The sequence below is a fragment of the Carex rostrata genome, chromosome 35, assembly GCF_964058835.1.
Source record: "Carex rostrata chromosome 35, lpCarRost1.2, whole genome shotgun sequence".
NCBI lineage: Eukaryota > Viridiplantae > Streptophyta > Magnoliopsida > Poales > Cyperaceae > Carex > Carex rostrata.
This window is the reverse complement of record NC_135952.1, coordinates 3,329,510-3,401,598: the sequence shown is the minus strand read 5'-3', so window position 1 is coordinate 3,401,598 and position 72,089 is coordinate 3,329,510. Positions and strand designations below refer to the sequence as shown.

Sequence of the window (72,089 nt, the reverse complement as noted above, 5' to 3'; positions counted from 1 at the left end):
AGCGTTTACAAATATTTTTTTTTCAAAAGTCTGTAATGTATTTAATTTTACTATTTACTTGTCAAACATATATATATTTTTTTGGTCTTAGCGTGTGAAGAAATGTATTTATTAAAATTTTGTTTCATCCAAAAATGTTGTAAAAGTTTTTCTAGTATATTAAATAGTCAGATGACGTAACTTCTAATTTTACTAAAAAAATTGTTTCAAAATTATTAGATCACTTATTAATTAAAATCTTCAGGAAAACAAAAAGAAAGTCGTATAATAAAATATTGGGTGTCTAAAAATGCTAAAAATAGAAAGTTGCAGCTTAACCCCGGGTCAATCAATACTTCTTAGTTCTTATAATAGGATTCAAATATGTTATTCTCTTTTCGTGAATAGTAAGTTAGTAATCATGTTATCTCTGTTGTTTCAAATCCAATCATTCAATTTTTTTCGAGAACGAATCCCAGACCTTTTTTTCCGAGAACTATTTTGTGCACATATCTCAAAACAGTTCGATAACTTGGATTTAGAAAAGTAGGAATAACATGATTATTGTTCATGCAGAAAAATTAGATCCCTTATAATATACTGATTAAAAATGAAACTTATTAACAAAGGTATTTGAAAAACATTCGTTTAGATCGATTAATTGACCGATTAGTCATTGGCGATGACCAAACCGTTATTGATTTTTCCGATTATCATATGATTATCCCCGAATATGACTAATTATTCTTAATTATTCTCAATTAATCCCTTTGATGGTACCATGTCCGTCAGACAACACTATTTGAAATAGCAACATAACCCATATATGTAGCCATGAGAAATAAAAGTACATCTTCTATATGAGCCAAACAAAATCACAAGAAAAAAAATAATATTCCTCTGGGCTCTTTAATTATTAATTGCTACCTCCAGTACGTCTATCCTTTTACAGCTTCTCCTTTAATTTCTCCTTCAAAAACTGCTCTTCAGTTGTTTTGCAACCAAGGTGATATCCGAAAGCCATCATGCCTACGCCTGCAGCACCTCCTATATATATATATATATAAAATGCATATAAGCCATTTAAAGGAGCATTGCAACCAAATTAAATAACCACAAATTAAAAATGAGAAAATTAAGGCGAAATATGGAGAAAATTGAAATACCTATAGGATATTTTAAAATTTTGGTCGCTATGGTGATGGTGATAGATTCGATAGGGGTCCACATCACAGTAACACCACGCCACATCATCCGTGTAAAAATATAAAAATATAATTTCTGGATTATAACTAACACAAACAAAGAATAATAATTCATATCAGAAAACAAAAAGACAAAATAAGACAAAATGAGAAATTAAAAGAAGGCGGTACGTTGTATCCTCCCTCTTTACATTATCTATGCTGAAAACAATTATATTAATTTTAATCCCAAACACCAAATTTCTTAGCAAAATAAATACTAAAAAGCAATAACAAAGAAAAAATAGATAAATATTATTAGTGTTACCTCACTATTCAACAAATTAAAATTTGTGAAATATGATAAAGGTTTGTTTTTCCTTTTGATGAATACAAGTTCTTTTATTTCCTAATTATAGAACTCCATATAAGATCGAGATCACGATAACAAAGGTGTCCATCAATGATGTTATATATTTAGCAAAAAAAAAAAAAATGTAAATATGGACCAACCAATTTTGAGCAATGTACAGTTGTAAAAACCATGAATTTAAAAGAAATGTTTATTTAATTACACCACTAGCACAAACGAAATTAAAAAAATTAGAACGCAAAGTAGATGCAAATTAAGTAAATTGCATATAGATATATATTATGATGAACAATATAACATTATGACATAATTAGTGAATAATATTTTAATAATATAATAGATGTTTTGTAACTTACGTAACTTACAGGCTAATTATGAAAAATATCTGTATCCGATCTGTATCCATGACATTTAATATCTGATCCGTATCCGTATCTGAAAAATTATAATGGATACGAATATGGTAAGACCACTATCCGATCCGTATCCGACCATTTACACCCCTACTTGCTCATACTTAATATATATAAAAGTAGAACTAGAGTATTCTTAAGTTCACCAAGCACTCTGTGAACTTTACTTTAAAATCTATGGAATTGACTTCATATATTCTGACAAAAGTGCTGGATCCGCTTCTGTCGGTTCAACTCTACTCTACACTCGATCTGTTTTATATTTTGGTACTTTTAGAGTGCCTTAAAAAAAATCAAAATCTTGCAAAGACTTAGTCGTTTTGGACTTTTGAACTTCCATTCATATTATATTTTTCTTTGTTTTTGGTGGACGTACGCTTCCTATGTTTGTACTCCTCACACCCTAGTCGACTCCTCCTAAGAAGATATGGAATCAGTTGTGAAGGCGTGCTCTTTTGACCAGAGAAAATTATGTTAAAACTGTAGCATTTCTGTCCACTTAAAACTTAACCACAAGGAGACACTACAAAGAAAACCAACGTCACCCTCCATTTTGCAAGATGTGTGATGTTGGTTTGGATGCTATCGGAATTTTTACCAAGCTCCTCACAATAAAAACGGGAAAAAAGAAAGAAAGAGTATGGGTATTTGATATTTTATATTCCAAGTTTATTGGGCCTCTCCAGTAACAACCTTCGAGGGTCCATCTATGATACAGCTTCTCTGGCGGCCTCCTGTCATTCTCTTGAGTCGCTCAACCTCTCCAATAACTACATTGGCCAGGCCTTCAATCGCTCCTCTCCAGTTTTTGCCCACCTGAAGATGCTTGATCTCTCCACCAACAAGATCACAACCAACGAAGATATCCAGTGGCTATTCGACTCTAAACTTTGGTTACCCAAACATCTAGACCTCTCCAATAACTCCATTAAAGGCACCATACCAAAAATTACCAATTGCACCTCTTTGCAATATCTTGACCTATCTTCCAATCAACTCATTGGTACCATACCTGCTGGTACATTCTCAGGTTGTCTAAAATTAACTTATCTAAACCTCTCATCTAACCATTTTACCGGTATGGCCCCACCTGACATAGAGGCATGCACGAATCTCATCAATTTGAGCCTCTCCAAGAATAATTTTTCTGGTGTATTCCCTATGTTATCCATGGTTGCAACGCCGAGACTCCGGGTTCTAGAGTTGGCATTTAATAACTTCAATGGTAATTTATCCAAATCTATTTCAAAGCTTACAAGCCTTGAGTCATTGGATCTTAGTGCGAATAGGTTCTCAGGCCCAATACCACGTCCATTGTGCACTTACAGTGTATCGCACTTGAAAGTGTTATACTTACAGGATAACTATTTTACTGGGTCTATACCCCATTCACTTTGCAACTGTACCAACTTGGTCTCACTTGATTTGAGCTTAAACTTTCTTTTTGGGTCCATACCTAATTCTCTAGGGTCCCTCTCCAACTTAAAGGATCTTATAATGTGGCAGAATAATTTGCATGGTGAGATACCAGCTGAGCTCTCATCCCTCAAGTCACTCAAAAACTTACTTTTGGACTACAACAATCTAACCGGTGCAATACCTGATGGGTTAGTTAACTGCACCAGTCTTAACTGGATTTCTCTCACAAGCAACCGGCTTACGGGGTCGATACCAATTTGGATTGGTAAGCTAGAAAAGCTTGTTATTTTATCACTTGGAAATAATTCCTTTACTGGGTCAATACCACTTGAGCTTGGAAATTGTAAGGACCTGATATCTTTAGATTTGAACACCAACCAACTTAACGGGTCTATTCCATCCAGTTTAGCAAAGCAGTCTGGTAAGATTGTTTTGAAAGAATTACAGCAATCTCGATCGTTTGTTTCCTTCGACAACCCCGAAAATAGTCAATGTCATAGTGAAGGAAGTGTTTTGGAATTTGATGGGATTCGGATATACGACTTAATGCGCTTACCAAGTACACAGTATTGTAATTTCACTAGAGTTTATTTGGGTAAGGGTGTCTATGGCAATATTGATGGATATACAAATAATAACATATCGATAATTTTTCTTGATTTGTCATACAACCAGCTCGAGGGAACAATACCAATAGAGATTTCTGCAATAGGAAATTTAATGGTATTGAATCTCAAGCACAATCGCTTATCAGGACCTTTGCCACAAGAATGGGGTGGCATGATCCACTTATTATCGCTCGATTTATCGCATAATACTTTTGAAGGCAGCATACCCTCATCCTTTTCGGACTTATCCGTGCAAATATTGGATCTGTCAAATAACCTGCTAAGGGGGCCCATACCTCAATTGGGTTCTTTGGTTACATTCCCGAAATATGTTTTTGAAAATAATTCAGGTCTTTGCGGGTTACCATTGCCACCTTGTAATAATTCGTCCATTCCAAAAGGGGATGTGCCTCAACAGTCATCAACAAATCATGAGTCTTCTCTGGGCTGGTGGATTGCACTAGGGTTACTAATCTTCATCTTCTTGATAATTGGGTTCATAATCGGTCAATTTCTGCGATAAGTCAGCATTTGTCTTGGATGGATCTATCTGCAAGTACTATGTTGGGAGATATGCTTTGATGAAATCTGATTTGTACAACTCATTAAATGTTTTGGAGTTATTACTTTTAAGTTTCAGTTACAAATTTCATATATGAATAATTGGTTTTATTCTTTTTGTTCTTTGTCAAAGGGGTTATATCATGTTTCTTTCTTTCCTTTTGTCTTCTTTTTTGTTCATTTGTGCATTCATATAGTAGGATCATACCTCCTCCTGTCTGCTACAAGTAAAAGAAACATAATGAAAAAAATGGAATGATCATAATTGATGGTTTCAATTTTGAAACCAAAAACGAAGAAAATGTATTGCCAAAAATAAAAGAAAATAACAATTTTGTGACCCTGTACATAGTCCTTTTTTTTTTTTGAAAAAGTGGTTACCCACCGATTTCATTAGAAACCATAAAATTGTTTGTTTTCCAATCTCCAAATAATTGGAGAAGGAAACTCATACAGTTTGTATCAAAAAACAAACAAACAAAAAACCAAAAAAGCTCGTCCATAGGAACAACCCTAGGCAAACAAACGCCCAAAGAGTAGAACTGAAACATAAAAAACAAACAGCAGCCAACAACAAAAACGCCTAACATCAGCAGACAACAAAACAATCAATCCTAGTCATTTAGAAACTCTAACCCAAGCATATGGGTTAAATTTTGTTCAGATTAAGTTTAGGAAATTCATTGTGTATGCAACTTAGTAAGTTTGGAAGATTCATTATAGTTCAATTTTGTTCATGTTCCTCTTTTCAACCTTTTTTTTTACAGCCATTAGATAGATATCAACCCTGCTGGTGGACCCAACGTAAAGGCCTGCCATGGAAAGAAAATTAGCACTCTTAGAGGGAAAGGAAAGATAGTGTTATGGAGACGTGTCGTGCCATGCCGATATGATTCAAATTAGTTACACCGGAATTAGTTGCACGTGTTTAGACGTGCTTCACAGTGCTTACACTTGACCATTTTTATTTTATGTAAAATGCAAAAAATAGGGAAAGAGTATATAAAAAAAATAGGTAATTAATTCAGGTTACATTTTTTGGAAGTTCTATTTTTTTCCCTTTATTTTTTCAATCTGAATTTGTTTTCTGTATTATTTTTTATTATTTCCGGAAAATCTGTGTAACAAGTAATTAAATAGACAAAAATTCTTTAAAATTTCTTCATAACAGGGAATAAATCCAAGTTACTTTTTGGTTGTTATTGTTTTTCACACATTTTTTTGCCAACTTGGTTATTTTGTCTTATATTTTTTTGAATTTATTCCAGCAATTTAAAGCACTTCGAGGTGTCAGATTGATTCCAGCAACCATTTTTTAGTTTGAGACGTTGGGGATCTGGATTGACAGCTCAGATTGATTCACCGGAAAACACATTTTTGCAAGAAGCGATTTATCTTAGAGACGAATCAGAGTCTAAAATGTGGTGACCTCTTACTTGATGGTTTTCAATTAAAAATCACAATTCAATGCTAGAAACAGAGCACTGACATGCATCTTTTTATGAGATCAATCAGGGGGTGCAAAAAAACAGAGCATACAAATTGCGACCATCTTCTCATCTCTGTAATTTTTTTAAGGGATTAATGAAAGAAGTCGTTAACAATTTCTCAATAGAAATTTGGGAAGTGTTGGGTTTAACTACAAACATTCAAAAATGTTCAAAGATGAAGGCCTTCGTCATAGAAAGATCCAAATAAAATGTATTATAATTATGGTACAAGGCTTTAGTTGTGTAAACTACTCCATCAAAATTAGGTATTCCAAAGTTCATAAATAATACGAACTTTTACATCAAATTAATTAACCTAATAACCAAAACTTGTGCATAGTCTTTTTTCGGTAACCGTGATGTGCCCGTTGTCCTTTTTCTATTTTATTTTGTACATTTCTATATTAAACAACTTTCCAAGTTTTCAAGTGAGATGTTTTTATTTAGTCAGCCACGTGATCGGATAAGTTGGAAAACCATATCAAAGCAAATGAAGTTATTTATAAACCCTCTAAAATTTTCTGCAATATCACAGGGGAGGCTGCATGCGATATATAAAATAAAAAAATTTAGTAATTTTCCTAGGAAGTTCTTATAAAATTTGAAATTGTTGAGGTTCACTCATCCACCTTTAGGTAATAACCTTCCGCCCCTGTTCTTTATTACAATAAAATGAATCAATGACGATGGTGAGCGGACTGGTTTCAATAAAATGTGGTTAATTATATAATATCTTTAGTTTACTTGAAAGTTAAAATTCTAATTGTGTTGTTTATTGTTTAGATATGATGTAAGTCAATTTGACCAATTCAAAAATCGTTTGTTATTTAATAAATTTTTAGGGTATCTTAAGAAATGGCCAGCTGAGTGACAACAGGTCAGCAAATTTAAAAATAATGAGAAAGGGACTCATGCATTGACTTGATTCTTGGCTATATTCAAGCTCTACCAGAAGATAATATATACAATGTTTATGAGAAAGGGACTTGTATCTATTTTAAGGTTGAAGAAGGGACTCATGCATTGACTTGATTCTTAATTGGCTATATTCAAGCTTTACCAGCAGATATAATATATACAATGTTTATGTGTGCATCTATTTCTTCGTTCCCTAAGCTTTACCAGACCCAGTCAATTAAATGGCTCCTTTCATGTGCTGATTAATTGACAGCGTTTTGAGCTAAATTAACAACACGATGAGTTGCTGACTCCATTTTCCTTCTCTTTTTTTTCATTGCTGCCTTGTTCCTCTTTTCAACCTTTTTTTTTACAACCATTAATTAGAGAGATATCAACCCTGCTGGTGGACCCAAGGTCAAAGGCCTGCCATGTAAAGAAAATTAGCACTCTTAGAGGGAAAGGAAAGATATATAGTGTTGTGGAGACGTGTCGTGCCATGCCGATATGATTCAAGTTAATTAGTTAAACCGTGACATGGCATGAATTGGTTGAACGTGTTTAGACGTGCTTCACAAAGCTTACACTTGATTATTTTTATTTTATGTAAAATGCAAAAAATAGGGAAACAGTATAAAAAAAAAAAGGTAATTAATTCAGGTTAAATTTTTTTCCCCTTATTTTGTCAGCCTGAATTTGCTTTCTGCATTTTTTTTTAATTCTGGAAAATCTGTGTAACAAGTAATAGGATAGACAAAAATTCTTCAAATTTTCTTCATAACAGGGAATAAATCCAAGCTACTTTTTGGTTGTTATAGTTTTTCTCACTTTTTTTTTGCCAACCTGTGTCACACTTAGCCTGATTGATGGCCCAATTCAAGCTTTAATAGCCCAAATTAATTGACGGGCCTCCCTATTACCCAAACAAGACCAACCTAATGGATCGGTCTTTCAATATTGCAAGTTCAATTAGGATTTGAACGTAAGAGTTTGAGTGTGATACAAATATTTTTCAATATTTTTTATCTTGTTTGAGTACTCTTAGTAGTTTTATATAATTATTTTTATTTTTATTTATAATAATAATACTAATAATACTAATAATAACTTTTTATTAATTGTTATTAACTTATTATTATTATTAATTGTTACCTATGTTTGATAAGTCCACTGTGTGGCGAATGATGCGGACACCTTTTAATTGGGTAGACTCATATGAAAGTTCCAAGAGAAGAGAAAAATCAGAAGAGGGGAAAATGAGAGAAAGCGACTGTGTTGAAAAGAATAAAGATATAGAAGGGATTTTAATCTCAGTCGTTCATCATCAATCAAGCGATTTGGATTAGATAAGAAAGATAACCTCTATTTTAGACAATATATGCATCAAGTTGTTTGCCTAATAATTAATTGTAAGATAATCATTAAAATTTTCACATTGAATCGTCTTCAAACTACGTTCAAAAGCGATCTACTTCATAGGTAGTGTGTTAATTTCCATGCAAGATTTATAATTTTTTGAATTTATTTAATATCAAGTCAAGTGATCAAATGTGGAATGTTTTTTAAGTTAATTTTAATGCATTCGTTTTTTTATCATTTCTTAACCGCTTGGCTTGGTAAATTTGGAGCCTACTTTTCAAATTTTGATTTGGTAAATTTTTCAAATTTTGATGTGACAAATATAAATATTCTTAATGCTAAAAAAAATGGGTCCAGGTCAAGTTATTTTGCTCTCTATTCAATTTCTTCTTGATTTACTTGACTACATTCATGTAGAATTGTCATAGATATAGATTTACTTTTCGGACGAAATAATTATACCATGATTGAAGCTGTTTCAAATGAGGATGTAAAACATGAAATAGAGTAAGCAATTTAATTCTCCTTAAATTTAAATAGCAACTATGTTTGATTGCGGAGATAAAAATGTAAAACAGTAGGATTATCTTGTAAAATGCACTGGAATAAGTTAAATTTCTTTTTTATACAATTAGTTTACTTTAGACTTGCTCTGTCTATAGAGTTCACTGTCATCGGCAAAAAAATGTATTTCTAAATTGCTCTCTTATTCAAACAAATTAATTTAAATCATTATTTAAACAGTGAAACTAGATGTAAAACAAAATAAGGAAGATAAAACAAATAACATAATGTATGCCTTTTAAATTGAAGTAGCAATCAAATATCTAAATCAATTAACTAGAATCAACTGCAATAGAGCTCAGACAAAGCTCAATGTTTGATAAGTCCACTGTGTGGGGAATGATGCGGACACCTTTTAATTGGGTACACTCATATAGTTGCCGTGAAAGACTAAAAGTTTCAAGGAAAGAGAAAAATCATAAGAGGGGAAAATGAGAGAGAGCGACTGTTTTGAAAAAAATAAGGATATAGAAGGGATTTTAATCTCAGTCGTTCATCATCAATCAAGTTATTTGGATTAGATAAGAAAGATATATAACATCTATTTTAGACAATATATGCATCAAGTTGTTTGCCTATATAATAATTAATTGTAAGATAATCAACTGTAGTTCATTGTATGATACCACGGATAAGGCAGGCCACAAATTGCCATTTGCCATGCACTGATATAGAAATGATTTGCAAATATAAGTATGATTAAACCCAGGGATAAAACTACCATCAAAGTTCTCCATTTTGTAGTAGATATTTAGTTGGTTTGGAGATAACAAATGGCAAAGTATATCAAGGTATCAAATACACTAGTTCCTAGATTGTTTGAGATTAAATTTGCAGAGGTTAGGTAAAATTGAACTGGGACTGAAACAAATACTATACCTGAGATTATGATTCTTTTTTCCCTCAATTTTGATGTACTTTTTCGGAGATGGGATGGGCTTTACCTTTAAAACTAGGAACTAACTACTAAGATACCGTACCTACTTGTTGGGGAGACTTTGAATTTTCTTAAATCGTTTATTAGTAAAGGTAATTAATTATACGCTGAAGTCAATGTTCTTTTGGTAAATTTTTCAAATTTTGATGTGACAAATACAAATATTCTTAATGCTAAAAAAAATGGGTCCAGGTCAAGTCTTGATTGACTTGACTACATTCATGTAGAATTGTCATAGATATAGATTTACTTTTCTATCTTTTACTATTCTCCTTAAATTTAAATAGCAACTATGTTTGATTATGGAGATAAAAATGTAAAACAGTAGGATCATCTTGTAAAATGCACTGGAACAAGTTAAATTTCTTTTTTATACTATTAGTTTACTTCAGACTTACTCTGTCTATAGAGTCCGCTGTCATCGGCAAACTTTATTTCTAAATTGTTCTCTTATTCAAACAAATTAATTTAAATCATTACTTAAACAGTGAAACTAGATGTAAAACAAAATAAGGTAAAACAAGTAACATAATGTATGCCTTTTAAATTGAAGTAGCAATCAAACATCTAAAAAATTAACTAGATTCAACTTGCAATAGAGCTCAGACAAGCTAAATGTTTGATAAGTCCACTGCGTGGGGAATGATGCGGACACCTTTTAATTGAGTACACTCATATAGTTGCAGTGAAAGACTGAACGTTTCAAGGGAAGAGAAAAATCAGAAGAGCAGAAAATGAGAGAGAGCGACTGTGTTGAAAAAAATAAGGATATAGAATGGATTTAAAAAATTTAATCTCAGTCGTTCATCATCAATCAAGCGATTTGGATTAGATAAGAAATATAACATCTATTTTAGACAATATATGCATCAAGTTGTTTGCCTATATAATAATTAATTGTAACATATATAATCAACTGTAGTTCATTAAAATTTTGAGATTGCTAATAATAAGAATATCAAACCAAAAGTGTATTCCATGTTGTTCTGAACTAGCTACTGTAAATCTCAAATTATAACACTTTTTCCATTATGAAACAAAAATAGCAGCCAATGTACTTATGTGCACCCAAGAAAAAGAAAACCCACATGAAAAAACAGCTTTTAACTTCTATCCTGAACTAAAAATTCAAACTTCTTCATTTAAAAAACAGCTTTGGAGAGAAGCAATGCAAAATAGATGACTAATGAAGTTTGTTGTGATAGGTACTCATATATGCACATATATGAAACTTGTAGCATGTTAATCTTGATTAAAATATCGTTTGAACCCTTTATATTAAAAATGAATCACTCATAGTGTTTTAAATAGGAAACAAGTCTAATAATAAATATCGGTAAAAAAATAATTTTCTTTTTATATATATCATTTGTTGTTCTTGAAAAACATTGATGAAATATGAGAGAATAATAAAAATATATTATAATTATTAAGATTGAATCCTTAACTTAAAATTTTTTATCTGAAGGCACAGCTCAACTATCTCGTGAAATCCCTTTCAGAATTTGGGAAGACTAAACACTGTGATATCAAGAAATTTGATAGAATATTTAGGAAGATTTATTGTGAGCTGTGTACGAAAGTTCTAAAGGCATTTTGTATAAATCATGTAAATTGTACTTATGAAATAAAAATAAAAACAATAAAAGTATACAATCTTTATCCGTGTCTACAAATTGCAAGGGGTGTGTCTATGGACATAAAATAATAAGATTGCATTATCTTGTTAAAAAAATGAATTCTAACATAAAAGAAAAAAAATACGCTAATTGAAACAAGGGCATTTTAGTCCATAATTATTTAAACCATACATAAACTAAGATTTTGTTAGCTGTTAATTAGAAAAATTGTACATTTTTCAATCCTGAGGCAAGTATGAAATGATTGAAAGAATAAACCAAAATATATGATACATCAAAGAAAAGATGGAGGTAGTCTCAAAGTTGAAGTTGATGGATATTAACTCATTATGTGTGTCCAATTTATTATTCGTACAAATCTAACACACATACAGATCTTAAAACTGATGAGACAAACATGCATGAAATCCATCAAACTCAAATCAACAAATTAACAAGTATAGATAGCGCAATATATAAGTAGGTTGCTCAGTATTATCAAGTTTGAATAAGACACAATTTATACTTTAATTTGTTGTTTACCAAGTAATTAAATTTTTTTTTTTTTTTGAAAAACCCAAAAATTATGATTATTATATAAGCAATTATAAAAGAGTAAAGTTTAAGTGCTATGGATAACATAAGGTTTCGTGCTATGGTCTAAAAAAATTTATCATATAAACTTTAATATGCGATCTAATTAAGTAGCTTAGTAAATTGATTTTGCTATCTAACATTTTTTTCAGATGGAATTTAATTTTTTTTGTTACTTTTATTTTTCAAACAGTTTCAAATTATTTATTTTATTTTTATTGTGTATTGAAGTTTTACTTTTACCAAATTTTTGTAGACAAATTTATTAAGTTTTGTTAACTATGATTAATTTAAATGATTTTTCTATATTTTGAAGCTTTTAGTTGTATTGTTAAAATAATAATAAATTGTCTATCGGACATCTTTTTTGTTAAAATAAAGTTTTTAGGAGTAATGAATTTTATTTTAGGTTGTATGGTTTTCACTTTATTTTTATTTTTCTACCTTTTCTGTTCTGCTTATTAATTACAGAAAAATGTGTTTCCAGTTTAATTGATGAGATTTGAAAAGCCATTCTGTGTTGCATTATGTGTTTATTTGTGAGGATAGCATAGCATTAATTTCTTCATTTTTGTTCTGAATCTCCTTTATTAGTGAAACATTATTAAATTTGTAGTTATTGTTTGCATAAAAGAAATTTTATGAGGACCAAAAAATTATTTCTGCTAACAAGCCAATTAAAAAAAAAAATTAACCTTTTATTTGGATGCAGATTTTTTAATAAACAATGGAAATTTTCAAAGTTTTGATAGCTGGAGTTGTGCTGGTTGGCATGGCCTTATTTACCCTTTCTAATATTAATTTTGCTGCAGATATACTAGACAGAAGCAAAGGTGGCTGACTTCTTCATTCCTGTCAGCACATAGAAGCTCGATCTCAGTGGCGCTTTTTTTTTTTTTTTTATATATATATATTTTCTTCTTCTTGTTCTTTAATCACATTCCATCAAATTGATTTCATGTTTCTAGTCTCGATTCTAGCTCTTGAGTTCTGAGATCGATAGCTGCATGATGCCAGGCTAGGGATGGCAGCAATCTCATTATTAATTTTTTGAACCATGCAGAGACTCCACAAACATATAATTCCAAATAAGAAATGCACTTTTAAAGAAAGAAATACTGACAAATTAATGCAGCATGCAGCTCCAGTAACAAATGGTATACGTCCATTACAGTTAATAGTTATTGCTCAAAATAATGACAGCCTATATTGCTCAAATTACATTAATAAATCAGATTAAACAAACATTAATTATCGGAACACATGATTCATTATCGATCAAGATAAATCTATAAAATTGCAAACCCTAATTTATCTGCTTGGCATCAAGTCATCAAGAGCTTTTGAATCTGCTGTTCCAACTGCACTCAATTAGCACTCAATTATCACTAAACCCAGTTTGATTTATTTTTTTCCCACCGATCCCCCCTCCCCCAAACCCCCGACGAAAATCCTGGATCCGCCCCTGTCACTTCAACTCTACACTTCATCTGTTTTATATTTTGGTACTTGTAGAGTGCCTCAAAAAATCAAAATTTTGCAGACTTAGAGTCGTTTTGATCCTACAAGTCAAATTTTTTTGCAAAGACTTAGAGTCGTTTTCCTTTGTTTTTTGTGGACGTACGTTTCCTATCTTTCTACTCCACACCTCCTAGTCCTCCTAAGAAGATATGGAATCAGTGGTGAAGGCGTGCTCGATCTTTTGACCAGAGAAAATTATGTTAAAACTGTAGCATTTCTGTCCACTTAAAACCATAAGGAGACACTACAAGAAAACTAACGTTACCTCCCATTTTTCAAGATGTGTCATGTTGGATGCTATCGGAATTTTTACCAAGCTCCTCACAACAAAAACAGGACAAAAGAAAGAAATAGTGTTGATTGAACCACTGAGTATTGGTATTTGGTATTTTATCTTTCATTTATTCTTTGTGTTGATATTTAACTGCCAATTGTGCACAAAATAAACAACTAGCCAAAACTCTTGACTTTTTCCACATAGAAAATTGATCAAAGTTCGTGGTAACGGTTGAATTGAGCCACTGAAGAAGACAGAACTAAGAATCAGTTTATATCATGGAAAAATATAGCACTCTCTCTCTCCCTTGCTCTCTCTCTCTCCTCTCTCTCTCTCTCTCTCTCTCGCTTTTGAAATATTGGCAGCAGCTGCCAAACTCTCTCTCTCTCTCTCTCTCTCTCTCTCTTTCTCTCTGTCTCTCTCTTTCACTTGAAATTGAAGCTTTGCAAGTTGCAACAGATATGAATCAGAACAGAATAACACAACCAGCATTAGAGACATGACAAAAAGAGTGCAACATACAATGGTTACACTTACACTGTGCTGTCTTTCGCATCTTCTATTCTTCTTTGTATTATCAGCAATGGCCAAAGATATTGATCTTCTAATTTCATTCAAGAATTCTCTCCCAAATCCTAATTTGTTATCCAACTGGAACTATATGCATGGAGTGTGTGAATTTCAAGGCGTAACATGTAAAGGAAGCCAAGTGTCCTCTCTGACCATTCGAGAGCAACCACTCGAAGCAGACTTCAATTCAGTCTCAGCTCACCTCCTCTCTCTTGGCAGCTTAGAATCGCTCTCTCTCCATTCTACCAATCTCAATGGATCCATCTCATCCCTTGCAAACTGCACCATGCAACTCAAAGAACTGGACCTATCCAGTAACAACCTTCGAGGGTCTATCTATGATACGGTTTCTCTGGCGGCCTCCTGTCATTCTCTTGAGTCGCTCAACCTCTCCAATAACTACATTGACCAAGCCTTCAATCACTCCTCTCCCGTTTTCACCCGCCTGAAGATGCTTGATCTCTCCACCAACAAGATCACAACCAACCAAGATATCCAGTGGCTATTCTCTAACTTTTGGTTACTGAAACATCTAGACCTCTCCAATAACACCATTAAAGGGACCATACCACAAATTACCAATTGCACCTCTTTGCAATATCTTGACCTATCTTCCAATCAATTCATTGGTACCATACCGGCTGGTACGTTCTCAGGTTGTCTAAAATTAACTTATCTAAACCTCTCATCTAACCATTTTACCGGTATGGCCCCACCTGACATAGAGGTATGCACGAATCTCGTCAATCTGAGCCTCTCCAAGAATAATTTTTCTGGTGTATTCCCCATGTTATCCATGGTTGCAATGCCCAGACTCCGGGTTCTAGAGTTGGCATTTAATAACTTCAATGGTAATTTATCCAAATCTATTTCAAAGCTTACAAGTCTTGAGTTATTGGATCTTAGTGCAAACAGGTTCTCAGGCCCAATACCACGTCCATTGTGCACTTACAGTGTCTCACGCTTGAAAGTGTTATACTTACAGGATAACTATTTTATTGGGTCTATACCCGATTCACTTTGCAACTGTACCAACTTGGTCTCACTTGATTTGAGCTTGAACTTTTTTTTCGGGTCCATACCTAATTCTCTAGGGTCCCTCTCCAACTTAAAGGATCTCATAATGTGGCAAAATAATTTGCATGGTGAGATACCAGCTGAGCTCTCATCCCTCAAGTCACTCCAAAACTTACTTTTGGACTACAATAACCTAACCGGTGCAATACCTGATGGGTTAGTTAACTGCACCAGCCTTAACTGGATTTCTCTCACAAGCAACCGGCTTACGGGGTCGATACCAATTTGGATTGGTAAGCTAGAAAAGCTTGTTATTTTATCACTTCGAAACAATTCCTTTATTGGGTCAATACCACCTGAGCTTGGAAATTGTAAGGACCTGTTATCTTTAGATTTGAACACCAACCAACTTAACGGGTCTATTCCATCCAGTTTAGCTAAACAGTCTGGTAAGATTGTGTTGGAAAAATCACTGGAATCTCGGCCGTATGTTGCCTTCGCAAACCCCGAAAATAGTCAATGTCATAGTGAAGGAAGTATTTTGGAATTTGATGGGATCCGAATGGACGACTTAATGCGCTTACCAAGTAAACAGTATTGTAATTTCACTAGAGTTAATTTTGTTGTCACTGGCATTTATTATGGATATACAAATAAGGCATCAATGATTTTTCTTGATTTGTCATACAACCAGCTCGAGGGACCAATACCAATAGAGATTTCTGCAATGAAAAATTTAGTGGTCTTGAATCTAAAGCACAATCACTTATCAGGACCTTTGCCACAAGAACTAGGTGGCCTGATCCACTTAACATTGCTCGATTTATCGCATAATACTTTTGAAGGTAGCATACCCTCATCCTTTTCGGTATTATCCTTGACAACATTGGATCTGTCAAATAACCGGCTAAGCGGGCCCATACCCGAATTGGGTTCTTTGATTACATTCCCCAAATATGTTTTTGAGAATAATTCAGGTCTTTGCGGGTTACCATTGCCACCTTGTAATGATTGGTCCATTCCAACAGGGGATGTGCCTCAGCAGTCATCAACAAATTATAGATCTTCTCAGGGCTGGTGGATTGCACTAGGGTTACTGATCTTCATCTTCTCGATAATTGGGTTTATAATTGGTCAATTTCTGCGATAAGTTAGCATTTGTCTTGGATGGAACTATCTGCAAGTGCTATGTTGGGAGATGTGTTTGGATGAAATCTGATTTGTATACCTCATTAAATGTTTTGGAGTTATTAATTTAAGTTTCAATTACAAATTTCATATATGAATAATTGGTTTTATTCTTTGTCAAAGGGGTTGTATCATGTTTCTTTCATTCTTTTTCTCTCTGTTTTTTTTTGTTCATTTGTGCATCCATATATATATATGGTAGGGTCATACTTCCTGTCTGCTACGAGTATAAAAAAGACGAAATGATCATAATTGATGGTTTGAATTTTGAAACCAAAAACGAAGAAAATGTACGTATTGACAAAAAAAAAAAAGGAAATAAAAAAGTGGCAACTGGCAAAAACAGAGAGCCTTAGCAGTAGAAACTTGTGTATTCCTGATAGGAAAGTCGAAGTTATGGGCTTAAGGCCCAAATAAACGGCAACTTATTTCAAGGTTGCCCCATATCTGGCCCATGAATTATTTATTAGGTTTGATCGAGCTTACACGGCCATTTTTATTAGAGGAGGGTTCAAATGCACCTAAATTTTGGTGCACCCAAATGCACCATATCCTTTTTCTCTGTTTTCAAAGTCTGAATAGTCAATCCGAACCGTTAGATGCGATCTACATATTAAGATGTGCTTGGATACCAAATTTTACATTTTTTGGAATTTTTTTACTATTTATTAAGCCACTTTGAAAATCGCTGATCCAATGGTCCAGAAAATGTAAAATCAGCGATTTTCAAAGTGGCTTAATAAATAGTAAAAAAAAATTTAAAAAATGTAAAATTTGGTCTCCAAGCACATCTTAATATGTAGATCGCATCTAACGGTTCGGATTGACTATTCGGACTTTGAAAATGGAGAAAAAGAATTTGAAAGATAGGGTGCATTTGGGTGCACAAAAATTTGGGTGCATTTGAACCCTCCTCTTTTTATTAATACCCAAAAAAAAAAATATTTTTACCAAAATAACTAGAAAATTAGTTTTTTTTTAAATCTAACAAGACCGCCAGGATCACTGGCGGTCCAGTTCCATACCAGACCGCCAGGACCCGGGGCGATCCAGTAGGGACCAGACCGCCAGCGTTCTGGGCGGTCCGGTTTTTTTTTTTTTTTTTTTTTTTTTTTTTTTTTTTTTTTTTTTTTTTTTTTTTAAGAGAGAGATCTGATTTTTTTTTCTTAATATTTTCATTTGTGAAGTTTTAGTTTTTTTTGCTTAGAGTATTTGTCAAAAAATAACGTCATTTAGGGAGAACCCCTGAGCATCCGAAGCATCAGAATTAAAATCAGAAAATACATAAAATGGGCAAAAAGTGACGCAACCCTAAAAACATAAAAGACATAAAAAAAACATAAAATACATAAAAAAAAACATAAAAGACCCTAAAAACTCTAAAATTATAAAGAAAGGTCCAAAAGTCCATGAAGGAAGGCTCGGATCGCGAATCTGAGCCCGAAAATGGGTGAAACGAATCTATAGATTGGTTTCTGATCCGGTTTTGGGCTGTGGAGTTCCAGTCAAAATTTTAGCCCGATCCGACGGACGGATCAAAAGTTACGCCCCTTTTCGTGAAGCATGCGCAGGACCATATTGCATCACATCTTCTGGTTTTGGTTTGAGAAGATCAGATCGGAGAGAAGCGTGAAGCGAAGTGAATGCTATGTTTTAAACCCTAGGCGTGCGTTTGAAAGAGGTGCGCGGGACTTAAAATGAAATTTTTTTAGCTTTACTGTCGGCTGTTTATAAATAGGCGACACTAATAACTGAGAATTTTTTTTAGCTTTAGTGTCGGCTGTTTATAGATAATTCTTGAATAATCTCTTAGGCTTTTAACTAAACAAAATACCGATCGTTGTACTAAAACTTAAACTGCATTTTTGAGGCACTAAACGATGTTTTTTTTTTAATTCTGATGCTTCGGATGCTCAGGGGTTCTCCCTAAATGACGTTATTTTTTGGCAAATACTCTAAGCAAAAAAAACTAAAACTTCACAAATGAAAATATTAAGAAAAAAAAAATAAAAAAAATAAAAAAAATAAATAAAAAAAAAAACCAGACCGCCCAGAACGCTGGCGGTCTGGTCCCTACTGGACCGCCCAGGGTCCTGGCGGTCTGGTATGGAACTGGACCGCCAGTGATCCTGGCGGTCTGGTTAGATTTAAAAAAAAACTAATTTTCTGGTTATTTTGGTAAAAATGTTTTTTTTTTTTAGTATTAATAAAAATGGCCGGAGCTTACATTATCCATCAAAATAAATAAGAAAAATGTAGGTGCCTGATGGATAAGGTTTGTGATATTGTAGTCTAGAGTGGAAAATATGTGGTCGTGTCCAAAATATTTATTAAGGAGTGGTTTCAGCATGCGAATGGTCACGTCATGTGAGTCACGCCGTGTTCAAATGTGCTGTGATTAAACGTGACTTACGTGATCATTTTATCATAATTGAAATTAGTTTATTCAAAAGTCACCATATGACTAAGACCTAATGATCCTAATTAAACGATCCTTTCTTTATATAACATTAAACTTAATTAATCTCATTTATTAATTAATTGGGTAAATATGTGAGTTATTAGATTTTTAGATAGTAAATACGTAATTATAGAAATTTCGATGGTAAATACATAATTTCACAATTTTAGAGTAGTATATATGAAATTCTCCCTTTAAAAATAATGAGAAAGGGACTTGTATCTATTTTAAGGTTGAAGAAGGGACTCGTGCATTGACTTGATTCTTGGCTATATTCAAGCTTTACCAGCAGATATATTATATACAATGTTTATGTGTGCATCTATTTCTTCCTTCCCAAAGCTTTACCAGACCCAGTCAAACGGCTCCTTTCATGTGCTGATTAATTGACAGTGTTTTGTACTAAATTAACAACACGATGAGTTGCTGACTCCATTTTCCTTCTCTTATTTCATTGCTGGCTTGTTCCTCTTATCAACCTTTTCTTTTTTTACAGCCATTAGATAGATATCAACCCTGCTGGTGTTGGTGGACCCAAGGTAAAGGCCTGCCATGGAAAGAAAATTAGCACTCTTACACCTTGTTTGGATGGCGAGTAGAGGGAGGGAGGGAATGGAAAGGAAATTTTTTTTTTCCGTTGAATCGTGTTTGGTTGATAAAATTATGTCGGAGGTAAAAGGTTACAGGAGGTGGAGAGTTTAACTTTGTGTTATTATAATTTATAGAATCGGTTTTCCTCCCAAATTGAAGTGTAATGGATGGAAATAAATTTTGTTACAAATATTTATAAAAAAAATGACACAAATGTCCAATCCTATATCTTACATATATAATTCTCATACAAAATTTTTTTTCTCAAACCTACAAGTTGTAGGTTACAACAGTCACCGAATTTCTCATTAATCTCCTAAATTTTAATGAACCAAACAAGAAATAAAGCGGAAAGGAAAGTTAAATTTACTTTATTTTATTAATCATTCAAACACAAAAAGATTAAATATGTTAATATTCCTTTTTATTCCATTTCATTGCCTTCTATTCTTTACCTCCAATTCCTTCCTCTACTCTCCATCCAAACAGGGTGTTAGAGGGAAAGGAAAGATAGTGTTATGGAGACGTGTCGTGCCATGCCGATATGATTCAAATTAGTTAAACCGTGGTACGGCATGAATTGGTTGCACATGTTTAGACGTGCTTCACAGTGCTTACATTTCATTATTTTTATTTTATGTAAAATGCAAAAAATAGGGAAAGAGTATAAAAAAAAAGTAGGTAATTAATTTTGGAAGTTCTAATTTTTTTTCCCCTTATTTTGTCAGCCTGAATTTGCTTTTTGTATTTTTTTGTATTTTTTAATTCCGGAAAATCTGTGTAACAAGTAATAAAATAGACAAAAATTCTTTAAATTTTCTTCATAACAGGGAATAAATCCAAGTTACTTTTTGGTTGTTATAGTTTTTCTCAAATTTTTTTGCCAACCTGGTTATTTTGTCTTATATTTTTAAAAAAATTTATTCCAGCAACCATTTTTTAGTTTGAGACGTTGGGGATCTGGATTGACGGCTCAGATTGATTCGCCGAAAAGCACATTTTCGCAAGGAGCGTTCTATGTACGTTAGAGACGAATCAGAGGCTAAAATGTGGTGACCTCTTACTTGATGGTTTTCAATTAAAAATCACGATTCTGTGCGAGAAACAGAGCACTGACGTGCATCTTATTATGAGATCAATCCGGTGGTGAAAAAAACAGAGCATATAAATTAAGACCATTTTCTAATCTCTGTGATTCTTTTAGGTAATTAATGAAAAGAAGGCATTAACAATTTTTCAATAGAACTGGGGTGTTCTTAAGTTCACCAAGGCTCTTTGTGAACTCAAGACCATTTTCTAATCTCTGTGATTCTTTTAGGGAATTAATGAAAAAAAGGCATTAACAATTTTTCAATAGAACTGGGGTGTTCTTAAGTTCACCAAGGCTCTTTGTGAACTCAACTCTAAAATTATTGAATTGGCTTCGAATAACTAATTCAAACCGTTGAATTCCTTCTACCTTGTGAGTGATGCATCTACATGTCAAAATTTTAAAATTTTGAATTAATTTAGTATAAAGTCAAGTGGTCAAAATTAGAAAGTTTATAAATTAATTTTAATGCATTCATTTTTTGAACGCCTTTTGACCACTGTATTCTATACAAAAATTAATTTAAAATTAATTTTTTTTGCATGGAGATGGATCACTCATAATGTAGAAGGATTTCAATGGTTTGAATTCGTCGTATGAAGTCAATTCAATAGGTTTTAGAGTTGAGTTCACAAAAGTGCTTGGTGGACTTAAGAACACTCTAGTTCTACTCTTATATCGAGTATGAATAAGGTGTTCTTAAGCTCACCAAGTTCCATGGTGAGTTATTTAACTGTTGAAATTCCAAGCTGTACGTAGCATAGGTGGCACACCGGATCCAGAAGGGCGAAATCAGGAAAAAAATAATTCTGATCCATGAAAAGCTTCTAAATATCAACAAATATTATATTTCCTTTTTTTGTTGTATTTCCTGTATTTCCTGGAATGCTTTTGTATTTCCTTTAATGATTAGATAGGGTATCAAGGTGTAATATTTCTCCATATTGTCTAATTAATGCGTTGATAGCAATCAAGCTAATCAAGCATGCTAGAAAGCTATATAAAGAACCGTGTATGTAACTTAGAAAAATTATTATGAAATAAAGAAAATGGAGGGTTGGTGAGAGTGCTGTGTTCTTTAATCTTTAATTTTTGACATGGTATTAGAGCTCAGGTTGTAACCTGTTGATATAGTTTGGAGAATTGGAGTCCTTCTTGTCCCCTCTCTGTTCTCCATATTATATTAAGCTAAGGTGTTACGCTTCAGAGCGAAACCGATCCACAAAAAAATTAGAAAGGAGTTTGTGTTCCTTCTAATAGTTAAATGGTTCAAGTTGTTTCAAATGAGGATGTAAAACATGAAATAGAGTAAGCAATTTAATTATGCCTAAATTTAAATAGCAAGTATGTTTGATTGCGGAGATAAAAATGTAAAACACTAGGATCATCTTGTAAAATGCACTAGAACAAGTTAAATTTCTTTTTTATACAATTAGTTTACTTCAGACTTACTCTGTCTATAGAGTCTACTGTCATCGGCAAAAATGTATGTCTAAATTGCTCTCTTATTCCAACAAATTAATTTAAATTATTATTTAAACAATGAAACTAGATGTAAAACAAAATAAGGAGGATAAAACAAGTAACATAATGTATGCCTTTTAAATTGAAGTAGCAATCAAACATCTAAATCAATTAATTAGATTCAACTGCAATAGAGCTCGGACAAAGCTAAATGTTTGATAAGTCCACTGCGTGGGGAATATTGATGCGGACCCCTTTTAATTGGGTACACTCATATAGTTGCAGTGAAAGACTGAAAGTTTCAAGGGAAGAAAAAATTCAGAAGAGAGGAAAATGAGAGAGAGCGACTATGTTGAAAAAAAAAAATCTTTGCGCTTACTGGAACATGTGGAAAGCTAGGAACGCAAAGATTTTCAGAGATAAAAGTGTATAAAAAAGATATCGTTTGAACCCTTTATATTAAAAATGAATCACTCATAGTGTTTTTAATAGGAAACAAGTCAAATAATAAATTTCTGTAAAAAAATATTTTTTCTTTTTATATATAACATTTGTTGTTCTTGAAAAACATAGATGAAATATCAAAGAATAATAAAAATATCTCCATTCTTATATTATGCACGCAGTTGTCCTGATCCACCAATGACTGAGACTGAAAGATGAATTTTCGAATTGAATATCAACTCTTCATCACATAATTTGTCTTTTTTTGATTAAATACATCTATTTTATGTATTGAAATCTAAATTTAGTTAAAAACATACTTGCTACACAAACTACTACATGGTTCATCACATTAAAATTGAATAAATCTCAAGCAATATGTTTCCTTATTTTTCTTTACAAGTATCTTTGATTCTTGCAAATTATATTATTTCCTTATTTCTCCATTCCCTTTGTTTCATTTATTCTCTTCCTCAATAGTTTTGACAATGAAAATGGAAATAATCATATCTTTTCGAATTTTGTTTAGAGCTACTATATCTTTGTGAATAGATGAATAACAAATATTGTGCTGATAGAAACAATCATATCTTTAAAATAAAAAAATATCTAGAACTTCGTGTAGACAGATGATATGTAAAGAAATTTCATTGTTAAATTAATTTTCATCAAGAATACATATGTAGAGAAAATCATTTAATCATATATTTTCCAATTTTGTTTCTTTACATATCATTTCTCCTCAAAATCGGTTAATAACATGTCTTAGTTGTGGAGAAAATTAGATATTAAATCGCAATGACACTTCAAGATTTTTTTTATGTTATATTTGATTTTTTTTTCATTTGTTGTTCTTTCTTTGATTGTTATTTATTATTTAGATTACTTTCTTTTTATTTGTCTTTTATTTTTATTTAATTTTTTTTTTGTGTGAATGTCAAATAAAAAATCTCTTCATGTTCTATTCAATATTATAATATGTCCCCGTTGCAACGCACGGGCATGATACTAGTATTATAATTATTATAATTATTAAGATTGAATCCTTAACTTAAAATTTTTATCTGAATCATATTCCGATAAATTTGTTTTCTAGCCCCTCACTTGACAAATTCAATTTGGTTGTGTTTCTGCAATAACATAATTTAAACAAATAACTTAATGACATTAAAAAATAAAATAAATATAAGAGCAAGAAATATACAATATCAAAACAGAATATAAATGTAATCGTCTATTGTCCCGTTTGTTCGATCTCAATTCGTTTTTCTTTTCCAAGTTCAAATCACAATTAAGAAAGTACTGTAAAGTGTTAATGATATAAAAAACGCAGAAAAAGAAACATTCATCACAATTTGCTTATTTTTCCCTATCTTAGAAAAATTATGTTTGGTATTAACATACAACTCACTGAAAGTGTCTATTCAGTAGAAAAATAAATATATACTTTTAGGGTTCTGTTTTTGACTTAAATAATTTGGGAGGAGAGAGACAACATCCAATTATAAAGAGCAATATATTATAATTGGATTTACCATTGCAAATATGGAGTTCACGAGATAGTTGAGCTCCGCCTTTAGCGGAGCCGACATCCTTTTTAGAATTTGGGAAGACCGAACACTAGTGATATCAATAATATTTGAAAGAATATTTAGGAAGATTTATTGTGAGCTGAGTAGGAACGTTCTCAAGGCATTTTGTATAAATTAAATCATACAAATTGTACTTATGAAATAAATATAAAAACAATAAAAACAAACAATCTTTATCCATCTCTACAAATTGCAAGGGGTGTGTCTATGGAGATAAAATAATAAGATTGCGTTATCTTCTTAAAAAAATGAATTCTAACATAAAATAAAAAATACGCTAATTGAAACAAGGGCATTTTAGTCCATATATAATTATTTAAACCGTACATAAACTAAGATTTTGTTAGCTGTTAATTAGAAAAAATGTACATTTTTCAATCCGGCCTGAGGCAAGTATGAAATGATTGAAAGAGTAAACGAAACTATATGATACATCAAATAAAGAAAAGACGGAGGTAGTCTCAAAGTTGAAGTTGATCGATGCATATGCATGATATTAACTCATTACGTGTGTCCAATTTAATATTCATACAAATCTAACACACGTACAGATCTTAAAACTGATGCGACAAACATGAAATCCATCAAACTCAAATTAACAAGTATAGGTATAGCGCAATATATAAGTAGGTTGCTCAGTATTATATCAAGTTTGAATAAGACACAATTCATACTTTTGTTGTTTACCAAGTAATTAAAATTTTTTTTTTTTTCCAAAACCCAAAAATTATGATTATTGTATAATCAATTATAAAAGAGTATATAAGGCTTAAGTGCTATGGATAACATAAGGTTTCTTGCTATGGTTTAAAAAATTTATCATATAAACTTTAAACTGCGATCTAAGTAGCTCAGTAAATTAATTTTGCTTTCTAACATTTTTTCAGATTATTTCAAATTCTCAAGTTTCAATTTAATAAAGGAATTCAAAAAAATTTGTTACTTTTATTTTTCAAACAGTTTCAAATTATTTATTTTATTTTTATTGTGTTTGGAAGTTTTACTTTTACTAATTAAATTTTTGTAGATAAATTTATTAAGTTCTGTTAACTATGATTATTTTAAATTATTTTTCTATATTTTGAAACTTTCATTTGTATTGTTAAAATAATAATAAATTGTCTATCGCGGACATCTATTTTGTTAAAATAAAGTTTTTAGGAGTAATGAATTTTATTTTAGGTTGTATGGTTTTCACTTTATTTTTATTTTTCTACCTTTTCTGTTCTGCTTATTAATTACAGAAAAAAAATTGTGTTTCCAGTTTAATTGATGAGATTTGAAAAGCCAATCTCTGTTGCATTATGTGTTTATTTGTGAGGACAGCATAGCATTAATTTGTTCATTTTTGTTCTGAATCTCCTTTATAATTATTGAAACATTAATAAACTTGTAGTTATTGTTTGCATAAAAGAAATTTTATGAGGAAAAAAAAATATTTCAGCTAACAAGCCAAGGAAAAAAAATATTTTTTAACCTTTTATTTGGATGCAGATTTTAAATAAACAATGGAAATTTACAAGTTTTGATAGCTGGAGTTGTACTTGTTGGCATGACTTTTTAATATTAATTTTGTTGTAGATATACTGAACACAATACTAGACGGAAGCAAAGGTGGCTGACTTTGTTCATTCCTGTCAGTGACGCTTCTTTTTTGTTGAATTTATGCAATTTCTGAGGAGAGATTATTTTGAGAAAACAATTATTTCATTCAAATCAGTTCTTTACACTGTTTCCATTCCTATATATATTACAAACATCTAAGCTACTGTTTTGTTACCGTTTGTACCTTGTACCTATGTACAGTATACCTATTTGTTGAATATATGCAAGGAGGCCCCTTTACTTCCTTGATTTAATCCTAGCCTTCTATTTCTAGATCTATGATGATTATTAATCTGAGATCCTAGATCCTATTTCTCAACACTCCCCCTCAAGCTTGGAATGTATATATCATACAATCCTAGCTTGCTTGAAATTTTTTCAAATGAACTCGGGTCCAAGCCTTTGGTGAGGATATCCGCTAGTTGATCTGCACTCTTAACGTATGGTGTTTCTATTTCCTTTGCTTGAACTTTTTCTCTAATGAAGTGACAATCCACTTCTATATGTTTGGTTCGCTCGTGGAATACCGGATTCGATGCGATATGTCTTGCGGAGTTATTATCACAATACATCTTCATTGGTTGATCACAAGCAATGCCTATTTCTTTGAGTAGATGTTTTATCCAAGTTAATTCGCATGCGGTTGACGCCATGGCACGATATTCCGCCTCCGCGCTAGATCGTGCCACAACGTTTTGTTTCTTGCTTTTCCATGTGACTAAATTTCCGCCTACAAATGTGCAAAAGCCGGTAGTGGATTTTCTATCAAAACTTCCAGCCCAATCTGCATCGGAATAGCCACATATGATATTAGAATTATTGCTTTTCATCCAAATTCCCTTGCCGGGATTTTTCTTTAAATACCTTAAAATTCTATTTATTGCCTCTAGGTGTGGAGTTCTTGGCGAGTGCATGAATCTACTAATTTGGCTTACGGAAAAAGAAATATCCGGACGGGTGACCGTTAGATAAATTAGCTTTCCAACTAGCCTTTGAAATTGGTTTATGTCTTTAATTGGTTCACCATCCTCATCATTTAATTTATGCCGGTTATCAATTGGGGTAGAGATTGGTTTGCATCCTAATTTACCGGTTTCCTTTAAGAGGTCTAAAGTATACTTTCTTTGGGAGATGAAGAGTCCCAATTTTGAATGTGCTACCTCTATTCCTAGAAAATATTTTAAATATCCAAGGTCTTTGATGTCAAAATTTTCTTTTAATTGGCTTTTAACTCTTTTAATTTCTTCTACGTTATTTCCGGTAACTATAATATCATCTACATATACTAGTACAAGGGTTATATTTTCTCCATCATTTTTAATAAATAATGAATGATCGGCACTACAAATTTTAAACTTGCAAGAAATTAAATAAGAGCTAAGTTTTCAATACCATGCCCGTGGAGATTGCTTCAATCCATAAATCGATTTATTTAACCTACAAACTAAATTAGAATTGTTTTCCAATTTATGGCCGGGTGGTAGGTTCATATATACCTCTTCTTCAAGTGTTCCTTGAAGAAAGGCGTTTTTTACATCCATTTGGTACAAATTCCAATTGTTATTCGTCGCAATAGAAAATAAAATTCTAACGGTATTCATTTTAGCTACCGGGGCAAAGGTTTCATTGTAATCTATTCCATATGTTTGAGTATACCCTTTGGCAACTAATCTAGCCTTGTACCGTTCTATGGTACCATCACTATTATATTTGGTTTTGTATACCCATTTGCAACCAACGGGTTTTTTGTTTTTTGGTAATTGTACAATTACCCATGTCCCATTTTTTTCAAGAGCTCTTAGCTCTTCCTTCATGGCACCACACCATACCGGATCAATTATGACTTCTTGGTAGTTATTTGGTTCTAGTGTTCTCTCAATGGAGGTGAGAAATGCATTATAAGAAGAAGAAATATTTTTATATGATATGAATTCTTGTATAGGGTATTGCACCGTATAAGTCTCATAGTCTCTAAGTCTAGTGGACGGTATTGGTGTTCTTAAGGACCGTCTAACTTCTTGATTTTCTTCTATCTCATTATCATTGGTTTCAATATTTTCTATTGTTTCTTCAACAACACTTGTCTCAATCTCTTGGTTATTATCTTGTGTAACTAATTGGTCATTTACATGAGGTAGTACCGTTGGTTCCAAATTTATTTGGTCACTTGCATGTGGTGTCTCACTCATTTCCATTGTTTTGAAATATGACTTATCTTCACAAAATATAACGTCTCTAGACGTAAATAATTTTTTTGTTATAGGATCATAACACTTATATCCCTTTTTAAATGAGGAATATCCCAAAAAAATAGTTTTGGTTGACATATAGTCAAATTTATCTTTTCTTTTAATTTTTACAAAGCATACGCAACCAAATACTCTTAGATAATCAAAATTAATTTTTCGTTGGTAAAGGATTTCCATTGGACTTTTATTTTGTAAAATAACGCTTGGTAATCTATTTATTAAATGAGTGGCGCAAAGGATGGCATCCGACCAAAATTTTTTTGGAACATTATTTTGAAATAGTAATGCACGTGTCATTTCCAATAGATGTCTATTTTTTCTTTCTGACACTCCATTTTGCTCGGGAGTGTTTATGCAAGTAGTTTGATGTATGATTCCTTTTTCTTTAAAAAAAGTTGTGAAATTTTTGTTTACAAATTCCGTTCCATTATCCGATCTAAAAATTTTAAGTTTTGCATCAAATTGATTTTCTATGAGACATAGAAATTCTTTAAAGCAATTGAAAACCTCATCTTTTGATTTTAATAAATACAACCAAGTAGTTCTAGAAAAATCATCAATAAATATAACAAAATATTTGAATCCATTATAAGAGTTAATTGGGGCCGGACCCCATACATCGGAGTGAACTAAATCAAACAATGCTTCACTTTTGCTATTTGATTGGAGAAAAGGAAGCTTTGTTGGTTTTGCCAACTTGCATATGTCACAATTGATACAATTTGAAAATGAAAAATCTAGTGCACTATTTAAAATCTTGTTGGAAGGATGCCCAAGCCTCTTATGCCAAATGTCTTGGTTAATAGATTTAGCGGAAGCACAAACGTTTAATTCTTGTAAATTCAAGAGATAGTGTCCATTTTCAAGAAAACATTCCCCAATCTTCCTCCCGGTTTCCCGGTCCTGAAAGATAACATTTTTATATGAGAAAATTACGTCACAATTAAACTCATATGTTAGTTTTTTTACGGAAATTAGATTTATAGGGAATGTATCAAGATATAGAACATTATGAACTTTTTTGTTAAAAATATCAATTTCTCCTACACCATTAATTTGTGCTTTCATACCGTTGGCCACTAATACAAATTGATTATTTTTTGCCATGTCTAAATTTGTAAGAAGGTCTTTATTTCCAAACATATGGTCAGTGGCACCGCTATCTATAATTATTTGATTATACAAATTTAAATAATTTGAGTTAGAGACAATACCACAAGTGTTGTTTGAATTTTTCTTGGAGAACCACACAGAGAACTGCTCAAAAAACTGCTGCATCGGATCTGACCCGCTTGACCCGCCAGCGCCATCTGGGTTAGACCCTGGTTCACTTGAACCAATCATTTTTATTGGCCGGTTGGGTTCAGTTTGAGCAGAATAGCCCCCACGCGACTCAGCCCCTTTCTTTCTCTTCTTCCCTTCATTCCAGTCCGCCATTTTCACGTCTCCCCCTCCCCTCTTTGAATCCCACCACTTCGGCCTGAGATGTGGGTGAAGAAAATAGCATTTTTCGGCTTGGTGACCCTCCTTTTTGCAGTGAGAGCATCTATCTCCCTTGATACTTGACCGGTTTGAGTAATTTGGGAAGTTAGGGTTTTTTCCGAAATTGGGGTTTTTTGTGGCAAAGCTATGAGTCTCGTGTCCCTCGCTGCCACCGACTTGTGGACCACTCATAGCAAGCCGTCGGCTTTCTTCTTGCTCCACCATGGTGGTAATTTGAGCAAAGGAGGGAAGGGAAGTTGTTAAAAGAAGTTGTGATTTTACGGCTTCATAGCTTGGATTGAGACCCGCGAGATATTGGATGATTTTATCTTCTTCTTCTCTCTGAATGGCTATTGGATCTGGTATGGGTGGCCGATAAACTCGAAGTTCATGCCATTTCTTTTGAAGAGCACCTAGGTACTCTATATTACTCCTTGACCCTTGTTGTTCTTGCTGGATTTCTAGTTTTAATCGATAAATGTGGGAATTGTTGTTTTGTCGGCCATACATCGTTTTTATGCCTTCCCACAGTGAGAAAGTTGTTTCATGGCCAAGGAATATTTCTGAAACACTCGGCTCCATGGATTGCATGATCCATGTCATGACTCTGTCATTCTTAGATTGCCACTGTTTTCTTGCCTTTTTTTCGGCCTCAGTTGCCTCATCTTTCTTTTTTGGAACCGGCTTTTCAGACTCTCCTGTGATGAATTCTAAAACCTCTCTTCCACTGAGAGATAATCTTGCGGCATTTGCCCATGAGAGATAGTTTTGGCCGTTGAGCAATGAGTTTGTGAGTTTTGAGGTATTGGTGGCTTCTTTCGAATGCTGCCCCTCTGAAGCCATCTCTTTGACGTGCTAGACTTCTGTTTATGGGTTTTGATTTTGCTTGTGTATATACCAGTTTTGCTGGTAAGAATTTGGAAGATATTTTTTCGGTCACAGAGACTGATGCTCTGATACCATGTTGAATTTATGCAATTTCTGATGAGAGATTATTTTGAGAAAACAATTATTTCATTCAAATCAGTTCTTTACACTGTTTCCATTCCTATATATATTACAAACATCTAAGCTACTGTTTTGTTACCGTTTGTACCTTGTACCTATGTACAGTATACCTATTTGTTGAATATATGCAAGGAGGCCCCTTTACTTCCTTGATTTAATCCTAACCTTCTATTTCTAGATCTATGATGATTATTAATCTGAGATCCTAGATCCTATTTCTCAACATTTTTTTTTATATATATATATTTTTTCTTCTTCTTGTTCTTTAATCAAAATCCATCAAATTGATTTCATGTTTCTAATCTCGATTCTAGCTCTTGAGTTCAGCTGAGATCGATAGCTGCATGATGCCAGGCTTGGGATGGCAGCAATCTCATTATTAATTTTGTGAATCATGCAGAGACTCCACAAACATATAATTTCAAATAAAAAATGCACTTTTAACGAAAGAAATACTGACAAATTAATGCAGCATGCAGCTCCAGTAACAAATGGTATACGTCCATTACAGTCAATAGTTATTGCTGAAAATAATGACAGCATATACAGCTCCGAATACATTAATAAATTAGATTAAACAAACATTAATTATCCAAACACATGATTCATTATCGATCAAGATAAATCTATAAAATTGCAAACCCTAATTTATCTGCTTGGCATCAAGAGCTTGAATTTGCTGTTCCAACTGCACTCAATTAGCACTCAATTATCACTAAACCCAGTTTGATATTTTTTTTTTCCCACCGATCCCCCCTCCCCCAAACCCTCGACGAAAATCCTGGATCCGCCCCTGTCACTTCAACTCTACACTTCATCTGTTTTATATTTTGGTACTTGTAGAGTGCCTAAAAAAATCAAAATTTTGCAGACTTAGAGTCGTTTTGATGCTACTAGTCAAATTTTTTTGCAAAGACTTAGAGTCTTTTTCCTTTGGTTTTTGTGGACGTACGTTTCCTATCTTTCTACTCCACACCTCCTAGTCCTCCTAAGAAGATATGGAATCAGTGGTGAAGGCGTACTCGATCTTTTGACCAGAGAAAATTATGTTAAAACTGTAGCATTTCTGTCCAATTAAAACTATACGTCGCCTCCCATTTTGCAAGATGTGTCATGTTGGAAGCTATCGGAATTTTTGCCAAGCTCCTCAGAACAAAAACAGGACAAAATAAAGAAAGGGTAGTGTTGATTGAACCACTGAGTATGGGTATTTGGTATTTTATCTTTTATTTATTCTTTGTGTTGATATTTAACTGCCAATTGGGCACAAAATAAACATCTAGCCAAAACTCTTGACTTTTTCCAGATAGAAAATTGATCAAAGTTCGTGGTAACGGTTGAATTGAGCCACTGAAGAAGACAGAACTAAGAATCAGTTTATATCATGGAAAAATATAGCACTCTCTCTCTCTCCCTTGCTCTCTCTCTCTCCTCTCTCTCTCTCTCTCTCTCTCGCTTTTGAAATATTGGCAGCAGCTGCCAAACTCTCTCTCTCTCTCTCTCTCTCTCTCTTTCTCTCTGTCTCTCCCTTTCACTTGAAATTGAAGCTTTGCAAGTTGCAACAGATATGAATCAGAACAGAATAACACAACCAGCATTAGAGACATGACAAAAAGAGTGCAGCATACAATGGTTACACTTACACTGTGTTGTCTTTCGCATCTTCTATTCTTCTTTGTATTATCAGCAATGGCCAAAGATATTGATCTTCTAATTTCATTCAAGAATTCTCTCCCCAATCCTAATTTGTTATCCAACTGGAACTATATGCTTGGAGTGTGTGAATTTCAAGGCGTAACATGTAAAGGAAGCCACGTGTCCTCTCTAACCATTCGAGGGCAGCCACTCGGAGCAGACTTCAATTCAATCTCAGCTCACATCCTCTCTATTGGCAGCCTAGAATCGCTCTCTCTCCATTCTACCAATCTCAATGGATCCATCTCATCCCTTGCAAACTGCACCATGCAACTCAAAGAGCTGGACCTCTCCAGTAACAACCTTCGAGGGTCCATCTATGATACAGTTTCTCTGGCGGCCTCCTGTCATTCTCTTGAGTCACTCAACCTCTCCAATAACTACATTGGCCAGGCCTTCAATCGCTCCTCTCTAGTTTTTACCCGCCTGAAGATGCTTGATCTCTCCACCAACAAGATCACAACCAACGAAGATATCCAGTGGCTATTCTCTAAGCTTTGGTTACTCAAACATCTAGACCTCTCCAATAACACCATTAAAGGCACCATACCACAAATTACCAATTGCACCTCTTTGCAATATCTTGACCTATCGTCCAATCAATTCATTGGTACCATACTGGCTGGTACGTTCTCAGGTTGTCTAAAATTAACTTATCTAAACCTCTCATCTAACAATTTTACCGGTATGGTCCCACCTGACATAGAGGCATGCACAAATCTTGTCACTCTGAGCCTCTCCATGAATAACTTTTCTGGTGTATTCCCCATGTTATCCATGGTTGCAATGCGCAGACTCCGGGTTCTAGAGTTGGCATTTAATAACTTCAATGGTAATTTATCCAAATCTATTTCAAAGCTTACAAATCTTGAGTTATTGGATCTTAGTGCGAACAGGTTCTCAGGCCCAATACCACATCCATTGTGCACTTACAGTGTATCACGCTTGAAAGTGTTATACTTACAGGATAACTATTTTACTGGGTCTATACCCAATTCACTTTGCAACTGTACCAACTTGGTCTCACTTGATTTGAGCTTGAACTTTCTTTTTGGGTCCATACCTAATTCTCTAGGGTCCCTCTCCAACTTAAAGGATCTTATAATGTGGCAGAATAATTTGCATGGTGAGATTCCATCTGAGCTCTCATCCCTCAAGTCACTCAAAAACTTACTTTTGGACTACAACAACCTAACCGGTGCAATACCTGATGGGTTAGTTAATTGCACCAACCTTAACTGGATTTCTCTCACAAGCAACTGGTTTACAGGGTCGATACCAATTTGGATTGGTAAGCTAGACAAGCTTGTTACTTTATCACTTGGAAATAATTCCTTTATTGGGTCAATACCACCTGAGCTTGGAAATTGTAAGGACCTGGTATTTTTAGATTTGAACAGCAACCAACTTAACGGGTCTATTCCATCCAGTTTAGCAAAACAATCTGGTAAGATTGTGTTGGAAAAATCACTGGAACCTCGACTGTATGTTTCCTTATATAGCCCCGAAAATAGTCAATGTCATACTGCAGGAAGTATTTTGGAGTTTAATGGGATCCGAATGGATGACTTAATGCGCTTACCAAGTACACAGTATTGTAATTTCACTAGAGTTTATTTGGGTGTCACTGGCACTATGGATCCAAATTCAATAATTTTTCTTGATTTGTCATACAACCAGCTCGAGGGACCAATACCAACAGAGATTTCTGCAATAGGAAATTTAATGGTATTGAATCTCAAGCACAATCGCTTATCAGGACGTTTGCCACAAGAATTGGGTGGCATGATCCACTTATTAAAGCTCGATTTATCACACAATACTTTTGAAGGCAGCATACCCTCATCCTTTTCGGCCTTATCCTTGCAATCATTTGATCTGTCAAATAACCTGCTAATCGGGCCCATACCCCAATTGGGTTCTTTGGTTACATTCCCCAAATATGCTTTTGAGAATAATTCAGGTCTTTGCGGGTTACCATTGCCACCTTGTAATGATTCGTCCATTCCAAAGGGTAATGTATCTCAGCAGTCATCAACAAATCATAGGTCTTCTCAAGGCTGGTTGATTGCACTAGGGTTACTGATCTTCATCTTCTTGATAATTGGGTTTATAATCGGTCAATTTCTGCGATAAGTCATCATTTGTCTTGGATGGAACTATCTATCTGCATGTACTATGTTGGGAGATCTGCTTGGATGAAATCTGATTTGTATAACTTATTATTAAATATTTTGGAGTTATTAATTTAAGTTTATGTTACAAATTTCATATATGATTAATTATTGGTTTTACTCTTTGTCAAAGGGGGTATTTCATGTTTCTTTCTTTTGTTTCATTTGTGTATCTATATATAGTAGGATCATACCTCCTGTCTGCTACGATCGTAGAAAAAGAAACATAATAAAAAAAAAACAGAATGATCATATATAATTGATGGTTTGAATTTTGAAACCAAAAACGAAGTAAATGTATTGACAAAATAAAAGGAAATAACAATTTTGTGATACTGTACATAATCCTTGATCAACACAGTTCTGATTAAGTTTAGGAAATCCATTGTGTACGTATGAAGTTTGGAAGTTTAGGAAATCCTTGATGAACACAGTTTCCGATTAAATTTAGGAAATCCAATTTTGTTCATGTTAGACATTATTGGCAACTTATCAGATTTGTAATAACTCATACTATAAGATTTTTTAAGAAATATGGTTATTGTCTTTTAAAAATTTGAGAGATAAAATAAAAGAATATGAGAACCAATGAGAGAAAAATGTTGGACATACATACTATAAGATTTTTTTTTTTTTGTAAAAATGGAAAAAAATTGCATTGCTAGCATTATTTTAAAATAATGTTGATCCATTTATATGGAAAAAATATTGGACATACTATTAGATTTTTTTGTGTTTACTCGTTTTTCAAAATCATAATTTAATATATGTTTTCTTTACAAATTTGTTAATTAGTATAACTAAGAAAATCTATCAGCTTTAATTTGATTTGAGCTAACTAAGAGAAAAAAAAAGAACAGAAACGATTAATTATCTTTGTTCGAGCAAGCAAAATAAGAACGTTATTTATTAGTGTCACACCCCAAATACCGGGGGCGCGACGATCCTGCCGCGTCTATTTACCATTCAATATATATATTATAAGGCATGGATCTTTTTATCCATTGCCAATAACATCCATTATTTTTATCACATCTCAATATATTTAAATGAATTATCTGACATTTTATAGTGGATGATGCTAGAGATATATTCTATGCACCCTGTCAGATATAATAAACCCAAATCCCATACCTTTAGGTAGCCCTGCTGTCAATTATAACACGTAGGCGTTTCTCTGACTTCGCATAATGAACCTGTAACCCACAAGGGGAAACGAGTGAGAAATAATAAATTATTTCTCAGTGCTGATTGCCACTCAGATTATTGGATTCGAAGGAAATCCATATTCATAATGAAATCACCGCATGAGAAATAAACAATTCATTTCATAATGACGAATGCAAATGCTCAATAACAATATCCAAATGAAAAACAAAGATTAGATAAATAAATCAGAACTCTAAAGATCGTATCAGAATAAATGGTTAGGTCAAATCTTTTAAACCATAAAGTCTGGTAACGTTTGGTTTCTTAACTTTACAATTTATAGTATAGTAACACTGAAAAATACCATAACATGTATCTGTCGTGTCAGGGCTTATACCGTTATCACTATCCTTACAATTGGTTAACGGAAATAATACGAAATCAATATCACAATACTATCATTATCGGAAAAAAAATCACTGATAAGACAGTTACCACAGTTCATTAGTCTCACAGTCACAATTTACATTTATTTAGTATCCCCTATCCAACCAGTACTAGATTTAGTTGGGGCCATTCACCATATGCGCATAAGGGTCATGGAGTAAAGTCTAGTAGCTAGCTAGACTTTACGATATATTAATCATTTTTCTCCACTATATGGAGGTTCAAGGATTACAATATTCAATATTCAATCAATTCAGTCACTGTGGTCTCAATCAATCATTTCCAATAAGAATCAATCAATCGATAAACAATATCAACATGACAATCAACAGACTTACCTGTAATTCAGTTTCAATTGTATTAGGCTATGCATATGATGCAACAGTTCAATCAATGCAGTCAATCAAATATTCAAAATGCACAGCGAGTTACGATTTAATTCCTAATCATGAATTTCAGACTAATCCTATAACCTCGCACCTGATATCGTAGGGCAACAGGTGATATCACTAGTAGTCTAATCTTTCCTGAACAGTCTCATCAATCTTTGTCATAATTATGCCTACGTTGACAATAATATATATGTTCTAATCAATACTTAGATTTATTTTCAATGTATTATAGTGCCCTGTAATACCAGTTAAAATCTTGCACCTATAATTAGACATTTTATAAACCATCTCAACCCATGTAATGCTCATTAGTTACTTAAATTCAATTTCAAATCAATAGTTCATCTCTGTCCCAATCAAATAGTACGGTCCAATTTATTTTCCTTTATTTTCAGGATTAAATAAAAGAGTAAAAATATGAAATATAAAAAAAAACATTAATTTGACTTAAAAAATAAAAAATAAATAAAAAGTATATTTAGCAAACCAACTTGATTGTTTTGGTTTTTAAAAAAACTATAAGAATTGAGATGTCACTTCGATTCGAAGTATTTTTTCATATTGAATTGTCATTTCGGTCCATTCATACCAATGGATATCCCAATCTTTCTTTGTTTTAAAATCCCAATTCCCTATTGAAAAGGCATAGTTTAGTTTCAAAATGTTTTTTTCGATACAATTCAAGCTTTCAACTTTTCAAGTGCTCAAAACATCCCTTCCTAATTAGTTATTTGACCAATTGTGGGGTTAGTTCTAATTTCTCAAAGTCAATCCAATCATAACCATATTTTTTTCACTAAAGCCCTTGATTTAACAATTACGCAAATTTTTTCACATACAAATGCAAGATAAATATGACTTAAGTAAAAGATAAACAAGTCCTAAAATGCAAAAGTAAAGGTAAATCTCCCCCAAGCTTAGTCTGAGCATTGTCCTCAATGCTTCAAGACCAAAAGATAAAGAAATATAAAGCTAAGGGAAAGAGGGAACAAACCTGATCAGTCATCCGATGGGTCGAGCCACCAGGCGTGGAGCTGGTCCTCAACTGCGGTAATCCTGCTCTGGAGATCATAGAGGATAGCGCTCTGCTCGTGCCTCATGTCATACACCAAGCTGTAGACATCCTGGATGGTCGGGTTAGCTAGTGGAGGTGGATAGGAGGGGCCCGCGCCAGAAGTGGAAGCATGGAACTGTTGAGAGGTGGAGGCAGGGAACTGCGGAGCCGTGCCCTGTGCATCAGTCATATCGACATCCTCAGTGACGGGAGGTGCATGAGAAGGAGATGGTGGTACTGCTCCAGTAAAGAGCCAAGTACGCTCATCCTCGAAAGAGAGAGGTGCTCTGAGGGGTAGCTGATGCTGAGTCCCATCCGGCATGCGCCAAAGATACCGGTCTCTGTGGTTGGCAGCTCCTCGCTGGATCTTGATAAAGGTGGCCTGCTAGTAGGCCCTGACATCCATGAGGATCGGGCCTCTGGAGAGAGTGAGACCCGTGGTAGCTACGCCTAATCTGTCAGCTATGAGAGTGACGTAGGTACCAATGTGAACAAACCCTCCTATCTTTGGCGAGCGCTAGATCTCAAGCCAGTGACGGGCCATGATGAGCATCAGATCGGGCCGCTCGAACTCCTCTGCCCGACGGAGCATGTGGTCCATCAACTAGAGATCCCCCTCATTAACACGCGCAACTGTCTCGCCGCGTGCAAAGATAGAGATGGCAAGAGACCTCTGGATGTAGCGAAGGACCGGGTAAGGAATGGCTAGGCTCCTGAATTGGTTGCTGGGTCGGGCGCTGGTGCCAACTGTTGGGTTTTGACGGTTCAAACCCATTGATTAAGTATGTTGGGGTTTTGACGGTTCAAACCCATTTATTTGCTTAAGGTGCGGAAAGAGTAAAACAAAAATTTTTACATCTACCTTAAGCTACGGATTAAATGAATCAAGAAGATCCGTTTAATCCTATTTACAGATCTACTCCATAATTGATTTCTAAAACATTAAATCTATTTATCAATTAAATAGATTAATATAACATGTTTATACCTTGTTTCCAAATCACAGTTGGAATGCAGACCGAGCGAGTAGAGCTACACCAGGGAAGGAATCGACTCGAAGTATCACACATGTGATACCTCTATTGGTTATCCACCAGGACTAACCAGAGAGCGGTTTATTTCTTTTGCCAGAAATACTATAAATCGTGAAATTCTGCAAAAACACTATTCACTGAACTTTCGGTCAATCAGATTCACTGATTATCAAAATCTGAAATACCGCTAAATTCGGTAAAACACTATTCACCAATCCGAAAAACCGTAAACAGAGAAAGAGAGAATTCCAATTAACGAAGTAATCAGATTAACACGTGAATTAGTGAGTTTTCTCTTTCACCTATGCCCCTCTATTTACAGGCAAATGTGGAGGTTCGCCAAAAGACCGAAATACCCCCGAAGTTGCCAAAATTACCAAAATGCCCTTTTGGAGATGGCATTCAATTTTGATTTTGCAACTTCATATTGGTTAGATTAGTTTAATGGATTCTAAACCCATTAACGCAAACCCATTATGAATAGTACATATCCAAATCAAATATATAATTGTCATTTACAATTATATTCGTCTGCGGTTTTCGTTTGGTAATTTTTATACAACATGTCAAACACGTTTATAAACTAACCAGTGTTTCTGTTTGTCATTCTAAATGACGTATAATTAATTATAATTAATTATACTAAGTATAACTAATTATAACCATTAGTTTTTGCTTTGTCATTTTTAACATGACAAATATAATTTAATTATAACACGTATAATTAATTATAACCATCTTAATATTAATTACAATCAATTTATAATTAATCAGTAAGATTCTCCGAATAGCTCCTATATGGTGTGACCCAATAGGATCTGTGTTATGTTGGTAAATAGAGTTAAAACTGTTTTAACTTCTATAATCATAGGAGGCATCTGGCAGTATACACTATGACCATCCAATTACACAGATGGTGATGTACTGTACAATATCACGATCCAGTAAACAATTTACTTGTGTCAGTTCTTCTGTCTCATAGCTATCAGATCAGTTTCAAGGTAGATGTGTGTCATCCTTGCTAACTGTATCTTTTCTTGATCTTAAGTAGATTATCAAATATAATTACTCTTGTAATTATACCGCATGCAGATAATCTAACTCTACCAAGGGGCCCAGTGATGCTATAGCTCGTATAGAGATACGAGGGATAAATAATATTCTTGGCAGACTATCACTTCCTCAGCTAAACTATACATATGGAAATTCTACCGTTATGACTGCTTTTTACGGATAGCGTTAGATAACACTCACACATACATATTTCTTAGTAGGAACGATAAATACCTCATACTGTAGAACTTGACACTGAATGAAAACATAAATGACACGAACACAATTCTATTTAATGTTTCATTCGGGGTCTGTCAAATACCATGTTCCTAGAACATGTATCTATGTGATTAAAATGACATCTCGTGTCAGGTGGTTTGTAAAACTTAACCATCTTTTAATCCACATGCTAACCTTATCGCGGTAATTAGTGTTCCTGCTAATTACCTTGGTCAGTGACTTTTAAGAGTATATATTATCTATATTATGGAGTTTCACAATTTCAGTCATGAACTCGAAATGATCCATAAATTCAATAATACTCAAGGCAACAAAATGATATATAAATAAACATTCAATTCATGAACAAAGCTTTATGATAATTTATCGTATTATTGACTTCTAGATTATTACAAACTAACAATCTCCCACTTAAGCTAGGAGCCAATCATCGTAGATCTAAAGAAAAACTCATAGCCAATTAAAATCTCTAGTATTCTAAAATCTCGTAGATCTAAAGAAAAACTCATAGCCAATTAAAATCTCGTAGATCTAAAGAAAAACTCATAGCCAATCTCCTATGTGTCTCAGACCCATAGAAGCTGTATGCAATTGGTGCTTGGCTTGAGGAAGAGGTTTTGTGAGTGGATCAGCTGTGTTGCTGACTGTGTCAACTCTACATATCTTTACATCACCTCTATTTACGATCTCTCGTATCAGGTGATAACGGCGTAGAACATGCTTGGATTTCGAGTGCGATATCGGTTCTTTGACCTGAGCTATAGCTCCATTGTTCACCTCTGGGAAGAGCAGACGCGGGGCGCGTTAGTAGCGACGCGGGTGGCGTTAGTAGCGACGCGGGTCGCGTCGGCCTAGGTCGGGGCAACAAAGGCAGAGGCGAAAGGGGAGGATGGAGGTTAGGACTGGGCAACACCGGTGAAGCACTCTGATCGCAGGAGCGAGAGAAGGGAAGGGAAAGAGAGGGATGGCTTGGGTTCGACGCAGGTCGCGTGTACGGTAGATAGGGAGAGGGTGGAGAAGAAGAGAAAGCACTGCGGGGTTCAAATAAGGGGCCTCGCGATTAACGCGTCTCATTAATGCTGCGTCGGTTGGCATTAACGCGGGCCACGTTGATCTTGAAGCGGAACGCGTTGCCATTAATGCAAGACGCATTGCCCTTAATGCAAGACGCATTGGCCCTGACGCGGGCGCATTGGAGATGACGCGGGGCGTGTTGGCCATGACGCGGGTCGCGTCTACCGATTAAGCCGAACCTGTCTCCCAGACACCCTAAATGCAATTTAAACAAAGAAAAAGAATGCTTGCAAACAATAAAAGGTTAATTAAAAGAGAAGAGACTAAATTACCCTAAGTGCAAGAAATTTAAAACGGATTTGGGTTGCCTCCCAAAAAGCGCTTATTTTAGGTCATGAGCCTGACCATCTGTCGCTAAGTTTCGACGGAGGTTGGATCAAAGAGATCCTGAGCAGATCGTGGGGGGTAAGAATGATCAGCAATGTAGGGATTTAGACGCTGACCGTTGACTTTGAAGGTTCCACACTCTTCATTTCCTATTTCAATTGCACCAAAATGGTACACCTTCCGCACCACAAATGGACCAGACCATCGAGACTTAAGTTTTCCTAGAAAGAGTTTCAATCTAGAATTAAATAAAAGTACAAGATCACCTTCCTTGAATTCGCGAGGCATGATACGCTTGTCATGAATCAGCTTGGTTTTCTCCTTGTAAATCCTTGCATTTTCGTAGAAGTGTAAGCGCATTTCTTCTAACTCATGTAAGTCAAGGATACGCTTCTCTCCTGCGGCAAGCATGTCCAAGTTGATGGCTCTCGTGGCCCAGAATGCCTTGTGTTCAATCTCTACTGGTAAGTGGCACGACTTTCCATACACCAGCTTGAAAGAGCTTATCCCAATCGGTGTCTTGAAGGTGGTTCGATACGCCCAGAATGCATCATTCAGCTTAAGAGACCAATCCTTCCTTGTCCTTGCTACCGTCTTCTCCAAAATGGACTTGATTTCCTTGTTAGAAATCTTAGCCTGACCATTAGATTGAGGATGATAAGAAGTAGTTACCTTGTGTGTCACCCCATGACAGCTCAAAAGATTGTCGAATTGTCTGTTGATGAAGTGCTTGTATCCATCACTGATAACAGCTCGTGGTACTCCGAAGCGCGGGAAAATAATATCATTGAACAGTCGCTTTACTGCTTTTGAGTCTGCTTTTCTACATACCACTGCTTCAACTGATTTGGACACATAATCTACGGCAACCAGAATGTATTCATTCCCACATGATGATGAAAATGGCCCCATGAAATCAATCCCCCACACATCAAAGATCTCTACTTCAAGAATGGGATGGAGAGGCATCTCATTGCGCTTGGTGATGTTCCCGGTCCGTTGACACTTGTCACAAGCCGTGATGAAGGTCCTTGCATCCCTGAAAAGAGAAGGCCAAAAGAAACCAGATTGCAATACCTTGGCTACTGTTTTAGAGAATGAAGCATGCCCCCCCCGTAAGCTGATGAGTGGCAATGCTCGAGAATGGAGCGCGTCTCTTTGTATGGTACGCAACGTCTGAAAATGCCATCAATACTTGCTTTAAAGAGAAAGGGTTCATCCCAAAAATAAAACCTGGCATCTGATTTGAGCTTCTTCCTCTGCTGGTAACTCATGTCATCGGGTAGTACCCCAGAAGCTATGTAGTTCACTATGTCTGTATACCAAGGAACTGCTTGAGTGGTGACGCGGGGCGCATTCGGTGTGACGCGGGGCGCGTCCGGTGTGATATGGGGCACATCCGATGTGATGCGGGGCGCATTGGAGGCATCCAGAGCTGAAACTGAGAGGAGTTGTTCATCAGGGAATGAGTCGTTGATTGGCAAGCTAGCAGAGCTATCACCTTCCCAATGGAGGCGGGACAGGTGGTCAGCCACAGTGTTTTCGACTCCTTTCTTGTCCCGAATCTCAAGATCAAATTTATGTAAAAGAAGAATCCATCTAATTAAACGGGGTTTCGCGTCTTGCTTATTCAAAAGATACCTGAGTGCGACATGGTCGGTGTAGACTATGATCTTGGACCCAACCAAGTAAGATCTGAACTTGTCATGGGCAAACACAATTGCAAGAAGTTCCTTCTCGGTGGTTGTGTAATTCGTTTGGGCTGCGTCTAACACCTTACTAGCATAGTACATAGCACATGGTTTATTGTCTTTCCTTTGCCTCAGAACTGCCCCTACAACATAATCACTTGCGTAGCACATCAGCTCGAATGGTAAGGACCAGTCAGGTGGTTGCAAGATAGGCGCTGAAATGAGAGCTTCTTTCAAACTGCAAAAAGACTTAACACAATCATTAGTGAAATCAAAATCAGAATCTTTAACTAGAAGATTGGTTAGTGGTTTGGCAATTTTAGAGAAATCCTTGATGAAGCGGCAGTAGAATCCCGCGTGACCTAGAAAGCTGCGAACTCCCTTCACACTCGTCGGGATTTCAAGCTTCTCAATCACCTCAATCTTTGCCTTGTCGACCTCAATGCCTTTAGAAGTCACAACGTGCCCTAAAACAACACCTTCTTGGACCATAAAGTGGCACTTTTTCCAATTCAAGATCAGGTTAACTTCTTCGCACCTCTGTAAAATCTTACAAAGGTTAGACAAGCAAGAATCAAAACATGCACCATAAACAGAAAAATCATCCATAAAAATCTCAACCTCATTTTGAAGAAAGTCATAAAAGATAACCATCACGGCTCTTTGGAAGGTTGCTGGTGCGTTACACAAACCAAATGGCATCCTACGGTATGCATATGTACCATAGGGACAAGTGAAAGTGGTATTTTCTTGGTCCTGTGGGTGGATAGGTATTTGGAAGAAACCAGAATATCCATCAAGATAACAAAAGTAAGAGTGATTAGCAAGCCTTTCTAGAAGTTGGTCGACAAATGGCAATGAGAAGTGATCCTTGCGTGTGGCTGCATTGAGCTTCTTGTAATCGATGCACATTCGCCAGCCGGTTACAACGAGTGTTTGGATCAGCTCATCTTTTTTATTCTTCACCACTGTCGCTCCTCCTTTCTTTGGCACCACGTGGACAGGACTCACCCATTTACTGTTAGAGATTGGGTAGATAATACCTACATCAAGAAGTTTGAATATTTCCTTTTTTACTACCTCTTTAAGATTCGGGTTAAGTCATCGCTGGTGCTCCACAGATGGCTTGTGGTCATCTTCCAACAGGATTCGATGTGAGCAGATGGAAGAGCTGATCCCCTTCAGATCCTTTATTGAGTACCCGATTGCACCCTTATGGATTCTCAGTTTCTCCAAGAGTTTGGTAGTCTGATCGGGCGTCAAACCTGCATTTACAATCACAGGAAGAGAATTATCGGGACCTAGGAACTCATACCTGAGATTGGTTGGAAGGGGCTTGAGCTCAGGAGTCTTCACCTCTGGTTGGACTGTGACGCGATCCGCGTCAGATACATGCGGGTCGTGTTCAGTATAACGCGGGGCGCATTCAGTGTAACGCGGGGTGCGTTCAGTGTAACGCGGGGCACGTCCAGAGTCAAGTGGCTCGCGTTCTTCAATGGATCCTCCAAATTTACACCTGCTGCATAAACTGATTCCAACTCGTTTATCTCAACCTGCAACTCAGATAAAAAGTCAGAATGGTCATTGAGCGAGTTATTGATTTGCTCAAGAAACTATATATCATTCAAGCAACACAAATCAATAATTATAAGCAAGCAATCAAAAATCAAGCAAGTCAAATCAACAATTATAAGCAAGCAATCAACAATAAAGCAATCTAAATCAACAATTATAATCTAGTAATCAACAATCAATAAAATTAGTTGGATGGAGCTAAGAATAACTAGAAATCCGCACCTTAGCAATGTTGAGACGATGCGATCAGCATGTCATAGCAGTGTGGATGGGTCGTACAACCCTGCCAATTCCAATCACGCAAAGTTCATGTCTGTACCAAGTTTACAAGCTCAGTTGGGTAATTCAATGACGTCTTCTATTAATTTAGTTAGCCGCAATTCACACACTTGTAACTTCCTGGACGAGACTCGTAAATGACAGAAAATTGTTACAATTATGATACAATATTGAATAACAGAGTCATCTTTTTGTTCGACTTATGGTCAGAATATTAAGTGACACCACATGCAAAAGTTTAATACGAATAAAATCAAGCTTTTGGGGAAAACAAATATCCACTTTTTCTTTTTCCAAATCGGTTTTCTTTTGTCCAACCCACTTGAGCTTTCAAAAGAATTATCAAGAAGTTGTTTGTAACATCCTTTTATGTTTCACAAATTTGCCCAAAAACTAGATTAAATTTGAACTTAAAGACTTTCAAGTTTTTCTTCACAATCGTTCTAAATTTAATTAGATAAAACAATAACAAACTCAATTGGAACCCATAGCAAAATAGTAAGGTATCATTAATGACATCTAAGCTTCAATTTCTAGCTAATTAAAGAAAGAATAAGAGAACTTGAGAATACCATAAGCCGAATTAAGATCAATTAACAAGGAGTCTTGAGCATGCACACATCTACTCCCTTCCATGCTTTGCTTGTACTAAAATCACCTTCTCTTCCAACCGATTCTTTCAAATTCCGAGTGTCAACCCCAAAAGAGATAATTGGTAAGTACGATGGTGTGATAGGAGAATGCAACGGGAGTTGCCGACTCATCAAGGAAAGAAAATGATTTTGGGGAGGAGAATTAAGATATTGAATGAGAGAGTAGATGATTAAGAGGGGGACAAAAGGAATGAAACGGGAGAGAAAAAAAAATGGAGTTAGGTGAGTGGCAAAAATGTTAATTAGTTAATATAAATGAAGGTGGATAATAGGTGTCCCACATGCATGCATTTTGAAACATAAAAGAAATCCCTTTATAATTTTTTTACAATAATTGGTTGATTTGCACTAAACTCCCTGCCTCTATTTGTTCTGCCATAGAAACTTAACATTTTAATTACTATGTTTATATCTACAAAATGTTATAATTCATTTAAAATTTTAAAGTTTATTATAACAAAATTTAGTATTTTCATATTTTATTCAATTAAGAATTCTACTCCAATTCAATGAAATATCCAAAGGTTTGTAAACTGAGATGTTTTGATTATATAAATTCCTATGTATTTGTAGAATATAAATTTTAATATATAAAGGTTTACAATTATTAGAAACTTCATATAGCTACTGGTATACACAATTCACTTAGATTAATTTCTAATTGTTGAAATACTGGGATGTTACACAATTCACTTAGAGAGATGAGACTTAGAGGTGAAAAGAGAGAGAAATTATCAGATCAAAACACATACGATGATGAGGCTGTGGTGAGTCTAGCGTCATTCCGGCTCATGAGACATGTAGATATTTCTACAAGTATTTGTTGTTAATTTCTATACAAAACATGAAAGTAAATATTACTTAATATGAAGGGAGGTTTTTCTCTTGCAAGGGCTATTATTTTTGTTAACTTTTATTCTTAATTAAGTAGGAGAGCGAATAAAGGCTCCTTTCATTTCTTAATTAAGTATTTCTTAATTAAGCAAAGGATAAAACTGAAATTATTGGAAAAAAAATTCTCTCAGCACTCAAAAACTCAAATGATGCTCTTAGAATAGCACTCCCCTAAAAAAATAATGATTATACAATCAAGTCATGCTACTTTAAATGTGTACGGCTATTTGTGACATATTATGTATCGAGTATATCAGAATGCCAAACTTTTATTTTGTTGTTGCTTTTATATCTTTTTTTTTTTCTTTTAAATGCTACTCTTTCATAGAGTTATATGTTTTATTCAATTTAATACATACTCTCATTATTCATTGTAAAAAGAATTTAGATACCAAAGTAAATAACCAGCCAGGTTTTCAAATACTAAGTTACAGATGTTTTAAAAAAACAAGCTCTTGAACTGATTGACCTGATGAAAATTTACAGAGTCGATGTCCGATTCGGTTCTGATAACATTATTCGAGGCAGTGAAGATCATTTTGTTAATTATTTAAGTATTAATTTTTTTGTCAAATCCTTGGTCCTTGTGAAAATTTATATGAAATTTTAGCTTACATGAAATTTATTTAGATCATTTTGTTTTTAATGGAGACATAAAATATGTACTTCAATAAGTTACATAAAGAATTGTGTAACAAATTTCACCTTATAAGATGAATGATATTGACTTTAACATCATTTTTTTTAATGGAAACATAAAATATCTACTTCATTTTTCTATTTTTTCTTAACATTGACTTAACATGAGAAAGGAAAGGTAGCACAATTGGCTAGAAAAAAAAATTCTAGAGTTATTATACTCAAATATCGAGTGTTCAATTCTCCCTCACTAATTCGCAGTTTCTTTTCTCAAAAAAAAAAAAATTAACTTAACATCTATCCAAATAAGAATCGTAAATTTGTGAAGATAGTTTTATTATATTTGATAAGAGATGTTTTCGTTCAAACATGAGCTGTGAAACTTTCGTCGACTTGTTAATTTTTTTGTTTAGAAAATTATTGGGTTGTAAAGTGGAAAAAAATGTACCGTGTCGTGGCGTGCTGTGACTAATACGCTGTGTTTTTGGTCCCATGCCGTGCCGTGATTAAAATATCAAGGGGTGGTCACGGTATGCGAATGGTCACGTCACATGAGTCATACCGTGCCTAAATGTGCCGTGATCAAACGTGACTCGCGTGACCATTTAATCATAATTTAAGTTAGTTTATTCAAGATTCATCATTTAATCAATATCTAATAGTCTTAATTACATGTGACTCGCGTGACTACGTGCCGTGCTATGACTAGATCTTTCACGTGACGTGACGTGCCAAAGTTTCAAAAGATAGTCACGGCACGTGAATGGTCACGGCACGGGACAAGCGACTCACGGCACGTATCCAGGGTATATCTACTGTAGCACATGGTAGAGCAACTGCCCTATCCTGAAAATTCAAATCTAATTTACAAAGACTAAGTTTTGGGCCGTTCCTCTACCGAGAAATTAATGTTGCCCTACTCTAGAGTCCAATAATGTTTGAATAGTCCAATAATGTTGTACTCAAATTTTGTAAATTATATAAGAGATAGTCATGACCCAATTAATATGCCCATTGATTAATTAAAAAACACAGAATAATAAAAATGTTTGCTGCCTGAGCTTAACTGATCTATGAATTCAACCAAGTACACAAAAGTTAACTGATTCATTAACTTTTAGCATTCATTTCTCACAAATTATAAACACTTAAATGATAACTATAAATGACCATATATGTATTGTAAAATTTATTGAACTACCCTTACAGCTTATTTTCCTCTTATAATAGTAGAGGCCGGAGTAGCAAAATATATTGTCAATTTATATCGGAAATGCGCTAAAACGTCTTTATTATTATTTTCATACATGTTATTTCTTTCATTTAAGACAAAAAAAAAAATTATATTTTGTTCAAGAGAAAATATTCAATTCCAAGCCGTGGATGGATACATAGATCATTTTTTTGGTATTTTAGATTTCACCATATACTTTTTTTTTTTTATTTAAAACCCAATCCTTTTGTGCAAGTTGAAAATATCTTTTATTTAAAACCCAATTCTCTACAACTAGCCGTTATTTTTAACAGCTTGTGCAAATGACCTCGAAGCTTTTTAATGCAAAACCCGGTGCTCCGAAGGGGTATGGAACTGACTTGCAATGTGAAGTGTTACCTGTTTCGTCTCCTCCATGTGCCACGGAATTGAGTACGTGGCAAAGATGCAGAGGTGAAACATAGTGACAGAAAAATGGAAAACCAGTATTGGAGGTGCATAGTTGTCTTACTAAGCTAGCTAGATTACTACTGCATATATTTCAAGTGCTCTGCAGTCTCTGAATTAAAGAAAGGGATCACTGATCACAACACTAGGAATTAGATTGAGACCAGTAGTCGATCTTCTGCATCAATTTTCGTGAACCAAAACATGTAGCAAGCTGTTGCTTTTACTTGGTCTTATGTCGCTTTAACTCTACACTCGATCTGTTTTATATTTTGGTACTTAGAGTGCCTCAAAAAAATATCTTGCAAAGACTTAGAGTCGTTTTGGTCCTACTAGTCAAAAAAACATCTTGTTTCCTTTCCATTCATATTTTTCTTTGTTTTTGGTGGACGTACGCTTTCCTATCTTTGACTAGAGAAAATTATGTCAAAACCGTGGTATTTCTGTCCACTTAAAACCACAAGGAGACACTACAAAGAAAACCAACGTTAACGTCACGTCCCATTTTGCAAGATGTGTGATGTTGGTTTGGATATTAGCTGGAGTCAACTCAAGGGTCAACTGCTAATTAAGTGCTACCTACAAGTCAAGTCTACGTCTCATGGACTCCGGATTCTCTATTTAAAATTCTCCCATGTATTTCGTAACAAATCATTAACAACGGAATTGGAGTTCTATGTATAGTTCATAATGGTTGTGCTTCATTTGAAGATTTCAAATAGCTAAAACTCGGATCAATTATTAATTAACTAAACAAATGAAATTAAAACAATAAAACTGGGATCAATTATTAAGTTAAGCAACTGTTATGGTACATGGCAGCTGGTACTTCAAAAATAAAACTACAGAGAAAAGTTTATTGGGCCAAAGATATATGGATATCTAAGTTCATTGAACCACTGAGTATGGGTATTTGGTATTTTCTCTTTTATTTTTTCTTTGTGTTGATATTTTACTGCCAATTGTGCACCAAATAAACAACTAGTCAAAACTCACTTTTTCCACATAGAAAATTGATGGAAGTTTTCGTGGTAACGGTTGAATTGAGCCACTGAAGAAGACCGAAGTAAGAATCAGTTTACACTTTACATCATGGAAAAATGCATCACTCTCTCTCTCTCCTCTCTCTCACTTTAAATTGAAGCTTTGCAAGTTGCAACAGATATGAATCAGAACAGAATAACACAACCAGCATTAGAAACATGACAAAAGGAGTGCAGCATACAATTGTTACACTTACTCTGTGCTGTCTTTCGCATCTTCTATTCTTCTTTGTATTATCAGCCATGGCCAGAGATATTGATCTTCTAATTTCCTTCAAGAATTCTCTCTCAAATCCTAATTTGTTATCCAACTGGAACCATATGCATGGAGTGTGTGAATTTCAAGGCGTAACATGTAAAGGAAGCCATGTGTCCTCTCTAACAATTCGAGGGCAGCCACTCGAAGCAGACTTCAATTCAGTCTCAGCTCACCTCCTCTCTCTTGGCAGCCTAGAATCGCTCTCTCTCCATTCTACCAGTCTCACTGGATCCATCTCATCCCTTGCAAGCTGCACCATGCAACTCAAAGAGCTGGACCTCTCCAGTAACAACCTTCGAGGGTCCATCTATGATACAGCTTCTCTGGCGGCCTCCTGTCATTCTCTTGAGTCGCTCAACCTCTCCAATAACTACATTGGCCAGGCCTTCAATCGCTCCTCTCCAGTTTTTGCCCACCTGAAGATGCTTGATCTCTCCACCAACAAGATCACAACCACCGAAGATATCCAGTGGCTATTCGACTCTAAAATTTGGTTACCCAAACATCTAGACCTCTCCAATAACTCCATTAAAGGCACCATACCAAAAATTACCAATTGCACCTCTTTGCAATATCTTGACCTATCTTCCAATCAACTCAATGGTACCATACCTGCTGGTACATTCTCAGGTTGTCTAAAATTAACTTATCTAAACCTCTCATCTAACCATTTTACCGGTATGGCCCCACCTGACATAGAGGCATGCACGAATCTCATCAATTTGAGCCTCTCCAAGAAAATTTTTTCTGGTGTATTCCCCATGTTATCCATGGTTGCAACGCCCAGACTCCGGGTTCTATAGTTGGCATTTAATAACTTCAATGGTAATTTATCCAAATCTATTTCAAAGCTTATAAGCCTTGAGTCATTGGATCTTAGTGCGAATAGGTTCTCAGGCCCAATACCACGTCCATTGTGCACTTACAGTGTATCGCGCTTGGAAGTGTTATACTTACAGGATAACTATTTTACTGGGACTATACCCCATTCACTTTGCAACTGTACCAACTTGGTCTCACTTGATTTGAGCTTAAACTTTCTTTTCGGGTCCATACCTAATTCTCTAGGGTCCCTCTCCAACTTAAAGGATATTATAATGTGGCAGAATAATTTGCATGGTGAGATACCAGCTGAGCTCTCATCCCTCAATAAGTCACTCAAAAACTTAGTTTTGGACTACAACAACCTAACCGGTGCAATAACCGATGGGTTAGCTAACTGCACCAGCCTTAATTGAATTGCTCTCTCAAGCAACCGTCTTACAGGGTCTATACCAATTTGGATCGGTAAGCTAGAAAAGCTTGTTATTTTATCACTTAGAAATAATTCCTTTATTGGGTCAATACCACTTGAGCTTGGAAATTGTAAGGACCTAGTATTTTTAGATTTGAGCAGCAACCAACTTAATGGGTCTATTCCATCCAGTTTAGCAAAACAGTTTGGTAAGATTGTGTGGGAAAAATCACTGGAACCTCAACAGCATGTTTCCTTTGCAAACCCCGAAAATAGTCAATGTCATAGTGTAGGAAGTACTTTGGAATTTGATGGGATCCGAATGGATGATTTAATGCGCTTACCAAGTACACAGTATTGTAATTTCACTAGAGTTTATTTGGGTGTCACTCGCATTATTGATAGATATCTTAATAATAACATATCGATCATTTTTCTTGATTTGTCATACAACCAGCTCGAGGGACCAATGCCAATAGAGATTTCTACCATAAAAAATTTAATTGTCTTAAATCTCAAGCACAATCGCTTATCAGGACCTTTACCACAAGAATTGGGTGGCCTAATCCAATTATCATTGCTCGATTTATCGCATAATACTTTTGAAGGTAGCATACCCTCATCCTTTTCGGTATTATCCTTGACAACATTGGATCTGTCAAATAACCGGCTAAGTGGGCCCATACCCGAATTGGGTTCTTTGATTACATTCCTCGAATATGTTTTTGAGAATAATTCAGGTCTTTGCGGATTACCATTGCCACCTTGTAATGATTCGTCCATTCCAAAAGGGGATGTGCCTCAGCAGTCATCAACAAATCATGGGTCTTCTCAGGGCTGGTGGATTGCACTAGGGTTACTGATCTTCATCTTCTCGATAATTGGGTTTATAATCGGTCAATTTCTGCGATAAGTCAGCATTTGTCTTGGATGGAACTATCGAATTATCAGCATTTGTGTTGGGAGATCTGCGTGGATGAAATCTGATTTGTAAAACTGATCATTATTAAATGTTTGGAGTTATTAATTTAAGTTTCAGTTACCAATTTCATATATGATTAAATGGTTTTACTCTTTGTCAAAGGGGTTATATCATGTTTCTTTCTTTGTTTTGGTCTTCTTTTTTGTTCATTTGTGCATCCATGTAATAGGATCATACCTCCTCCTGTCTGCTAAAAGTAGAAAAAGAAACATAATGAAAAAAAAGGAAATGGTCATAATTGATGGTTTGAATTTTGAAACCAAAAACGAAGAAAACGTATTGACAAAATAAAAGGAAATAACAATTTTGTGACACTGTACATATTCCTTGATCGACAGTTTATGTATGCAGCTTGGTAAGTTTGGAAAGATTCATTATAGTACAACTTTGTTCATGTTAGACATATTATTGGCAACTTATCTGATTTGTAATAACTCATACTATAAGATTTTTTAAGAAATATTGTTATTGTGTCCATTAAAACTTTGAGAGATAAAAATAAAAGAATAGGAGAACCATTGAGAGAAAAAAAGTTCGGACTAAAATGACATTTCAATTCTTATATTTTTTTTGTTAAAAAAAAGAAAAAAATAATGTTAGTTTCATAAAAAAAATATTTCTAGTTTCTAAAAAAAAAATCGTGCTGCTCTGTTCATTTTATAGGGCTTACCGTTGTCTCAAGGACAATAACCATTTTTTAGGTAAAAAATGGGGCCTACTTAACTTGCACTCAGTCTCTTTATGTTTATTCTATCTCTCTTCTCTCTATCTCGCCCGACACTACCAAATAACTCATTTTCCCTGAACACTCTCCTTAGCCGTGATCTCTGTCCGCGACTTTCAACTGCTGCGAGTTCAGGGGTAGGGTTTTTCTCTGTCTGTCAAAGCTTTTTTTGCCGAGGGACGTTCTTCTTCGATCAAGCTTTTTTTGCTCTACAATATTATTGCTAGTCTACGCTAAAGTACTTTCTTCTTCGATTTTTTCCGAGGTACACTTTTCTTCAATCAAACTATTTTTGCTGTACGATATTGCTGTTGCCCCCAAACCATGGCAGCAACAGTGGATTGTTGCTTGCGAAGGTAGAAGGTTTTAATTCAAGTAAGGTACTTGACAAACAATTTGCTCAGTACTGCAAAAGCTCATTGTTGGCTCTTATTTGTAAAAGAAGCCACAATTGTACCTAAATCCGGATTTAATTGATTCAAACTATGTATTTGATAGCAAAAAGAAATCAATTAAAGAAAGACGTGTACGGAAATAAAAGTTAAACAGAACAATTGGTCCATCAGTTGGTGAATAGATACCAGTATCTTACCAGTTGACATACACTGGCTACACCAATGCCCCACTGGTTTATTTCACAATCTTTCCAGCGTATTTGTGTTGCCTCGGGAATCGTTGTTATATATTGTTCATTAAACTAGAAAAATGAGATAATGTTGTGTGATTCAAATAATTGCTCGATTTTAGAGGTAAATAAAGAGATCACAATGATTCATTATAGCTGAAGTTTGCATTTTTTATACAATTACAAGTTGAGTTTACTTTTATTCATACAATTACAATTTTGACTCCTGCATAATAGTGGAAAAAATGAATAATAAAAAAATTAAAGAAAGGTTGGTTTTGCTTTTATTATTTTGGTTTTAATTAACTCAGTCAGTGTTTTGCAATAACTTCACAAAGTAATACAAATTGCTTTCTATTGTGGCTATTCTAAACAAGAATTGACATTACATCCTTTTTATATTTTTTCTTTAAGTCAGCTATTTCCAGATGATAGTGAGAGAATCATGACCATGGGGAAAGCTGTGGGCTGAAAGACTGCTCTGTTAACTTGTCTTTCATTTTACAAATATTACGTTTTAATCTTATAAATTTTGGATGATTGGTATATTGTTAAGTCCATAGTAGGCAATATCGGCCGATACCGATCCGGATCGGCCGATACGTATCGGTATCGGCCGAGTCCGATCCGATACCGAGCCGATACTGATGAATTTTCTGTTTTTGGTCCGATTTATGCTGTTTTGGTCCGATTTATGCTGTTTTGGTCCAATACCCAACTACCACGTAGCAGTAAAAGATTTATATATGCTGCCAAGTACCCGTGATTAAATAGAACTCCATATAAAAAGGTTCAAGAAGTAATGATGGCAGCAGTCCTTCAGGAGATGTCGTCCCTAGTACATATGTAGAAAGTCAAAATGAAGATTATGAACCTGATAATCAGCATAGAGAACAACCACGGAACTCTACCTCAGGAATTGAACTAAGAGAAACACGATTTAAAAATATTAATGAACTAACAAGACGTCAAAATGTTAGTTCTTATGATGAGATGTCGAGTACATCAGGGTTTAGTGGGGGGTATAATCAGCCACCATATGCATATAGATATGAAGATGTTAACAATCCTTCATTTGGATCTACAATGTCTTCTTTTTTTAGTTCCGGACAACAATATCCCCATTTTTATTATAATACAGACGGCGATGAAGTGATCCAGCCAGCACGACATAGTTTCTGGCAGTAAAAGAATATGTTTATAGTTTTAATGCTTGTATTATATTGTATTAGTGGATTATTTGATTGTAATCATTTATCTAAACATAAATTATTGAAAAATTAATTTTTATCATTTTTTTCCTATTTTTTTAGTGTAAAACAAGCTTCTGGCAAAAAAGTCCGATTTTCCGATCCCAATCGGCCGATACCGGCCGATACGCCGATCCCGGATCGGTATCGGCCGGGGCCGATCCCGATCCCGATACCGATCCCGATACCGATATTTCCTACTATGGTTAAGTCTACGGTTCTATTATAGTTTTTGCCCGTACATGGGGCGGAGTGTTGGAGATTGTACCAATACCTGAGGAGGAGCACATCGCTACAGATGATGGCTAGAGAGGAATTAGTGAGAGGGGAGGAGGTAAGTTTGGCATCCAATTTCTCCAACTCACATTATACTAAAATTCTGGATAATCATTCATCCAACAAATCCTTATATGGTTTCTACAAACTGTGGTTTATAATATTGCAAGTGTTGTATCTTCATCTAAAGTTTAGTTAAATAAAATAAAGAAGGGGTAGTCAATCCAACATCTGTTAACCAAATCTACTTCACTGTCTCATATGTTTTAAATGAATTGCGAATAGGGGTTGTTACTGATATGATATGCTTGACAGTAAGAAAATCATTTTTTGTGAAATTCTTAATTGTTGTCTATAGAGAAATTCATAGCAATTCTGTCATCTGTGTCCAAATGTCTTTTATGCAACCTCCTCTCTACCAAGAGAGATATTGCAAAAATGTTTACGAGTTGTTCTCCAATTCTTGGGTAATTTCAACTGACTTATGTACTGTTGAATATTGTATAGTTAGATAAGGGTATTTAGGTAAAAGTGTGAATATAATAGTTATAGGGACTAAAGTGTAAGATTGTGTGTGTATATGTAAACAGATCTAAATCAATGAAAAATTCTTCCAGTTTAGAAATCACCGTAACCTTTATGGTATCAGAGCGGGTCTCCGCTGCGTGTGCCGTCCGAGCCGTCTGAGCCGTCTACCTCTGTTGTGCGTTCGCCCAGAGAAGTCCGCAGCACCATCGCCATCGCAGCACCGTGGTCGTAGCACCATCGCTGTGGTCGAGCACGCTGCCGCCAGATCGCGCGCCGCCTCCATCAGATCTCGCGCCAGTGTCTTCCGATCTTGCTCTCTCTCTATCGGGCGATCTTGCTCTCTCTCTCTCTCTCTCTCTGTGTTTACGATTCGTTATTTGATCCCGTTATAAACTGGATTTAAGCAACTGATCGTTGTTTTTCTATTTATTTATTTAAAAAATAAAAATAAATAAAAAAAAAATGGCAGAGGACAGGAGCTTCACTAAATCGTCTCAAGTCATCTCAGTGAGATTGAATGGGGCTGAGAATTATCTGTTGTGGTCAAGACAAATTCTTATGCACCTAAAGGGTCAGAGACTAACCGGATATGTTACCGGTACATCAAAGAAACCCGTAGCTGTGGGAGACGAGAAGTTAGAGGAAAAAGCTGAATTTCAAAAGTGGGAGGCAGACGATGGGCAAGTTATGTCGTGGCTGGTGAATTCGATGGAGGTGAGACTGCAAAATCAGTTTATGATGTTGAACACTGCTCTACAGGTGTGGGATCGAGCAGCAGAGATGTATTCTCAAAAGGGTAATCATGGGCAGATCTATCACCTCCAGTCTAAGTCAGACAGTCTGGTACAGGGAGAAATGGGTGTGACTGAGTATTTCTCAGAATTGAATAATATGTGGGAACAAATGGATTTCTTTGATCCTTTGGCGATGACATGTTCAGCAGATGCACTAGCCTTTACAAACTGGTTGGAGAAAAGAAAGACCTTTCGCTTCCTTGCTGGCCTCAACACTGAGTTCGAGCAGATCCGACAGAGTCTCTGGCAGAGGAATCCTCTACCTGCTCTTCGTGATGCCTTTGCAGTAGCAGTTCAAGAGGAAAGCAGGAGGAAGGCAATGGTATCTTTGCCAGTACAGGAGGGTTCGGCTATGTTCAGCCTGCCACACACAGTATCCTCCCAGGGTGACAAAGTCTGTGATCACTGCAACAGGAAGAATCACACTCGAGAGACTTGCTGGGATTTACACGGAAGACCAACTAGAGGTCGAGGTCGTGATGGTGGCCATGGCAGAGGACAAGGTAGAAGTCGTGGACCAGGACGTGGTGGAGGATACCAAAAGGCGCATATGGCTGACAGCACTAGTACGCCAGGATCAGGCACTGATGATATGGTGACTCAACTGGTGACTCAGCTTGCAGCTCGGTTCTTGTCCACTACCCCAGCTAGCAGTGCCTCATCTACTGCTGCTCCATCTGGGGCTGACGGTTACTCTCTCTCCTCTCTTCTTACCACTGTAGTTAGACCTGTTGGCACTGTTATAAAAGCCCTAATAGCCGAGTCTAGTCCTGATCGATCCTGGATCGTAGACTCTGGGGCATCTAAGCATATGACCCCTGACCCTACAATGTTCAAAACCTATAAGCCTATGTCTGGGAGAGAAAAGGTACAAACAGCCGATGGCTCACTTTGTTCGATTGCAGGAGTTGGGGATGTAACATGTACTCCAGACCTCCAGCTATCGTCGGTCTTTCATGTTCCTAACTTCACTAATAACCTCCTATCAGTTAGTCAACTGGTGGATGATCTTAACTGTGTTGTTTCTCTGTCTCCTACCCATGTTGTGTTGCAGGAGCTGAAGACAGGAAGAGTGATTGGTATTGGCAAGAGGAGTGAAGGCTTGTATCGACTCAAGCAAGGAGGGGAGGTTTTGGATCCACGAGCCTGTTTGGCAGAGACTCCAGAATTGGAGATGGGTTTGCTACATAGCCGTTTAGGGCATATATCTTTTACTGTGCTTGGCAGGTTGTATCCCAAGTTGTACTCTAAGTGTAGCAAGACTAAACTAGTATGTGATGCGTATGAGTTTGCTAAGCACACAATAACAATGTATCCCTCTTTTGGTAATAGAAGTTTTTCTTGCTTTGATATTGTTCATTCTGATGTTTGGGGGCCCTCGAGAATTACTGCTCTATCTGGTTCAAGGTGGTTTGTCACCTTTATTGATTGTTATAGCCGAATGACTTGGCTGTACCTGTTGAAGAGTAAAGAGGGAGTTTTGGAGTGTTTCAAGACTTTTCACAAGATAGTGGAAACCCAATTTGAGAAGAAAGTGAAGGTGTTACGCTCAGATAATGGCACAGAATACACCAACAGGGCAATGCAAGACTTCTTGCGAGGTAATGGTATTATACATCAAACTACATGTGTGAATACACCTGAACAAAATGGTGTTGCAGAAAGGAAGAACAGGCACATCTTGGAAGTGACAAGGTGCCTTCTCTTTGCCATGAATGTTCCGAGGTACCTTTGGGGAGAGGCAGCGCAGACTGCTACATATTTGATCAACAGAATGCCTTTGAGAGCGGTGGACTTCAGTACACCACTTGAAATGCTCACAGGGACCACCTCATTTAAGGTACCTCCCAAAAAGTTTGGTTGTATGTGTTTTGTTCATAACACAACTCCAGGTATTAGTAAACTTGATGCGAAGGCCCACAAATGTGTGTTTGTTGGGTACTCCAGTGGAAAAAAGGGGTATAAATGTTATGACCCTGTGAAAAAGAGGATGCTGGAAAGCATGGATGTGACATTCCGAGAAATAGAACTCTATTTTACTCTCTCCGATGCACAATCCAATACATCTTCAGTCCCATTTCATGATCTTCTTGAGGTGGTCGTCACCCATTCCTCAGACCGAGTTGGTCGAGAGGGGGAGAGTAAGGAATCTGACAAGAGTATAGCCGATGATACTACGATCGGCCTGAGTCCAACAGAGACAGATCCTACGATCGGTCTGAGTCCAACAGAGACAGATATGGACTCAAGCATGAACCATAGCCTACCACCTCCTAATAGGCAGATCAACAAGGTTTACACTCGAAAACCTCGTCATGAGAACGTTGAGCAACCTCCGGTCCAAGGTCAATACCAATTACTTGCTCCTGTCGACGGCTTGCCCACACCACAACCTTCAGGTAACTCAGAGTTACCCTCAGGTACTCCTCTTTTCTCTGATCTCGATCTTCCTATTGCATTGCGCAAAGGAGCTCGGTCAACTGTCCTAAAGAAAGGGGAAGATGCCTCAACATCACATCCTATCTCTCACTATGTCTCATTTGAGACACTTTCCCCGACTTACAAAGCCTTTGTAACCTCCTTACACTCTAACTCTGTTCCATGTGATTGGAGGAAAGCAATGCAGGACCCAAAGTGGAAGAAGGCAATGTTCGAGGAGATGAGAGCATTAGTCAAGAATGACACCTGGGATATGGTCCCTAGACCGTCCAACAAGAACACGGTAGGATGCAAGAGGGTATACTCGACAAAATATACTCCAGAGGGAAAGGTGGACAGATTCAAGGCCAGATTGGTGGCGAAGGGCTACACACAGACATATGGTGTGGATTATGAGGAGACCTTTGCTCCAGTGGCTAAAATGAATACTGTTAGAACCCTCATCTCGTGTGCGGTAAACTTTGGGTGGGATTTGTGTCAGCTGGATGTTAAAAATGCATTTCTTCATGGTGACCTAAAGGAAGAGGTATATATGGAGATCCCACCTGGTTTTGACAATGAACAACTGAAGGGTAAAGTGTGTCGTCTGAAGCGCTCCCTGTACAGGTTGAAACAGTCACCACGAGCCTGGTTTGACAGGTTTTCTATGGCAATGAAGAAACTAGGCTATCAGCAAAGCAGTGCTGATCACACTATGTTCATCCAAAGGAAAGGAGAGAAGATTTGCATTCTGGTTGTATATGTGGATGATATAGTATTAACAGGTAATGATCCTGTTGAGATGAAGAGGCTTAAGGCCAGCTTAGCCACAGAGTTTGAGATGAAAGACCTGGGTGAATTGCGCTACTTTCTAGGCATTGAGGTTGCTCGTTCAACAAAAGGGGTAGTTCTCTCACAGCAAAAGTATGTTCTAGATCTGCTGAGAGACACTGGGATGCTTGGGTGTCGACCTGTCAATACACCCATAGACCCTAATAATAAGCTGAAGGGAGAAATAGGTGATCAAGTAGATAGAGGACAGTATCAGCGCCTAGTAGGCAGACTAATCTACTTGGCACATACTCGACCCGACATTGCATACGCTATGAGCGTAGTGAGCAGATATATGCACGACCCTAGAGTTCCACATCATGAGGCCGTGTATCAGATCCTGAGGTATCTCAAGAGTTGTCCAGGAAAAGGTGTGCTATTCAGTAAGAATGGGCACACTAGGATTGAAGTATATACAGATGCCGATTGGGCAGGGTGTCTTGATGATAGGAAGTCAACTTCAGGCTACTGTTCATTTGTTGGGGGTAATCTGGTTTCTTGGCGAAGCAAGAAGCAGAATGTGGTAGCAAGGTCCACTGCAGAGGCTGAGTATAGAGCCATGGCCCAAGGTGTGAGTGAAGGGTTGTGGTTACGAAGAGTGTTATCGGAGTTGGGGTTGTTGGAGAACAAACCCATAATGTTGTACTGTGACAACAAGGCGGCTATAAACATAGCAAACAACCCAGTACAACATGATAGAACTAAACATGTGGAGATTGACCGACACTTTATCAAGGATAAACTTGACGAGAGCATTATATGTATGCCTTTCGTTCGAACCAAGGAGCAAATCGCTGATATCTTCACAAAAGGGTTGAGTGTCACGGACTTCTCCAATGTAATAGGCAAGATGAGCATGATCAATATCTATGCATCATCTTGAGGGGGAGTGTTGAATATTGTATAGTTAGATAAGGGTATTTAGGTAAAAGTGTGAATATAATAGTTATAGGTACTAAAGTGTAAGATTGTGTGTGTATATGTAAACAGATCTAAATCAATGAAAAATTCTTCCAGTTTAGAAATCACCGTAACCTTTATGTACCTTTGTAGGAAGCTTTAGCATTTGTAAGAACCGCTGCTGGCATGAAAGATTATCTCTGTTTTTTTTTTTTTTTTTTTTTTTCTTTTTTGAAAAACTTGATAGTGATTAATTATCAAATTAAGTTGGCATAAAAGATTATAAGTTAGATGGAAACACTGATGTAATTCAAGATCCTAATATAACTAAACTATAACTTTTGTATAATTTCATGTACGTATTTTTATATCTTATCTTTATATATTTTTTCACTGTGTTGTTCTTCCTATGTACTTGCTTATTCAAAATTTCTATACGCTTCTCCATCAGCCTCAACTGGTGCCGAAGCAATGCGAGGTTCACCGCTAGTTCAGTTAAATCTTTTAACAAAGTTTATAATAGTTCAAAATATAATTAAGCTATATGGTACAATTCACAACACTAGGAATTAGATTGAGACCAGTAGTCGATCTTCTGCATAATTTTTCTTGAACCAAAATATGTAGCAAGCTGTTGCTTTTACTTGGTAGTTGGTATCATGTCGCTTTAACTCTACACTCGATCTGTTTTATATTTTGGTACTTGTAGTGTGCCTCAAAAATCAAAATCTTGCAAAGACTTTTTTTTTTTTTTGAAAACTAGACAAAGGCTGTCTAGGTGTTACAACTTTCACACATGCTCTATACAGCCATGTTCTCTAGCATACCTAAAACTAGAATACACCTAACAATTTTCATTCCACAGCTTTGCCTCTTGCAATATTGCACTTGCCAGCAATTCCGGTTGCATCCTTTTCCCTCTAAAAATCACATCACATCTTTGTTTCCATATAAACCAGCACGCACACATCATCAAAGATGGTCCTTTTGCCTCCCAGGATCCTGGTCTATCGGGCCTTCCCTTTATTGACCGAAGCCAAATTGCATCAATATCCTGACCCATTACCAGTATGTTATAACCTATTAAGAAACTCAGCCTTCTCCATACTCTCATCGCATAAGAGCATCTAAACAACAGATGCAGGGCTGTCTCCATATAAATCTTGCAAAGACTTAGACTCGTTTTGGTCCCACTAGTCAAAAAAACATCCTGCATTCTGCTTCCTTTCCATTCATATTTTTCTTTGTTTTTGGTGGACGTATACGCTTCCTATCTTTGACCAGAGAAAATTATGTTAAAACTGTAGCATTTCTGTCCACTTAAAACCACAAGGAGACATTACAAAGACCATGTGCTACCTACTTAAGTCAAGTCGACCTCTCATGGAGTCCGGCTTCTCAATTTAAAATTCTGTCATGTATTTCGTAACAAATCATTAACAACGGAATACGAGCATTATTATTGATCCGATCCGTCTTAAAGGGTACAAAAATATTATCATGTATTAACGAAAATCATGAGTATGTTTTTATGGTTATCTAAGGATGACTATGAAAATATTAGAAAATTATTGGCAAATAATCATATACAATGACCATGTGCATTTGTCACTAGACCATATAGACTGCTTCTTACATGCATTATGTTATTTTTCATAAGACGAGAGAAAAGAGAATAAGAAAACAACTTATTATTGCAATCTTATATTTAGCTTTACATGTGACTAGAACTACTAAGTATTAACCGCTAACTTCTAGTCTATTAATTACAACTAGCCGTTAATATTTAAATCTACTAGCTGTTATAATTTTTAATAGTCCCCCACAAGTTAAGAATGCATATGTTGCACAATTCTAGCTTACTTGTAATTTTCTCAAATGGATCTGAATCTAAGCCTTTGGTGAAGATATGTGCGAGTTGATTTTCATTTTTTACGTATGGTATTTCAATTTCTTTTGCTTAAACTTTTTCTCTAATAAAATAACAATTCACTTCTATATATTTTTTGTTCACTTCTATTACAATACAAATGTCTGACAAGTTTCATTTTGTAATTAATTAGAAACTTAATTATTAAAAAATCACATTAACATATATATGTCTCAGTACAATTCACAATTGTGTATTTCATCCATCACTTTCTCATTTTTTTTTTTCTCTCCTTGAGTTTTTTTGAGTCTATTCTTATACTGACGTTGCATACTTGCATTTTTTGCAAATACAAGTATCACAGAAATACTAACAACAATATATAAATTGAAATTAAAAAAAAAATGAAATATACAGAAAATTTTCATTCTTACTCATCATCATGATCTATGCTATTGTATGACTTTGAATCTTGCTCAGCAATGTTAGAATCTTTTGTAGATGCCGTCTTTCTAGTAAACTTTAAGGGAGGTATTGTGCTTGGGAAGATAACATCTTTCTTCTAAACTACTAAGAAATATTGGTGTAATAGTAGGCTTTTAAACTTATTGGAAATTTGGAATTATTAGAAAGCGGGGAATACCTTAATGGTTAATTAAGTTTTACTTTGTTTTTCAAGATAAAGAGTTGGTAGTTGGACTGTTGGAGGATAATAAATTAATGCTAATTAAGAATTTAAAATATATAATATATATAATTACCCAATCGGGTAATGGGTATGAAATATGCTTTATTTGTATCCTTATCCGTTTTGATAACGGAAAAAAATCTTTACATGTATCCATATCCGATAAATTTACTAAAAATTTTTTTTACCCATACCAGTCTTATTGGATACGGTACGGGTCGAACGGATAAAAGGGTGCCATTGACACCCCTAGTGGGGATCTAAGGTGGGACCCAGATGAGAGGTGAAATATTATAAGAACAAAATAGAAAGTGGGAAAAGACAGCTGGTTCGCACAGGGAGAGCTTTAAATATTTCCTGTTGGCTGCTCAAGTGTCTGCGCACGCGAGTAAATCGGTATGTTCATTATATTCAGTTTTGAAAACTTTAAAACCGAACCGAATCAGAATATTCAGTCGGTTTTAAAAAATAAACCAGATCCATTAAATCAAGAAAACCAAACCGTTTAGTTCAATTTAAATCAGTTTGGTTTAAAACCTGATTAAACCGGATCCGATGAACACCCCTAATTCTGAATGCCTTTAGAAAAGAGTAAGAAAAGAAAGTCAGTGCCCGATAAGACCTCCAGAATCTAGAAAAAGAAATTAATCTTCTGAGATTTACACTGAAAATTTAGAATTTCAAAATCTATGGAATTGGTTTTACAAATTAACTAGGTAATTAATTTTGACAACAAATGGGAATTGTGGATAAAATTTTCTGGTCCCGCGGGCCCACAATAATTTCTCTAGCACACAAGCCTCCGTAAATTAATTACTAATTGATCCTTCCTCTGACGTAAAGAGTTTGCGTCAGCTTCCTTGGGTTTATATTTGTCATGCTTTTTCTATCCTTGGATTTATATTATGGGAAAAATTTCCACTATACCAATACAAACGTTAAAATAGCCAATTTCTGTATGAAAAAACTATAATATCTAATATCCCATTAAAACTTAATATTATTTTTTCTATTCCATTTTATTTATTTAATTATTTTTAAAATAAAATTGACAAATATACCCTCCTCTCTTCCCTCTCTTTCTTCTTCACTGTATACACAAATTTAAAGAGGTGTATCGACCTGATGAGGTATGAGTTAACTTTGCCCCAAGTCTACAATGTCTATTTTAAGTGCATGGACCTATTTACTTTTAAATTTTTTGTAAAAAATATTCTACATATACTCGGAAAAATTGGTAGGACTCCTTGTATTGTTAAATTGATTTGTTTAGTATTTTTTTTCATAGTAGGAATTATCGGCCGATACCGATCCGGATCGGCCGGTACGTTTCGGTATCAGCCGACACCGATCTGATACTGAGCCGATACTCACGGATTTTCTGTTTTTCGTCCAATTTCTGCTATTTTGGTCCAATTCTGGTCATTATTCATCTGAAAACTTGAATTCGTAATTGATTAAATAGAGTATAAACTATGTACATGCTGATAACTCGTCACATTCATTGATTAAATATAGTATCAAGTATCAACTATGCTGAAATAGGGAAATATGAACCCGTGATTAAAGCTGTTAATAATATTTCATTTGGTTCTACAATGTCTTCTGTTTTTGTTCCGGACAACAATATCCTCATTTTTATCATAATACAAACGACGATAAAATGATCCAGCCAACACAACATAGTTTCTGGCAGTGAAAGATTGTGTTTATAATTTTAATGCTTGTATTATATTGTATTAGTGGATTATTTGATTGTAATTATTTATCTAAACATAAATTATTGACAAATTAATTTTTTTTATCAATTTTTTCCTACTTTTTAGTGTAAAAAAAGCTTATGGCCAAAAAGTCCGATTTTCCGATCCGAATCGGCTGAAACCGGCTGATACCCCGATCCTGTATCCATGGTTCCGAAAATCGGCCGATTCCGAGTTGACTCGGCCGAGTCGACTCGGAATCGGCGGTGTCCGGGCCGAGTTTTACCCGATTCTCGCACCCGTGCGAGTTTCTCAGGAAAACTCGGATGAACAGTGCCGACTCGGCCGAGTTTTTCGATTTTCAGGCCGAGTCAAGCCGAGTCAGGCCGAGTTGAGCCGATTTAAAGCAAAAAATTTCAATTCTCACTAACCTGGACTGTGCTGTGCCATTCGAGTTTCATGGGGGAGTCTCAATCGTAGAAGAAATGAGAAGAAATGAGAAAGACGGAGGAGAAGCTGTGCCATTCGATTGCCATTCAATTTGAGTGAAAGGCGGAGGAGAAGAAATGAGAAAGGGGAAGAGTGCGTAAGGAGAAGAAATGAGAAAGCCAGAAAGGGGAGAGTGCGCAGGAAGGAGAAGGATCTGGATTTGAGGAAAATTACAAAAAAACCCAGATTTTGAGAGGTTACATCTGAGCTGTTAGGCAATTCCACCCGACCAAGCCCAAATTTACATATATTTTCAGAGGTTACATTTCTGAAAGGCCCTTAGGCATTTTGAGAGGTTACAAAAAAGTCCTCAACTTTACATATATATATATATATATATATATTTTTTAGTGAAAAGTCCTTAGGCATGTATTAATTTATCACAAAAAAGTTCAAATTTTGAGAGGTTACATCTCAGCTACTATAGAAAGAAACTGAGTAAAAAAACAGAGAGAAAGAAATCTAGTACCGACCCCATGCATCAATTTGATTTAATGCATTCACAAAAAAGGATGGTTAAATCAAAGACAATTAGTAGTGCGTTGCTACTGTTCTTTTTTTTTTCATTTGACACTACATTAATGTCTTCATTTTTTGACTCTGTACAACAATATTCTCATCTGTATTTTAATACAGAGGATAATAAGATGATCCAGCCAGCTCGGCATAGCTTCTGGCAATAAAAGCGTGTTCTATTTGTAATGTTTGTAATACATTATATAATTAATAAATTATGTGAGTGTAATATTGTCTTAATTAACATTGTTTTTTTACAAATTATTTTTATCAAATTTTTCCTATTTTTTGGCTACAAAACAAGGGTTCTGCCAAAAAAATCCGAATTACCGATCCGATTCTTCCGATTCCGGCCGATTCATCCGATTCTGATTCGGCGGTCAAAAATCCGATTCCGATTCCGAGTTTCAGAACCTTGCCCGTATCGGTATCGGCCGGGACCGATCCCAATCCCGATACCGATTATTCCAACTATGATTTTTTTTTCTCATTTATACTTGAACCAGCAAAAAAGAGTCATCTGGTGCAGTGTAACAAGTAACTGATACAATGTACCAGTAGGACGGATACAGTGTTCCGGTTTGAATTTTATCTTTTGTTGTTTTTCTAGTTATCAATTGGGGCACGTGAGCGATTTTACATTGAGTATATTTTGAATTTATAAAGTGAATTTAAGCGATTACAATTGAACCAACCGCCTTTTTTTTACCAGTATATGAATTGTCTTTTTTAATTGAAGTATACTTTGACTTCAAACTATTAATCATTTTTATTCCTTAAATAACAAAAAAAAATTAAATAAATAAAAGGGATATAAGAAATAATATTGAGTTTTGATGAAGATATTGGATATTATGGTATTTTTAAAAGGAAATTGGTTATTTTGAAAATTTGCATGGGTACACTAGAAAATTTTCCTTATCTTATCTTCTTTATGTTCGATTCGTACTCTCCACAAAAAAAGGGAATAAACCATCAGCCACTAAAATACTATCCATGAGCAGAAATTTTTGTCCGTAATAAATATACATTCCCAATAGGAGCTTGATATAATATTCCATTCGATGTTTGTCTAGAAAAACAAATTCACTGATCAAACCAAGCCAAACTATCCACTCAATTTGAGTTCTAAACTGCAAACAGATAAACAACTTCTAAGTTATTAAGAAGAATCCACCAAAGCCACCAGAAAAATTGAAGCCATGAATATTACAGACTAAAAATATTCTTGCACGATCAATCTCGGAGCTGAGATCTTAATGGTTATCACCTCCTCCATCATAGCAATATCAGTACTGTCTATTTGTATGTCCTTCCGTTTTCGAATTGATAGAACAAATTACCAAAAAACAAGCCTCTTCATATCTTCGGCTTATGCCCCTTTCCTCCCACTGATGTCCTATGTGTTCTCGCAAGTCAAGCAATATAAGCAAGAAGGAAGAGCTCAAGTTATTCTCATTTGGATGGTGCTCATCGAGTCCATCGCTATACTTAATGATCCCGTCTTCACTTGGAGATTAGGAAAGTCGGCCGAGCAATTGGCCCGATTATTATGGGTGGGTTTTCTTGTCTACAGCTATGCTGCTCTATATGAAATCAGGATGAGACTCTTTCTCCTCTGTATTTATGTTGCTGCTTATGAGGTCCTGAAGGCGATTATGTTCTACACAGCCAAGAACTCCTACCTAATAGGAAAGAACACCAATTTAATACACAATCACGTGAAAAGAATTATGCTCCAAGATGATCTTCATACAACACCAATCAGCACTAGATTTTGTACAAAAAGACCTAATTGACTATATTGGCAGCAATCGAGATATTCAAACAGGCCGCAATCTAAACAAAAAATCAATTGAGAGGGTATTTAGCATTATCCAAGTAGAGCTAATTAATGTTCGTTTCTGATTTTTTGCACATCAAGGTACCTCTTTATAATTATTTTCACTGGTTTAATCTAGTGGATGCGATTGGTGGTGTCATCGTTTCTTACATTGGGTCTCATCTTGAATCAAACATTATTGATTGGAGTTCTTCATGGAAATCTTTTGAGTCACTAGAAGCATTGAATCAATGTTTTTTTAATGTTTTTAGAAAAGGTCCAAATGTGGCAGAAATTTTCTCTTCTCTTGATGTAGCCATCACAATGTTTCTGGTTTTTGCATGCACGTACATCCAATTACCAGGAGTGATAACAGCTATTGGTTCTAAACGCTGGCAAAATTTTGATTTTGCTAAAGAGTACATTAAAGACCCTGCCAAGTGGAACAGATCTTACCGCCTACTGGCACGTTCTTATTTAAAGAAACTACATTATTGTCTTGCAAATTGTATGAAGAAGTTGTCACGAAAAGTACGAGGAAAGAATTTCAAGGGACCTACATTTTATTCCTCTGTTCTTGATTTGAAACCGGAGACTATCTTGTTTTTTATAAAAGTTGATGTATCAATTTTTGCATGCCTTCCAAAGTGGATCAGAAGAATAATACCAAGATCATCCCCAACTGTATTTCACAGTACTGATGCAAAAGAAGCTATACTAAGATCCTTGAGAAACAATGGTGGTCGACTCACCAATGGAGAGACTTCACTAAAAGCCTATGGCATGGAGCATTTGAAATTGGTTTTCCACCCTACTGGGAGTACAACAGAGGCCATCCTTGTTTGGCACATCGCAACAACCCTCTTTCACCATCAGGAATGCTCACCTCACCAAAATAATAATACCCGTCAAGAACCGGCACCCCAAAGAAATAACAATCCCTTCAATAAGGCACAAGTGGTGGCCTTAGAGTTGTCCAGCTATTGCCATGTTATTTCTTTGGCATTGTGATTGTTAGAACTGTGCATTGTGATTGTCCAGCTATTGCCATGTTATTTCTTTGGCCTTAGAGTTGTCCAGCTAAAAAATTCATGTGATTAATAGAATTGTGTATTGTTAGAATTGTGATTGTTAGAACTGTGTATTGTGATTGTTAGATAAAAGTTAATGTGATAAAAATTTATGTTATGATTGTGATTGTTAGAACTGTGTATTGTAATGTTATTTGGTAAATGGTTATTATTTTAATTCGATTAAAATTCATGTGTTAGAGTTATTTAGTTAGGATATAATTTTATATTGTCAAATTAGTAATTGTAATGTTAAGTGTTAATTGTATCATGTATTTTTGTTGTGATAATAAAAATATGTGTGTTATATTAGTTATGAATGTTTGCATACATGTTATAGCATGTTATAAAATATTGTAAAATATTTGCATGCATCTTAAATTTTTTTCTATATCAATAATGTTTGCATGCATCTTATAGTTTATGGTTATAAAAAATTATTGTTATAGTTTATGGTTAAAAAATTAGAGTTAGGGTTTATTGTCGAATTTAGGGTTAGGGTTTATGGTCGATTTTATGGCCCATATTATATAATTATTATAAAAATATTATATAATTATAGTTATTATTAATATATTAATATTATATAATTAGTATCTTATTAATTATATATAACTATATAATTAATATGTTATATTGTTAATATATTAAATAATTAATATAATAACAATTACTGTAGTTATATTATAATATATAGTTATATTATTATTAGTTATTTTAGAAAAAATATCATATGTTTAAATTATCTATAATTGTCTGTAAATGTAGTATGCTCAGAGAGCGCAGACGATGGAGAGTCCCTCCGGATGTTGTGGATCCTCCATCGGATGCTGTGGATCCCCATCCGGATGCTGTGGATCCGATTAGAGCGGGTCCGTACTCGGTGGATCCGACTGGAGAGGGCTCGTCATATGAAGAAATGACTGGAGCAGGATTTGGGGATTCGGGAGGAGCGGGTCCGTCCTCTGCGGCTGGGACATCGTCGGGTTGGCATGATCCTGACACTTTCAGTCCTCTTCTATGGACCCATCATGTTAAACCCCGTGTCTCGTTGGCATCGCTTGAGGTACGTGATTATTATACGTAATGTAAATAGTGCTTAAAGATGACACGATTTGAGCCCCAGCCGAACTTGAAGGTCCAGCCCTAGTCCGGAGAATCCTCTTTGAATATATGTCCATTACCGGGACCCCACTAGCTGCAAATTGAGTGTACACAACTCTTCACAAATTCGCATCTGTTATTGGAAACCTCACAAAGTAAGGTCTAGCCCCCACCCCACGTGAGTTGTCAATCCGTGTAGACAATTCTATTTCATACCTGTTCGGGTTTACAGCAGTCTTTTCGTATATTAGCTGCTTAAGTTCCTGAAATGTGGTATTGTCATTAATCTCGAAGCCAAATGCAGCCTCTTTCGTGTACTGCACACCATCTTCACCTCTTTGTAGCTTGCCGCCCACATACAGTGCAACTAACATTTTTTTCTTAACAAACTACATTTAAAAAATAATTTTATGAAGATTAAAGTAATTATTCATAAATTAAAACGGGTACAATAATCTAATTACAAAATAATTAAAAAAATGCTACCTTTTGCTACAGTAATTGTAATAGTTAAAGTAATGTACATTAGCAACAGTTACAGTAATAACTAATTTAGTAATACAACAGTTACAGTAAATGAAACAGAAAATAATTAAAAAAAATACATGTTACAGTAAAATTCTTCTTCAATCGTCAAATAAATCGCCTTCAATCGCTAAATAAATCACCTTCTCTCAAATAGTAAAATGACATGTCAGTGTATAATGAGGGGAGAGAAGAATAAAGTGTAGAATGACGGGAGAGAAGAATAAATAATGGAGCCGAGAACAACTCCAATTTTTTAATATATTATATATTGGTGGATCACCAATTTTTTAATATACTGTTGGATCACGGATTCAAATATTTTAATTTTAATTTAATATTTAATGGACCGCCGATTATTTTATATTTTATGGATGAATATTATATATTTGATGAACCGCTATACTAGCGGGCGGTTTGGTATATTCAATGAACAGGTATATTTAATGAACCAATGAACCAATGAACGGGTATATCTATATTCAAGGTATATTTTAATGAACCAATGAACGAACAGGTATATTTAATGAACCAATAAACCAATGAACGGGTATATCTATATTCAATGAACCGCTAGTATACCGGGCGGTTTGGTGGGCATGGAGCGCCCCGGACTTGGGCGGTCTCCTCTTGATCCAACCCGCTCCGCTTCCTAGCGGTTAGGGTATCAATAAAAAAAAAACGAGGTTATTTTTAAAATTATCTATTTTTTTTGCGTATTAAAAAAAATGGCCGGCTAAATTATCTTGGCCGAAAATATAATGCATGAAAACAGACTAGATATTTGCTAAGACATCTCAACAATTAGAACAAAAAATAAATGATTGTAACACATTGATTTCAATAAATACTTCTGAAAATTAACCGCTGAATAATTTAGTGGCTCTTTCTATGCAAACCGCTGAAATTCAACGGTTGTGGTTAATTTAAGTCATTTTTTTTGTTAGAACAATGGTACATTTTTATTTTTATATTTTTTTAATATTATGAAAAAAGACATTTGAATCCTGCATGCTCTATATATAAAAAGAAGATTAACTAAACGTTAACATTGTTAGTCAAAGAACTACTTAATTAGGTGCGGGGCTAACACTATCGGTGTGGTTTGTGTCATAGTACGGAGAAGCTAAGCCATGTTGTGAACGACGGAAATAATCCCGATTCTAGTAGTGCACGTTTCATAAAATTAGTTAACAGAACGCTCCGTTAATCATTCCTTGATAATCATAAGCGTGCATCTAAATTCAACGAGATATAGATAGAGATAGAGATAGAGAGAAAGAGAGAATGACTATGGCAAACAACAGATTATTAAATTGCTGTATATATGATCAATCACTGGTCGAATGTACTTATACAAATCTTAAATAAACCAAAATGCAAGCACTCTACAAGAAAAGCATGCATATATATCTAGGTAAATGGAAAACAAATAATGGTCCTGTAAAGAAAAAACCCAGTACCACGTAATAATTATCTAAACAGTATGAGCAAGCAGAAATATTAATATATACGGGACGGTCGAAAAGGCCACCCACTTTTGATAATTTATATATGGATATACTTTGGTTGCCCTGATGTGTTTGGGGTTTACATCACTCTCTACATCTGGAATGTATTTCAGTATTTTTTATTGCACCCTGAAACGCATAAATTGTAGCGCGAGAAGGGTTAAATTGCTCAAGAGAGTTATGGAGACGGTCAATGTGAGAACTAGCAATCCAATTTTTCCAATAGGAGCTAGAACCAGATCCAGACCTAATCCCAGTGCAATGACCATGCATTGTGCAGCAACAGTAAAAAAATCCATGGACATATCCGTGTACTTTTCAATTATTTCATCATTATGAACCCT

The 72,089-nt window shown here is 35.2% G+C and overlaps 5 protein-coding genes across 6 annotated transcripts in view; 3 read left to right on the top strand and 2 right to left on the bottom strand.

The window, feature by feature from the left end:
* The first annotated feature begins 14,143 nt into the window (after positions 1-14,143).
* Positions 14,144-16,715, top strand: LOC144549618 (brassinosteroid LRR receptor kinase BRI1-like). Its single transcript, XM_078298393.1, has one exon. The coding sequence runs from the start codon at positions 14,295-14,297 to the stop codon at positions 16,530-16,532; it is 2,238 nt and encodes a 745-aa protein (XP_078154519.1). The 5' UTR covers positions 14,144-14,294; the 3' UTR covers positions 16,533-16,715.
* Positions 16,716-28,928: 12,213 nt separating this feature from the next.
* On the bottom strand, positions 28,929-29,817 carry LOC144549353 (uncharacterized). Its single transcript, XM_078298060.1, has 2 exons — positions 29,281-29,817; positions 28,929-28,969 (listed from the first exon to the last, which is right to left on the bottom strand). Exons 1-2 carry the CDS (start codon positions 29,771-29,773, stop codon positions 28,929-28,931), a joined length of 534 nt encoding a protein of 177 aa, XP_078154186.1. The 5' UTR covers positions 29,774-29,817.
* Positions 29,818-31,844: 2,027 nt separating this feature from the next.
* On the top strand, positions 31,845-34,505 carry LOC144549619 (brassinosteroid LRR receptor kinase BRI1-like). 2 transcript variants are annotated; one of them, XM_078298395.1, is made up of 2 exons: positions 31,845-33,083; positions 33,365-33,898. In XM_078298395.1, the coding sequence occupies exons 1-2, from the start codon at positions 32,162-32,164 to the stop codon at positions 33,367-33,369; spliced, it is 927 nt and encodes a 308-aa protein (XP_078154521.1). In that variant the 5' UTR covers positions 31,845-32,161; the 3' UTR covers positions 33,370-33,898. The 2 variants fall into 2 exon arrangements, with proteins under 2 accessions (XP_078154521.1, XP_078154520.1); XM_078298394.1 differs by adding an exon at positions 33,932-34,505 and having other exon boundaries at positions 31,855-33,542.
* Positions 34,506-49,872: 15,367 nt separating this feature from the next.
* On the top strand, positions 49,873-52,035 carry LOC144549351 (brassinosteroid LRR receptor kinase BRI1-like). The gene is made up of 3 exons (XM_078298059.1): positions 49,873-50,682; positions 50,740-51,098; positions 51,210-52,035. The coding sequence occupies exons 1-3, from the start codon at positions 49,873-49,875 to the stop codon at positions 52,033-52,035; spliced, it is 1,995 nt and encodes a 664-aa protein (XP_078154185.1).
* Positions 52,036-71,864: 19,829 nt separating this feature from the next.
* LOC144549350 (uncharacterized) overlaps positions 71,865-72,089 on the bottom strand; it is a 3,064-nt gene continuing 2,839 nt past the window's right edge. The window contains exon 4 of the mRNA XM_078298057.1: positions 71,865-72,089. This exon is cut by the window's right edge and continues 209 nt beyond it. Coding sequence (XP_078154183.1) covers positions 71,865-72,089 — 225 coding nt within the window.

Bases quoted from the DNA above. Each gene is read 5' to 3' on its own strand.
- LOC144549618 (XM_078298393.1), top strand. From the start codon at position 14,295: ATGACAAAAAGAGTGCAACATACAATGGTTACACTTACACTGTGCTGT.
- LOC144549353 (XM_078298060.1), bottom strand. From the start codon at position 29,773: ATGGTGGAGCAAGAAGAAAGCCGACGGCTTGCTATGAGTGGTCCACAA. The intron at 28,970-29,280 runs GTATTGTCTCTA...GTTATCTTTCAG, and splicing joins AAATTCAAACAACACTTGTG to GACCGGGAAACCGGGAGGAA.
- LOC144549619 (XM_078298394.1), top strand. From the start codon at position 32,162: ATGACAAAAAGAGTGCAGCATACAATGGTTACACTTACACTGTGTTGT. The intron at 33,543-33,931 runs GTAAGCTAGACA...TCATACAACCAG, and splicing joins GTCGATACCAATTTGGATTG to CTCGAGGGACCAATACCAAC.
- LOC144549351 (XM_078298059.1), top strand. From the start codon at position 49,873: ATGGCCAGAGATATTGATCTTCTAATTTCCTTCAAGAATTCTCTCTCA. The intron at 50,683-50,739 runs GTTCTATAGTTG...TCTATTTCAAAG, and splicing joins TTGCAACGCCCAGACTCCGG to CTTATAAGCCTTGAGTCATT. The intron at 51,099-51,209 runs GTTAGCTAACTG...TTTATCACTTAG, and splicing joins ACCGGTGCAATAACCGATGG to AAATAATTCCTTTATTGGGT.